Source organism: Lathyrus oleraceus, chromosome 5 (assembly GCF_024323335.1).
Source record: "Lathyrus oleraceus cultivar Zhongwan6 chromosome 5, CAAS_Psat_ZW6_1.0, whole genome shotgun sequence".
Classification (NCBI taxonomy): Eukaryota; Viridiplantae; Streptophyta; class Magnoliopsida; order Fabales; family Fabaceae; genus Lathyrus; species Lathyrus oleraceus.
Genome location: NC_066583.1, coordinates 649,525,658 through 649,597,746, shown reverse-complemented (window position 1 = coordinate 649,597,746; position 72,089 = coordinate 649,525,658). Strand labels below are relative to the sequence as shown.

The 72,089-nt window shown below is 35.2% G+C and overlaps 1 protein-coding gene across 1 annotated transcript; it reads right to left on the bottom strand.

Moving 5' to 3' along the window:
- Nucleotides 1–26,119: 26,119 nt before the first annotated feature.
- On the bottom strand, nucleotides 26,120–27,950 carry LOC127087640 (probable WRKY transcription factor 40). The gene is made up of 4 exons (XM_051028558.1): nucleotides 27,661–27,950; nucleotides 27,333–27,395; nucleotides 26,886–27,233; nucleotides 26,120–26,786 (listed from the first exon to the last, which is right to left on the bottom strand). Exons 1-4 carry the CDS (start codon nucleotides 27,733–27,735, stop codon nucleotides 26,322–26,324), a joined length of 951 nt encoding a protein of 316 aa, XP_050884515.1. The 5' UTR covers nucleotides 27,736–27,950; the 3' UTR covers nucleotides 26,120–26,321.
- Between the last annotated feature and the right edge of the window lie 44,139 nt (nucleotides 27,951–72,089).

Sequence of the window (72,089 nt, the reverse complement as noted above, 5' to 3'; positions counted from 1 at the left end):
CAGGATGATGCTATCGCATGGTGGATTGATTTTGGCGCTACAACACATGTTTGCAAGGATCGTTTCTGGTTCAAGACTCTTGTTCCAGTGGAAGATGGTTCTGTCCTCTACATGGGAGATGATCACTTCGCTCCCGTTGAAGGCAAAGGAAACGTGGTGCTAGAATTCAGTTCTGGAAAGACTATTACTTTGTTTAATGTTTTGTATGTTCCTAAACTACGTAAGAATTTAATTTCTGGTCCTGTATTAAATAAGCTTGGATACAAGCAAGTGTGTGAATCCGATAAATATGTTTTATCGAAGTCTGGTGTGTTTGTAGGATTTGGATATTATAATAATGGTATGTTTATGATGAATTTGAATGGAGTTCCTAATGATTCTGGTTCTGTATTTATGTCCTCTTCGAATGTTATCAATTCATCGTTATGGCATGCTCGTCTAGGACACGTACATTATAAAAGAATGCATGAAATGTCTAAAGATGATTTAATTCCTGTTTTTGATAAAAATGTAGAAAATTGTAAAACTTGCATGTTAACAAAGATCACTAGGCAACCTTTTAAAAGTATAACAAGGAAATCTGTCATTCTTGAGTTGATACATAGTGATTTATGTGATTTGCATGCTACTCCATCATTAGGACATAAAAAATATTTTGTCACTTTCATAGATGATGCATCTAGATTCTGCTATGTTTATTTGCTGCACGCTAAGGACGAATCCTTAGATAAATTCAAAATTTATAAAACTGAAGTTGAAGTGCAACAGAATGTGTTGATTAAAACATTACGTACAGATAGAGGTGGTGAATATTATGATCCTGTATTTTTCCAATCTGTAGGAATCATTCATGAGACTACGACACCTTATACACCTCAACAAAATGGTGTGGCTGAAAGGAAAAATAGAGTGCTTAAGGAAATGGTGAATGCCATGTTATCTTACTCTGGTTTGAGTGAAGGGTTTTGGGGAGAAGTTATGTTAACGGCTTGCTATTTGTTAAATAGGGTTCCTAATAAAAGGAACAAGACTACCCCATATGAACTTTGGTATAAGAAACGACCCAACTTAACATTTCTACGTGTTTGGGGTTGTAGGGCCGTGGTTAGACTCCCGGACCCAAAAAGGAAAACTTTGGGTGAAAAGGGTGTAGCCTGCATCTTTGTTGGATATGCTGAGCACTCCAAGGCCTATAGGTTTTATGTTATAGAACCTAATGACTCGATTTCTATTAACACGATTATAGATTCGAGAGATGCCATATTTGATGAGAATTATTTCTCTTCTATACATAGACCAAAGGACTCTATACCTAATTCAGATGAATCTCTAAGGGATGATCATTCAAATGATGTGCCAAGTGAGACACTTGAACCCCGTAGGAGCAAAAGAGCTAGAAAATCTAGATCTTATGGATCTGATTTTCAACTATATTTAGTTGAGGGATCAAAGGATCAGATTGACACTCAATACTATTATTGCTATAGTATAGAGGAGGATCCAAGAACGTATGATGAAGCTATGAAATCTCGAGATTCTGCTTTTTGGAAAGAAGCAATTGACGAAGAGATTGGTTCTATCATGGAAAATAATACTTGGGTATTATCTGATTTACCACCAGGTTGCAAACCATTGGGTTGCAAATGGATCTTCAAAAGGAAGATGAAAGTCGATGGTACAATTGACAAGTTTAAAGCTAGATTAGTTATCCAAGGCTTCAGACAAAAGGAAGGGATTAATTATTTCGATACCTATGCTCCTGTTGCCCGTATCACTACTATTAGATTGTTGATTGCCTTGGCGGCTATTCATAATCTAGTGATTCATCAAATGGATGTCAAAACAGCATTTTTGAATGGTGATTTGGAGGAAGAAGTGTATATGAAGCAACCTGAAGGATTTGTAATGCCTGGTAATGAGCATAAAGTGTGTAAGCTAGTTAAGTCGTTGTATGGGCTGAAACAAGCTCCGAAGCAGTGGCATCAAAAGTTTGAGGAGGTTGTTTTGTCTAATGGTTTCATTCTAAACCAAGTTGACAAATGTGTATATAGCAAATTTGATACTTCCGGTAAAGGAGTTTTCATTTGTTTATATGTTGATGACATGTTGATCTTTGGCACCGACCAAAATCAAGTTGATAAAACGAAGAATTTCTTGTCATCAAAGTTCTCCATGAAGGATATGGGAGAAGCGGACGTTATTCTTGGTATTAAGATTAAACGGGAGAATAAGGGGATTGTAATTACGCAATCTCATTACATTGAGAAAATACTCAAGAAGTTCAATTATGAAAGTTGTTCTCCAGTAAGTACTCCCATGGATCTGGGAGAAAAGCTTATGCCAAATACAGGTAAACCTGTGGATCAACTCGAATATTCAAAAGCTATAGGCTCTTTGATGTATGCTATGATTAGCACTAGACCGGATATTGCTTATGCGGTTGGAAAGTTGAGCAGATTTACTAGTAATCCTAGTAGACATCATTGGCATGCGATAACTAGGGTATTCAAGTACTTGAAGGGTACAATGAATTATGGATTGTCATATATGGGATTTCCTTCGGTGTTAGAGGGTTATTCGGATGCTAGTTGGATAAATAATGGAAAGTCTAGACATTTGGGTGTTATACATAGTACGATTAGGGAATTAATCATGAATGGGGTGATATCTATTGAGTTTGTTCGGTCACAACAAAACTTAGCTGACCACTTGACAAAGGGGTTAGCTAGAGACTTAGTGAAGAAGTCGGTAATTGGGATGGGATTAAAGTCCATTTAAATCTATTAGCTATGGTATACCCAATTCCCTTCTAATACAACATTAGAAGCAGAATTCAATGTGGAAAGATCATAGTTAGAGATTGGAGCAATTGTGTTTATCTTCCCAAGGTATGTGCTCAGACCTGCAAGTGATGGCTAGGTTGAATTATATCTTCTTAATGGTTCTTTTGGAAAATTGCAAATGCAGGTGCAAGATTAAAAGAATCACCTATGTGAGCATGAAGTTTTGCCGTTTCAAGAAGCTTGGACTTGGCTTCCTATATGCTTATTAATGGATAAGGACACATGACTTGTAAAGTGTCAAGTATGAATAGTAGAGTATTGTAAGAAACATATGTGTACTATATCTTCAGACACTCAAATGGATTGACGGGTTCAATCGCTATGACATCCCGATTTTCGAGTATTTGGAATGCGTATTTGTACTAAGATGAAAATTCAATCGCAAGACATTTTCATTTATGCATTTGTTTGATCGTTATACTTGTGTGTTATACCCTTGTATATATTATTGTATATACTGAGTAAATCAAGGATTACACTAAAATGGGGGGGATTTGTTGGTGATTTTAGTATCATCAATGTATTTTAGTAGTAATGTGATTTACTATAGGCCGATGCAATTATGCGTTAAAGCTTGGAAACGAGTTAGGGGTAGTGCGGAGTGCACGCTCGTCGAGCCAACGTATAATTGAATGCGAATAATTGAAACGGGGTTCCAAGGGGTTCGAAATTTTCTTTTGAACAGTTGAACCCTTTCCCAACCGACGTAACCGTTTCTGAACAGTTGCGTCTTTTCGGTTTCTGTTATTGATCTCCTATATAAGGAGTCATTTGGCCTCAGTTTAAAAGAGGATAACGAAACCAAACTTTCTCTCTACATTCCTGAACATTTCTCTTTGCCGGAAACAAATTGTTCTTCAAGAATTATCCCCACAAAGATTTCGTGAACCCAGGCAAGAATAGGGTCGAAATACTTTGTTCGGAAAGTGTACGAACACGATTCTTCGAAGTTATCCAGGATTATCATACCCAATTTTCTAACAGAGGAAATATTATTTTGTTTACTCACGATCCAAAACGATGACGTCATTTTTATGAGTTAAAAAAATGAATATAAAAAGATTAACCTACGCTTTAAGAAACTTATTAGTTCTTTGATCTGGTCGGTTAGCCATCAGCGTCACATCGGTTTTTACCAATCAATTACAACTACGATCCAATGACTTTACTCGATCGTTCTACAATTTAGTTTCTAGTCTGACTGATCCAATCAATCGATTTGAACCGGGTTTTAAAACACCTATTTCAGGATTCATGCTTGAGGGACTATAGACCGTCATAGTTTGTACTTAATCTCTTTGCTTTTTCAAGCTTCGTACTTAAGGAACTGCGTACCGCCGTGTCTGTAAGGGCTTGAGTACACTTAACATTAAATGACCTCGGTTCATTTGGACTAAAGCACATTGAGCCTTTGGAGATGACCTTGACTAACATTGGAGAAGTAAAACCCGCTCTGAGATGTGGATGAGGTCAACGGCTAAGAGGTCGTCTCGATTCAAAATAAGGAAACTGACTCACTTATGATGTGTCAAAGACATGATGATGCTACACGATCAATATCCAAACAAGAAATTGTTGACCATGATTAAATAGTGGTTATAATGGTCATATAACGATTATAAAAGGATCATAGAGCCATGAAGATGGGGGGAGGGGATTTATATAATTAATTGGGTTGTTGGATGACGAAGAGAGGATGGGATCACTCATTCACATTTTCATAGCGGCTGAGACTTTATTCATTTTATAGCGAGTAATGTCAAATATGGTGTACTTTTTGCAAGTACAAGTATGTTAACATAACAACCTCACTTTCGAAAAGGTTAAGACACACTTAAAATAAATATAAGATAAACTTTAGGTTAAACCTAATTCTTAATTTTTATAATCATGACAGACTTAAATTTAACAAAGTCTAACACAGTTTATCTATTTTCATCTCTAATCTTAAAAATCACACATGACTATTCTTCTAGTTCTTACGTACTAATTAAACATATTGAAATGATCATAATCAATCACTATTATGGATAACACATCTCACAACGGTTGATAAAGAGATATAACCACAATTTATGGTCCGTAGTAAAGTAGTGTGTGGTTGTAAGTGGGCTACTTACAACCACGATCTAATGGTCATGATAATGCACTTGAAAGCGTTCAACATATCATCACGGTTATAATAAACAACGATAGTGAAAAACCAAAGGATTGTGGATTCGACAACGAGTAACGTCATTTTTGGCGTTTATTAATTTAGATAACGTGTTACATATAACCTTAGTTGAAAGAACCAATCATGGTGAAATAATTTATATATTTTAAATATAAATTTTTTTATTTTACAAAATTCCCAATTTTTGTACCTGTATTTTTTTGAATCGTAAATAGAGTAGAAACATCAACACAAATCATTTGTGAACCAAACTCATTGTTGACAACTAAAATGGCTCAAAAGCTGTATTATGTCAAAACTAAAAATTGCATTAAGAATAAAAACATGTATATTACATCAAAACCAAAATGACACAAACAATATACAATAAACTATAACATCATTACACTAAATAATATATACAGCGTGAGGAAAGTGTCTTGTCTCTTGGTGTCTTGACATTAAACAACTATAATTTTAAATAGCAATTATTGTTAGTGAATAATCTTAGAAATTATAACATACAATAAATTATGAATAAATAATAAAAAATATTTACTTTTTAATTTTCCCATATGTCTTCTCCATGATCGTTACGAATAACATGCATATAATCCATATCAACTTCTTAGTATGAAGTAGGAACTTGTGTTACGTATTAAGGAGTCAAAGGAATATTAAAATTTAAATCATGGTTTTCATGACTATGAGCAATGTGATTTCCTTGGAGAACAATTGACCATCCTTTGTCAAAAGGGTCAGTCACATAAAATACTTGTTTTTCTTGGGTAGTCATGATGAGTTATTCGGTCATATAAGTTGTCTTGCCAATGTCAACCTTGTGAATCCTAACTTATCAGTTTGTACACGAATGTTATTTCCAACCCACTTGCATTTAAATAAAGGAACTTTGAAAAAAAATATAACCAATCTCATAAATCTCCTCAATGACCTCAAAGTATGTTCTAGATGCTAATATATGACTCTTATCTTTCGAATAGAGATATACATGGATTCAGCCTCAACCATAACCCCACTATTTTGCATTGTACTACAATCATCTTTTGATTTTATATAAAATAAGAAATTAGGAATGTCATATGCAATCCAAGTTACTACATTTGTCATGTATGACATCCATTTAATTGTCTCGGATGCACTATCATCATTAAAAATCTATTTAATACATGCAAACACTCTCATAAACTTTTCTTTTCATTTTTAGATAGAGTGTGACATGTTGGAGGAAAATAAGTTCTTTTTCCTAATTTTTCTGGAGCCAATTGTTGTCGTATACCCATCGCCATCATATCTAGACATAAGTTCTTATAATTTGTAGTCTTGCATGGAATATTCAGAAGCATTTCTATCAAACTATCACACATATTTTTCTCCACATGCATCACATGAAGATAATGTCTTACATCGAGGCTAGATCAATATGGAAGATCAAAGAACGTTGATCTCTTTTTCCAAATATTTTTCTCAACAAGTTCTTTTTTTTATTATTTTCAAAGATAATAATAAGGTGTTCTTGTTGTTGAACTTCATCTCCAGTTAAAGGTTTAGGAGCAATATCATACTCATGCTCTTCGTTAAAAACCTTCCCTAATCTACAATAAAGATGATTGAGTTTTAGAAATTTTCGATGTCCTAGGTAAACAGTCTTTTTTCCAAACTAAAGTTGGTAAAAACAAGTATTATATTTACATATAGGACACACTTTATTTCCCCTAACACTATATCGAGCCAAATTACCACATGTAAGAAAGTCACTAATTGGGCAAAATAACATGACACACATCTTAAACTTTTCACATGAATACGCATCATCGAAGTTAACACATTCCTCCCATAAAAGTCTTAAATATTCAACTAATGAACTTAGACAAACATCTATATCCTTTCTAGGTTATTTTGGTTCCGAAATCATCATAGATAATAACATATAGTTTCACTTCATGAGCAACCACGAAGATATGATGTAAATCGTGAGAAGAACATGCCACAAAGTCTGGTTAGTACTTAGATTACCAAAGGGGTTCATTCTCTCAGTGTCAATCCTAAGCCTAAGGTTTCTTGGTTCAAGGCCAAAATCTGAAAATAACGAATCAATTTTATTCCATTGCAAAGAATCAACTACATGGTGAATGTTTCCATCACACTTTCAGTCATCTCCATGTCATCTAATATTCTTTGCATCATTTTCATTAGACAAAAGTCTCTTGAATCTTATAATTATTGGAAAGTACCATAACACTTTAGCAGGATGACGCTTCTTGCTAACATCATCATAGTCATTACCATTGTTATCCTTTACCTTGTAACGCAACTCGCCACATTCTGGACATTGATCAAAATTTTCTTACTCTTTCATGTATAATATGCAATCATTATAACATGCATGTATTTTGATATACTCCAAACCCATTGGACACAATATCTTCTTGGTCTCATTACAACGATATGATAAAATGTTATCTTCTGGTAGCATTAGTTTCAGCAAGTCAAGTAATTTCGTGAAAGTTGTATCTGTCCACCCACTTTTTGCCTTTAGATAAAACAATTTTAACACCACAGGCACTCGTGTAAAACTTGTGCACCCCTTATATAAAGGTGAATCCTTATCACTACAAAAAGTATTATACATATGAGCTTTCCTGAAAGAAGATTCTCCAATATCACAAATCATATCTTATAGTCGATCATTCATATCTTCATCAACTTAATGTCTTTGTGACGTTGAATTTTTATTTTGATCCACTTCACCATGTCTCGTTCATATTGTATAATTTTGAAAAATTCCATCACAATATAGGTGCACTACTAGAAAAACTACATTTTTATAACAACGATTTCACCTCACGTATCGAAAATCTGAGATAATATTCCTGGATACACCCTATTTTTTTATAAAAAAATATAAAATATATTATATCAATTATATTGAAAATCGATGAGTAAACTTATTTAGTGTACATGCTTCGAATCCTAGCAGCTTCAGATTATGTTTTTATCTCATCAAAAGTGGCACCTTCTTGAATATTTTATTTCTAATATAAAAATACACCATTCTTCACCTCAGTTTTCTTTACAATCAAGGTGAATATATTTTTATGAAATGTATAGCTTTGCCTTGGAGCATTCAATTTCACTTATCTAAATAACACAAACAGAACCCTAACGAAGAGCCTTAAACAACGAGAGCCATAAATATATATCATCTTCAATACGAGTATGTTATGTGTTTAGGGTTCTCATTTCTTCTTCATAGATCCAAATCATTTTCTTTTACTTATTCAGAGATATGGTACGTCAAACACCATTACTAATCATTCTCTTGTTAGTTTAAAGAAATTTATGTTATAGGCTTACTGATGTTGTTGTTGTTCTTGTTGTTGAGACTCGTTGTTGAGATTTTAAACCCTAGAGGCTTAATCTTATTGTTGTTATTTCTAATTAAACACACTTATGCTATAGGTTTATTGATGTTATTTTTGTTCATGTTGTTGTTCTTGTTGTTGATACCTTAAATCCAAGAGGTTGTTTAAGATGTTGTTGTTCTTGATGTTATTGTTGATGTCATTGATTGTTTTTTTTTTTTTGCGTTGTTGTTCAATGTAAGTTTTTGTTTTTGAGTTGAGTTTATTAAATATATATGATGTAGTTTAGTTATTTTTATTGTGTTTGAATTTGAGATTGATATTGATATTGAGATTATGATTTTTGTGATTCTTTGTGCAACTCTTATCTTGTCCAGTCGAGTTGAGTTTATTATATCTAATATAGATTACTTGTTTCAATAACCCCTCTTTGAACATATAACATATTAAATTGATTTGGAAATAATCATATGAAAAATTATTTTGTATTATAAACATATATTACATTGATTAATGTTTTTCTAGCATTCCGCAACTCGTCATTTATCCCATGCTCTTTTATGGTTAAAATCTCTACAATATTTCTAGTTTTTGTTCAACTTTATTCCATATTTGCTCATTTTTTAAAGCATCAAATTTTATTCTTTCAAGAAGGAATTAGTAGACAAGTAAGTGTTGAATAAAGAACTTGAAACATCAGTGAGATGTTAACCGTGAAAAGAACGTGATATGAGTGATGAGTTATAGGATGCTTCAAAATCATTAATCAATATAAGTTGTTCTTCAAATATAAAACATTTGTTCGTATAATTATTTTCCTAACCAAGTTTTAGAAGTTATATGTTTGGTATATGATTTAGTGAAATAAGAAATCCACATTAGATTTAATAAACTCAAAATTGTTTTACGTGTCGATTTCATGAGAAAACCAAGGTGTAAAACTGGTATATTCGTCGGTGAAATGTTAAAATCGATGAGACATGCGTTTTTTCCATTTTAAAATTCCAAAAAGGTCTCCATGGGGATTGAACCCATGACATTTACACAAATGAGATGACGTACTTTCTTCATCCATAATAAAGAGTTTCAAAAGGACCACAAATATCAAATGAAACCTCATTCAGTACATGTTTGGCTCTTATTGATAGTGGCTTCACAAAAGGTAACTACTTTGCTTCGCAAGCATGCACATGTCACATGCTTTATTGAGTGTCACTATCTTAGGCAATCCTTATGATAATTTCATAATATTCAGCTTGCCTATGTAGCGGGGTATTCGTTACCTTTAGAGATATTGACTAAATCTAAGGTAAACCATACAAGTCGAGTCGCCACCGCACTTCTATTTATCCAAAGGAATGGTTAGAAAGCGAACAAAAACCTAAAAGTTTTATCGAATCAAAAACTAGTAAAAATGTCAGAGATCGGGGTAAGGGGGTTGGTTGTACAATGAGAATGTGTTAAGCACCCAAAAACATCCTAGGTACTTCTAGGGAGCCTTTTTCACACTTGTTGTAAGGTTGATATTTTTGTGAAAATTTGTTTGTGCAAACATGATTGAAGAGATGAGAAGAGAATATACAAGTTAATTACAATTTATGTTTGGATGGATAAACCCATTACCTACGTACCATCTTAAAAAAGATTAGGATCAAAACCTCGTAGTTCGAGGTAAAAATCTCAAAACAAGTTGGTGAATTGATTGGTCCAAAAGCCTTAAGGTCTTTTGTTATCCAAGGGAAAAAACTCAACCTAAAACCACAAATACATCATGTGAGGATAGCTTCAACATGCTAGTGAGGGGTTAACCCTATAATAAGCATGGAAGACTTATTGTCCACCACTAAGGATCTAGGTGAGTATTACATCTACCTCAAGGATAACTCAAACCTAATAGCTAAAGGTTATGAAAAAGTTTTGATTAAGGAAGTGGCCATTGAAACCACAAAAGTATTTGAATGAGTTATATTTACCAATGAAACGTATTTACAAAATATGGTCAAAGTTGATTTAAAGATTCAATTAAAAATAAGTGTTATGAAACAAAGTTTGAAAATCAAAAGCATAAGGCTTAGGTTTCTAATGTTTGAAAAGTAGTGTTAAATGTTTGCACAAAAGTTTTGGCTTGGGTTAGAGTGGAGGGAAGAAGAAGAATGGCTAAGTCCTAAACATACAAGTGATGAGGGATAAGAAACAAGACCACAAATGGAGTTCCTCTCTTGAGATCATATTGATGATCCAAGTAGCTCCCATCCTTTGGAATATGCAAGCAAAATAAGTGTAAGCTCAAGCAATCAACATAATCAAACAAGCTCTTAGAAGATCCCCAATGTCTCTTGTATCTTTCACTTTGGATGAACATGGCAATGATTCTTCAATTTTAACTCTCATAGGATTCCCCAATGTCCCTAGCACAAAAGCACACACATCAAAGAATTCTATGAAGTAAATCAAGAATGGACAAGAGTGAGTTTAGAGGTTTAGTCCTTCTAAATCCATCTTCAACATTTAGGTTCTTTTACTCCAATTTGCATAGGGAAATTCCTAGAAACTAAGTCCATTTGTCCATTTATTTGCATTTGGTCCACAACAATCAAAACAAAACACAAGCACAATAATATATATACAATTATGTGCTCAAGTGAGCAAAAGGCAAATTGCATTAACATAAACACGTGCTCAAATGAGCAAAGGGGGAAAAGCAAATGAATAGTATGTACAAGAATAGTGAATTGCATAAATGTAAAGAGCAAGAAGTAAATGTTAATGGTTAAGGGTTAGTGTTAATAGTTAGTGTGCCATAAGGCAAATTTAGCGCTATGTTAAGCAATCGTAATTGGACTTATGTAGAAGTCACAACTATCTGAGGCCGGTCAATAATAATGTAGGCAACAACACAAGTTAGAGGTCTTGATTAGTGAATCAAACTCCAACAACTTGCCATGCCAAAAAGAAAAATGAGAAATGATCTTGTATTGATTTAGGTTCTTTGCATGATTTAGGAAGCAACATATCCTTAATGCAAAGCCATTCATTTGATCCATGATCAAAATGAATTATATTTGAACCAAGGAAGATTAAACCTCCATGTATCAATGTTAACCACCAATCTTTAACTCATTGATCAAAAGGAAAAGAAGAAGAAGAAGATGAAGAATTAAAGTGAATTAATGGAAATAGAATGAGATAATCAACAAGCATTGACCAAAGATAGAGAAGATCAAGGTCAAACAATAGAAAACAAAAGCAAAATGAAACTTAGAAGTCAAGAAACAAATAGAATATTTTTGGCATTTTTTGATATTAAAATAAAACTTGAATTAAAATAATAAAGAAAGGTCAAACTTCAAATTCACTTCAAATCAACTTTGAAAAGTCCAAGTGAATTATCCCAAGTTCAACATGGTCAAACAAAGTTTGACAAAAAATTTCAGCATTTTTAGAAGTCAGAAACTATTTTAAATCAATTAAAAATGCATAAAAATAACCTAATTGAACTAAAATCTCAAATAAATTAATAAATTGATGAGAATATTTTTCATAGATCTATCATCATTCAAAAAGGTTGGAAAAATATTTTTGTATTTTTTGAATATCAAAAACTATTTTTAATGAATTAAAACCAACCAGAAAAGGGAAAATTACTAAAAAAATATCAAATGACAAAATAAAAAATATTAAAAATCATTTTTAGAAAGTGGAAATTAAAAGGAGAAGAATGAAATTGGTCCCATAATATTTGGACCAATAATGAGAGAGATATGAATTTTTGAAATAAAATGGAATTAAAATAATAAAATGAAATAAAATCAGAAATTAGAAAAAAGGAGAAAAAGCGTGGACCGTCTGATGATCTCTCATTAATTGACATGGATCATCACGTGGCCAAGAAGCGCACACTCACCATACACGCAAGTCAAACGCATCACACTGAGCCATAAATGAGTCATAACATTGGACGTATGGGATTGGATCTAGAAACATGAATGGACGGATCTGATTGAATCTGGAGACCAGACGGTGGCCAGTGCCACCGTCTTCTCCGGCCAACTTCCGGCCATGTCCAAAGTTGCAGAAATAAAAATGGTAATCAAATGGCACGATCCAGGCATCAATCGAGAGTTGGGGTGATGTACATCACCCCTGTACCACTCAATTCCATTCTAGATCTCTGTATTGAGAGAAATCAGAAGTGGAAATTTTGTGGTGTTCATATGAACTTCATGATTATCAAAAATTGAAAGCATAACAATGTTGCCTCTATGCAGAGGACTTCAGATCACACAACAACAAAGAAAATAGAGCACCATACAAGCTGATTCGAAGCAAATAACAATTGAAGTAAACCTTTTATTTGCAAGGCTTTGAGTCACAATCTTTGGATGCTTTTGCTTACAGTAGACACTATGGATCAAGGAGAGAGGGTTTAGGAACTTTGAGATCTGAAGATTGATCAATGAAATCAAAATTCAGATCTGAAAAATTTGAAGAAAAATGAATTAGTTCCTTTAGTGATGGCTAGGATTTCAGTTAGCAGCAATTGGGGCGCCTTATGGTTGAAGAAATGAAGAGCATAAGCATGGTATTTATAGGAGAAAGCATCTGATATGCATGATCAAAATTGCTTGCATGAATGGAAAGGGCCTCCATGCATGGGCCTGTACAGGCGCATGGAGGGCCCAATTCCAACTGGAAATGAAGGTTGGTGCATGATGAAAGCAAAATGGACATGCAGATTGGACTGTATTGTCGCATCCGCGAAAAACAACCGGCGGGCTAAAACAAAACAAACAGAGCCGCCACCGTGCGTTATTTATCCCAAAAGAGGGAAAGGAAACGCTCGAAGTAAACCTGGAAAAGACATGGTCTCGCGACCAAAGACCCTTCGTTACCTCGGATGTGAAACAGAGGTAAGACATCTTTTTTAAAAGAGGAAAAAAGGTATTTTTTGTTATAATGGTAATGAAATTTTTCTTCTTCTTAGAAATTGTTTTGATATTCCCGCAAATAACATAAGAACGATAAAAGAGCATTATTGTTGGGGATATTTTGTTCCGCATATTCAAGGAATTCAAGAACTCATTTCTAATACAATAAACATAATCTATCACTTTTCATCCAACTACGATCAATAATAAATTCTGAGATTTAGATTAAAAGTTTGTATAATCATTTAACAATACAGCAACACAATAAGAATGGAACAATATCAATATCACTCAATCACAACATTATATATCTTTCTCAACGACATCAAATAAATCTCAATATCACTTAATCACAACAACACTGATGTTACACACACATCATACTAGTATGATTATATGCTGCATACACATATATACAATAACACTCTCACATATGCTTGCAACTACCTACATTCCTCAATATACTAGAGGTTCACGAAAGGGTGAAAAACACAAGAAATGTGGGGTTTGAATTGGGTTTTACAAAACAAAAGCTTTTGCCAACTCAATAACACCACTTAAATGTTAATAACAAAGAGATAAAAACACAAGTGTTTTTATCCTGGTTCACTTGAAACTCAAAGCTACTCCAGTCCATCCACCAAGGTGATTTTTCCTTATACACAAGGACTTAATCCAATATAGTCAATTAATTACAATAATAACAAAGAATAACCTTCTCTGTCTTCTCAAGGATCCGACTATATCCTAGTCTCCTTAAGGAATCACAAATAACATTTTTCCTTGTCATCTTAAGAATCTAAATATACCATAGTCTCCTTAAGGAATCAAACAAACAGTTTGAATAATATTTTATGTGTTACAAGTTGCTTTTACACAAGCAAATTTTACACAAATGATAAATAAATACTTAAAGAAAAATTGTATATAAAAATAATAGCTTTTCAAATATAAACTTTTTCAAGTTTTGCAGCTCTTCAATATTCTTCTATATTGTGTTTTCTTCAAGTCTCTAGGTCCTACTTATATGGCATAAGAAGAACACCATTGGAGGGTAAAATGGGGAAATCAAATACAACGGTTGTACAATGTTGGATATTGAAAGGAGTGATACTGCATATTGTCCTTTCCCTACAAATTTAGTGGCAGGTGTGATGTATAATACTGTCCTTGCCCATGATATTAGATAGTGAAAAGAATATTTGATTTGTACTATGTACTATTTGATCACTTACCCATTTGATCTTATCTCCAAGTTCATTAGCTTCTGATGAAAGTTGATGAAATATGAAATGAAGAAACATAAAGATGGATTCATAAACTTCAGAATCTTAGGTCATAACCTTGACAGCATCAGGAGTCTGGCTTGAGGTCTTCAGTATCTTCAGACTCTTCAGTCAGAACCTTGATAACCTCAACATCTGGCTTAAGATCTTTAGAATCTTCAGCTAAGTAACACAACTTCAGAAGCTTTCCATTCTTCAGAAGCTTTATGATTAGAGTCACGTCCAGAAGCACGAACTGAGAGAACGTTGCAGCAACAACATAACGTCTCCTCAGAAGCTTCTTAGGAGTGAATCAACATAGAAGCAGAAAGATCATTGCAACAACAACTTTGAACATCTTTCAGAACTTCTCATGACTGACTCAGAAGTAGAATTAAAACACAATGTTCAGAAACTGATGACGTTGCACGTCATATACTCCGAATCATAACTGGCTATTAAAGCTACACAATAACAAACCATTAGGGTACCAAAATTATTCTCCAACAATTACAACATTGTTATCATCAAAACTCAAGGTATAGATGCAGAACCAAATCTTATTCTAACAGTTCATACACACACTATTTACTAATATGGTTTTGTTATTGATTTTCATTCACAACAATATAACATTTATAACACAAAAACTTAAAACTCAACATGAATAATGATAAAGGTGATAAAATAGAGAACATACCGTAAATTGAAAAAGAGGAAGAGACCAAGAAGAGGAACAAAAAAGCAGATTTTTGTAGTTTGGGTATTCCAATAAATAAATGAATGAATCAGATGTCAAAACCCGTCTAGTTCCAATAACATGGAAACCCTTTGGTTTCTGAATAAGATCCCAAACATCATTCAAGGTGAATTGATTTAGTTCCTCTTGCATAGCCATAATCCATTCATTATCCAGAAGAGAGTTTCATCAATAGATGTTGTCTTTACCAGAGATGCCAAACCCAGAAGAGTCTCTTCAGAAGGTTTGAATGAAGATCTAGTTCTGATTTGTGCATCTTTATCTCCTGAAATCAATTCTTCAAAATGATAAGTTCTTGGTATACTCTTCTTATGATGAGTTGGACTAGTGACAACATTTGATTGAGTCGCTTCTGAGTCTTTTGCTTCAAATTCTTTAGCTTTGCCTTCTGAGTCTTTTTTTTCAGTATCATTATCCTTGGATTCTGAAAGATTGATCTTCAAATTTGCAAAGATTGACTTTTTCAGGTTCAAGCTTATCATTGAATCTAACATGAATTAATTCTTCAACAATTCGTGTTTCAATGTTAAAGATTCCATAACCTTTAGAGTGTTCAGTGCTTTATAATTAAACTTGCCAAGATTCTCTTTAGTGTTCAACATAAAACACTCACAGCTAAAAGGATAAAAATAAGAAATGTTGGGATTTTTGTTCTTCCACAATTCATAGGGAGTCTTACCCATAATAGGTATAATAGAAATCATGTTGTGAATATAACACGTTATGTTAACTGCTTCTTCCTAGAAATGCTTAGCCATATTAGTTTCTTGGATCATGATGCGGGTCATTTCTTTCAAAGTTCTATTCTTCCTTTCTACAACTCCATTTTGTTGTGGAGTTCTAGGACAAGAGAAATAATGGGAAATACCATTTGAGTAAAAAATATTTTCAAAATATTTATTTTCAAATTCTCCACCATGATCACTTCTGACTTTGACTATTTTGCAATTCATTTATGTTTGCACTAGTGAGCATAAAGTAGAGAACACAGAATACGACTCATCCTTGTGTTTCAAGAACTTTACCCATGTCCATCGACTATAGTCATCAACGATGACCAATCCATACTTCTTTCCATAGATAGAGGAAGTTTTCACTGGTCCAAACAAATCAATGTGCATAAGTTTTAACGGTATAGAGGTGGAAACAACAGTTTTCGCTTTGAAAGATGTTTTAGAAAACATTCCTTTCTGACATGATTCACAAAGAGCATATGAAGCGAACTTCGGGTTGGGTAAGCCTCTGACTAATCCAAGCTTATTTAGCTGAGAAATCCTTCTCATGCTAACATGGACCAAACATTTGTGCTATACCCATTGTTCCTCGTTAATAGACGTTAAGCACTTAAGATTTTGATCCTAAAGATCAGAAGTATGATTTTATAAATGTTGTTCTTTCTTTTTCCATTAAAAAGGATTGTATCATCTTTCTGACTAACAACCTTACAAGACTTTTGATTAAAAATGATATCATAACCATTGTCACTAAGTTGACTAATAGATAATAAGTTATGCATCAAACCATCGACTAAAAGAACATTAGAAATAGAAGGAAGTTTATTGTTACCAATGGTTCCGGAGCCAATGATCTTTCCTTTCTGGTTTCCTTCGAAACCAACAAAGCCATCAGGCTTAAGTTCAAAATATTAGAACATAAACCTTATGCCCGACATATGTCGCGAGCATCCACTATCCAGGTACCATGACTGGTGTTTCAACTGAGATACTAAGGATGTCTCTTCAAAATCGAAGTCTGATTTTGATTCCGTCAACACCTTGTCTTCTGGTTTTCAAATCCTTCTAGATCAGATATAGTTTCCATCAATGCAACATTGACTTATTCTTCGTCAGAATCTTCTTCTTCAAATTTTGAGTCATCTCATGTAATCATCAACCCCTTCTTGCCTTTAGAAAAATTCTTCTTAGGCCTTCTGTCCTTTTTCATATTAGGACATTCATTTTGTAATTTCCTGACTCCTTGCACTCAAAACAACTAACTTCTTTTTCAGAACCTTGCTTCTTTTGTCCAGACGAAGAATCAGAACGACCAACAACCCTTCTGTCTCCTATGAACTTCCCTGGCCCATTTTTCCTATATTTCCAGAGTCTGGTGATCTTCTTAGAAATCAAAGACAAGTCATCATCATCATCTCAGTCTTCATCATAACCTTCTGATTCTTCCCTATCTTGATATGCTTTTGTCTTCTTAGGCTTGGACTTTAGCGCAAAAGATTTACCTCGCTTATGAGGTTCAACTTCCTCAAGCTCAATCTCGTGGCTTCTTAAAGACACTACGCCAAAAACTGGAATAGACAGCGCCCCTTAGAGGGCGCTTTATTACAAAAGCGCACTCTAAAGTGAAGAGAAAAAATAAGGAGCATACTATTGGAATAGACAACGCACTTTAGAGGGCGCTTTTGTAACAAAGCGCACTCTAAAGTGAAGCGAAAAAATAATGAGGAAATGGAGGGACACCAATAGAGGACGCTTTATTGAAAGCGCCCTCTAAGGGTAACCTTAGAGGGCGCTTTTAAAAAAGCGCTCTCTATGTCCATGTACATTTCCAGTTTATAAGGCGCTTTTGGAAAGCCTTAGAGAGCGCTTTTAGAAGCGCCCTCTTAGGCCCCCTTTAGAGGGCGCTTTTGTAACAAAGCGCCCTCTAAAGTGAAGCAAAAAAAAAAATAATGAGGAAATGGAGGGACAACAATAGAGGGCGCTTTAGTGAAAGCTCCCTCTAAGGTTACCCTTAGAGGGCGCTTTTAAAAAAGCACTCTCTAAGTCCATGTACATTTCCAGTTTAGAAGGCGCTTTTGGAAAGCCTTAGAGAGCGCTTTCAGAAGCGCCCTCTTAGGCCCCCTTTAGAGGGCGCTTTTTTTACAAAAGCGCCCTCTAAGGTCCCCTTTAGTAAACATTAAAATTATAACATATACTGCATGTCTCTTTATTTTCCCTCTCTATAAGCTATTTCGTTTACGTAACTGGGTTTTCTCTCTACTGCGATTACTCTCTACTGCGATTACTCTCGTCCTCCGTTCGTTCTCCCTCCCTCACCGTCATCGTCACCGTCGCCTTTTTCTGCTGCTGCGTTCACGTTCACTGAGTTATCTGCGTCCACCGTCACTGTTCACTTTCTTCTCCATCGTTACCGTCACCTTGAAGGTATTTCTCTTCTCCATCGTTACCGTTCACTTTTTTCATGTGTTTGATTAGGGCATTTTCTTAACTTAGTTTTACATTTTGTGCATTATGTTGATTAATGTTGTTTAGGGCAAACTGAGTTTTTTATTTCTGATTGAAAACTGATATCATTTGAAGTGTGTTTGATCTTGTGCTTGGAAGTTTGATGATTATGGATGCAAGTTTGTTCATGTTCCAAACACCATAAGTTTGCATTGGTCTTTTGCATGCAGTAGGTGTGTGTGAGTTTGTATTCAATAATGATAAAAAAAAAGAGTTTAGATTGTTGTAACATGAGAGAAATGGAAGGTATATGAATGTGTTTTTTGTGTAGCTTCACGAATATGGTCATTGTCTTACTTGGGTCTTATTGAATCATTTCTATATTACAGATAAAATGGCTAACCAAGACGATACCCATGACGCGAATGGATCACGTAACAATGTTGAAAAAGAAATCAAACGAGGATTGACTGTTATGAAGTCAATCATTCGTGCAAGAGACAAGGGTGTAAAATTTGAAGTACATTGGAGTGCTGAATACCAACTAATTGAGCCTAACGGTTCAATGTTGGCAAGTTACATTGGTTTCCTTGTTCGACAACATATTCCGATTACATGTGATAATTGGAGAAGTCCGGACTTGAAGGTTGGCAAAGAAAAAATATGGTCCGAGATACAAGTACTTACCATATATTGTTATATGTTTTTTTTGTTGACTATTTGTTGACCATATATTGTTATAATATTACTTTATAATAACACACTCCATGTGTATGTTTTTTAGAGATCCTTTCACATCGATGAAAGCCGGCAAAAATATTGTATTCAATTGGCCGGAAAAAGACTCCGAGGATTTCGATCCTTTTTGTCCAACAAATTTCTCAAGGATGAGGAAGGAAAATTTGTTGAAGGAAAATTTGTTGAAGCAGAACGGCCAATGAAGTATGCCGAGATTATTTCAGCCGATGAATGGGATAACTTTGTCGCCAAACGAAGAAACAAAAAATTCCATGTAATGTCTATTAATTATGGTATTATACAATTGTTAAGTTACTTGGTTCTAATATGCCTTAAACTTTTTTATCCAGGAAATAAGCGACAAAAATCGGAAAAGGGCATCAAAACCCGCGTATCCGTACAAAAAAGGGCGTACGGGATATGCACGGTTACAACAAAGAATTGTGAGTATATTCAAATGCTATGAGCTTATACATTGTCACAATATGTTATAATTGATGATCTTATAATCTAATTCAATGTGTAGCTAGCCGAGGAGAAAAGTGACGCAACATCTCTTCCGGAGCACGTATTATGGAAGGCTGCTCGGGTTGGGAAGGATGGGGCTGTCGTTGAAGCGGTCCAAAATGTTTATGACGAATGTGTAAGTATATGTAACATTATTTCTTTAATTATATCGAAAATTTTGTTAGACATATAATTCATTTTTAATCTCCTCTAATAATATTTCAGGAGACTTTATCCCAAACCTTACCTTCAACCGAGGTCCAGGATTGCAGGAGCGTACTTAGTCGAGTACTAAATGTTCCTGAGTATTCCGGTCGTGTGAGGGGTAAGGGTTTTGGTGTGACTCCGTCGTCATTTTATAAAAAACCAAAAACAAAAAATCCTACCAACAAAGAGGTGATGGAGACCTTGGCGGAGTTAAGGGCACAAGTACTCCAACTGCAAAACGAGAATGCAAGGCATAGAGAGGAAAGGTGCGCTTCCGAGGCAAAAGATACTAGTGACCGAGCTAGTATCAATTGTCAACCAAAATTTCCCGAGGTAATTATATATGTTATTATGAAATTAAAATAGCACTTTTTTACTTGACACATATACACGTTAACAATAACATTTATTATTGGTTTAGGGCATTTCACCTTGTCAGCTGTATCTATCGTCACCAACTTATCGCATGGTTGGCAAGGGAAAAGTGCACAACACTTCGGGTGAATTACTTCACCATAATCCCCTCCCGGTGGGATATATGAAAGTTTCGGTTGACCTTGTATTAGATACCGACGCGCTTCTACCATTACCTGACGTTGTTTCAGAGACAACGTTGATGCGAGAAGCAGTCGGATCCTTTGTTGGATGGCCGTCAGATCTAATTTTCCCAGATGCCGAGGTATATATGTTCTAAATGATTATGAATATTTAGTATTCACATTTCAATTCAGCTACAATTATGATATTTAATCAATCCTAATTACATGGTAATGTTAGACTCCTACAAGACCCACGCATAAAGCTGGTAAAGGGATTTCAAGACGCATCGAGTCGGTTGCATCTCAAAAAGAGGTACAAATATATATACCCATTGAATTATATACGCAACGATTCTGTTGCATCACAAAAAGTCATGATTTAATTTATATGAATTTTTAGGTTCCCGGTCGAAAGTTGAAAAAAGCTGGTAACGATATTCCTCCAACGACGTCCGGGACAAAATCTCAAATTATGATGCGTCTTGAGAAAATGGTGGAAGAGTCCGATATTATACACGGCGCCATCCGTAGTGTAGATTTTGATGAAGGTGTTTTCGGATTTGCTCATTCCGAAATAATTGCAAAGGAGGACATGCAACAACTTTTTGAACACGAAGAATTGGGCATCGCTGTCATTCATACATACATATGGTACTCCGATCAATCTATTATTTACTTAGTTGAACAATTTATTTACACATTTCAATGAGTAGTCTAATGTTTATTATGTTTCTATTTAAGGTATATGTATGTAACATTGATGCGGGGAACTGAATTGTGTAACCGATTCAATTTTATTGCTGCTTCCCGTATCAACACAACGCTTATAATGAAAAATCCAACATCCGTAAAGAATGAACTAGTCGATAGATTCATGGCGGCCGGCGATAATACTACACCCAGTTTGTATTTTTTACCGTTTAATTCTGGCAACGGGTTAGATTTTCTTTCTAATAATTTCATTCTAATCTATGTATATCTTTTACGTAGAAAATTTTCATGCATCTAAATTTTTGTTTTATTTTATAGTGGTCACTGGGTGTTGGTTGCTATGGATCTTTCGAGACTAATTGTATATTATCTCGATTCGTTATCGGGTGATTGGAGTAAATATCCGAGTATGAAGAAGACGGTTGACGCGTAAGTGAAATTCCCCTAAATATTCGTGTGTATTTGTATATTTAATTATGTCTGTTAGATTGATCTCAATATACGTTTTTATTTTGTTAGGGCAATACTAAAATTTAGATCGAAAAAGAATTACCGCAATAGGAAGGACATTACCTGGGTCAGAGTTCAGGTATATATTAAGTATCTTATTTTTGCTTATAATAGTGTTTGTTTTTTTGCTTATAATAGTGTTTGTAAGAAATTAACTATATATATATTGTTTGTTTTTCTGTGTAGTGTCCTCAGCAAAATAATTCGGTCGATTGCGGATTTTTTGTATTGAGATTTATGAGAGATATCATTGAGTTGAATCGTATAGACATCCCAAAAATGGTATGGAATAATAACTTAGGGTTTATTTTAATATTATCGGATATTTCATCTAATTTGTTACTAAATCATGAATATGTTTTATTCTCTTAATTGTAGTACTTTGAGGAATACAAATCTTACTCAAGAGCTCATTTGGATGAAATGAAGGATGAATTGTGTCAATTCATTGTTGATCAAAGAATCATATAGCTAGGTTGTATATTGTTGTACATATATGTATGGAATGTTGTTGTTGTATGCTGTTGTTGTATATTGTTGTTGTACTTTTACTAAATCATGAATATGTTGTTGTATATTGTTGATCAAAGAATCATATATTAATGTTGTATATATGGAGGATTAATGTTGTATATAAATGGATTCATGTTGTATATATCAATGGATTAATGGTGTATAACATTGGATTAAAGGATGAAATCAATATGAAATTTACACTTTTGCAGCATGCGAACAGGTTACCAATTAAATATCCACTGTTTTTCAAACAAATTTTTTTAAAATAACTAACACTTTAGAGGGAGCTTTCTGTAGGAAGCGCCCTCTAAACACTTTACATTGACAACTTTAGAGGGCGCTTTGTCCAGAAAGCGCCCTCTAAACACTTTACGTTGACAACTTTAGAGGGCGCTTTTTCCTGAAAGCGCCCTCTAAACACTTTACGTTGACAACTTTAGAGGGCGCTTTTTCCAGAAAGCGCCCTCTAAGGTGTCCCTTTATGGACCACTCCAGAGGGCGCTTTTTTCTGAAAGCGCACTATAATGTGGCCCTTAAAGGGCCACTTTAGACAGCGCTTTCTCCAGGAAAACAAAGCGCTGTCTTTACCTATGCCAGCGCCACTTTAGAGGGCGCTTAAAAGCGCTGTTATAGGCCAAAATAAGCGCCCTCTTTTCCCTTATTTGGCGTAGTGAGAACTAACAAGTTCTTCAAGACTAATATTGTTAAGATCCTTTGCCAGCTTCAAAGAAGTTACCATAAATCTCAATTTTTGAGGGAAACTTCTGATTATCTTCTTGACATTATCAAATATAGAGTATCCTTTGTCCAGAACTTTCAGTCCTGCAACAAGCATCTGAAACATTGAGAACATAGTCTCAATTGTTTCATCATTCTCCATTTTGAATGCCTCGTACTTTTGGATTAAGGCTAATGTTTTTGTCTCCTTTACTTGAGCATTCCCCTCATGAGTCATCCTCAGAGAGTCGAAAATGGATTTGGCAGAATCTATGTTTATTATCTGCTCATACTCAGTATAAGAGATAACATTTAGCAGTATAGTTATGGCCTTGTGATGATTTTTGAAATCATTTTTCTGTTGACCAGTCACATCACTTCTTGCTATATCATTTCATTCAGCATTAATTGGGTGAACATAGCCATCGACTACAAGATCCCAGAGATCAACATCGTAACCAAGAAAGAAAATTTCTATTTTATCTTTCCAAGAATCAAATTTCTCACCATCAAATATTTGTGATTTTGCACTGTAGTGGTCTTTCTCATTGTTGTTAACAACGTTAGCAGCGACCATTATTTCTCACACAAAACTGGATCGGTACTGAACACTATGAAATGTTGATAAATTTTTTATCACAATAAAAACTGGAGCTCTGATACCAATTGAAGGTGTGAAGAACACAAGAAATTGGAGTTTGAATTGGGTTTTATAAAACAAATTTTTTTACCAACTCAAGAACACCACTTAAATGTTAATAACAAAGAGATAAAAGCACAAGTATTTTTATCCTGGTTCGCTTGAAACTCAAAGCTACTCGAGTCCATCCGCCAAGGTGATTTTTCATTATACACAAGGACTTAATCCATTATAATCAACTGATTATAATAATCACAAAGAATAACATTCTTTGTCTTCTCAAGGATCCGACTATACCCTTGTCTCCTTAAGCACTCAGAAAGAACAACTTTCTTCGTCTTCTTAAGAATCTGACTATACCTTAGTCTCCTTAAAGAATCAAACAAACACTTTGAAGAATATTTTGTGTGTTACAAGTTGCTTCTACACAAGCAAATTTTACACAAATGATAAACAAATACTTAAAGAAAAAACTATATAGAAAAATGATAGCTTTTCAAATATAAACTTTTTCAAGTTTTACAGCGCTTCAATATTCTTCTATATTGTGTTTTCTTCAAGTCTCTAAGTCCTACTTATATAGCATAAGAAGAAGACTGTTGGAGGGCAAAATAGGAAAACCAAATAGAGCGGTTGTACACTGTTGGATGGTAAAAGGAGTGATACTGCATACTGTCATTCACCCACAAATTCAGTGACAAATGTTGTGTATAGTATCGTTCTTGCTCATGATATCAGGTAGTGGAAAAAATTATTTGTACTATGTACTATTTGATTACGTACCCATTTTGTCTTATCTCCAAGTTCATTGGCTTCTGATGAAAGTTGGTGAAACATGAAATGAAGAAACATAAAGCTGGATTCAGAAACTTCAGAATCTTAGGTCAGAACCTTGACATCGTCAGTAGTATGGCTTGAGATCTTCAGTATCTTCAGTCAGAACCTTGATAACCTTAACGTCTGACTTGAGATCTTTAGAATCTTCAATCAAGTAACACAACTTCAGAAGCTTGCCATTCTTCAGAAGCTTTATGATCAGAGCCATGTCCAGAAGCACAAATTAAGAGAACGTTCCAGCAGCAACATAACGTCTCCTCAGAAACTTCTTAGGAGTGAATCAGCACAGAAGCAGAAAGATCATTGCAGCAACAACTTTGAACATCTTTCAGAATTTCTCATGATTGACGCAAAAGCGGAATTGGAACATAATATTCAGAAACTGGTGACGTTGCATGTCATATCTCAGAATCAGAACTGCCTGTTAAAACTATACAATAACAAATCATTAGGGTACCAAAATTATTCTCACACAAATACAACATTGTTATCATTAAAACTCAAGGTATAAATGAATAACCAAATCTTGTTCTAATAGTTCATACACACACTACTTACTAATATAGTTTTGTTATCGATTTTCATTCACAATAATATAACATTTAACAACACAAAAATCTAAAACTCAACATGAATAGTGATAAAGGTGATGAAATAGAGAACATACCGTAAATTGAAGAAATGGAAGAGACCAAGAAGAGGATTAACAAAACAGATTCTTGTAGTTTGGACATTCTAAGAAATGAATGAGATGTGATGAAGATTGAACGTTTCAAAAATGATCAAGATGATGAAGTTTGGACTCGATTTCATCTATTTCATTATTGCTATCGCTTTCTTTTGTTCTTTGATATGACACTTGTGTTATGAAGGAATTAAAGTAAACCTGATATGTTTTATTTTTAAAGAAAAACATTTCACCACGGTTATAAAGACCAACCGTAGTTAAATATTTAATTTTAATGAACATATAACCACGATTGACAATAACAACCGCGATGAAATGCTTTTTAATTTTTATATAACTATAGAAATTAAGGAACACATCTTTTTTTGTATAGAAAAAAGAAAAAAAAAATATTAGTGTTGAAATTTAAAACATGTATACCTTAACATATCACCACGATTATTACTCTGAACCATAATTATGTCTTTTAATAAATTAAAATAAAAATCAGACGTCTAAATAACAACTATTACGTTAGTTATTTGAATAGCCGAGGGAACGAACATCTTACATTAAGTATATTTTATAGTAGTGAATTTTGCCCGACATTTACGATTTTTTTAAAACATGATATGTGGTCATGGATTGGACAATTTCTGAGTTTAATCTATATGACTAGAATGGGGACTAGGTCTCTCTAGAGGTATTATTTTATCTTATGTGCCATTCTGTTGTCTATGTTTTGGGTCAAGTAAGTACTACAATAGCTACTTGATCTAATCATCAAGGTAACAATGCTGAATTAGTTTAACAATATTGAGTTGAACACCTCATCATGAAGTGCTTCATTAATACTTTCTACCTACTATTTGGAAAAATTCAAGGTTATAATAGTAAAAATTAGGAGTTGTAGACATTCTTATCAGTTAGGTTTATCAAAAGAAAATCTTGGTCACAAGAACAAATCTGAAAAGGTTAGGTTTATCCAAAATTACCAAACTAAATGCAAAATTACCATAACCAAAATGCTGCATTTCACTAAAATTGCATATGAAGTCAGTATTCTAATTAGTTCTTTACATTGCTTGATGCAGAAGAACAGTAAAGACTGATTCAGAATCATAATCAACTGGACATGCTTTTCCTTTCCTACTTAATGGATCAAAATGAGAAATTCTCTATGCTCTATTTACATATAAAACGATCCTATGCTATGTTCTTAATTCTGGTGCAACATTTGTCCCGATATAGCAGCTGCAAGTGCTGCTCTAAACTTAACATCCTTGGTCAACGAAGAAGCCATTTGTTCCACCAAAATCTGAGGTATTTCCATTTTGGAATCACTATTTATCATCCTATTCTTATAAGAAGAATCATTGCTACACTTTGTCTTTTTTGTCCAATCAAGTGTAACTGTACTTGGTGCAGCAGCAGAAGAAGGTGCTACTGAATTCATCTGATTCCTACAACGGTTGTTTGTTGGCTCCATCTGAGAAGGATGAGGATGATTGTGTTCTCCTTCATATGTTGCAACTGTAACCGATGGATCATCCACACTTCTTTGCACTTTCTTCTTCACTGCGCAGCTTGGAGCAAATGAACATTTGAAATAGGCTCTTGGTGAAGGGTTATCTCTTGTCACCTTTTGTCCGTATTTTCTCCATTGATATCCATCTTTCACAATCTGAATATTTATTATCACAAAAAATGTCAAACAATCACTCACAAGAGCAGACAGACACAAATGAATATGCAAATAATTGAAGAAGAGAGTTAATCTTACAAGGCTTGAATCAGAAGCTTCTGTTTTGAAATAAACTCTTGAAACTTTAGCCTTAATGCAAGTTTCTAATTCTCTCGGTTTCTTGCATGATTGATCTTCATCACTTGAACTACTCTCAGAGTTGTTTCCATTAACTCCTATTAGATTGTTGTTACTAGTGCTTATTTCATCAGATTTTCTTTTCTTTGATGAACTTATAACCTCTTTAGTTTCAGGATTCTTCTTCATATATTCCATCAAGTTGTTTCTCAATGTGTTGTAATTCTCACACATCTCTGTCAACATTCCTGTTAACTTCTTGTTTTCAGCACTCACTCGTTTCAGCTCCTCCACCAAAGCACCACTTGACTGAAATATTCACATCAATATTCATGCAACTTTATTAGTATGTAAAAACAATTTACATTTTGATAAAGGAACACACAGGATTTGGCTCAACCAACTAACCTCTTCTTTTGGAGAAGAGCTCCTCATCCCTAATGAGAAAAAATTGTTTTCCATTCCATTTATCTGAAAATATAACACAAGAAAATAATTATTAATTACTCGATGAGAATTGTTTTCACATAAATCAAGATCAAGTTCTTTCATAGTTTTAAACTCCGTTATCTTATCATAGTTTTAAACTGTAGTCTGCAACTACATCAGCAATATTAGGTATTATCATAGTTTTAAACTGCGGTCTGCAACTGCATCGTCATCAGTAGTAGTATTTGTCTACGTAGTGTAACTGCAACAATAGTTTAGAACTTATGTATGGTATATATATACTTACAGGAGCTTCTAGATGAGGCCTTTGAGGGTTAATATTGAGATCCAAGGAAGTGTTAATCCATGGTGAATAATCCATGCTTGTTTGTTGAGAGATGAAAAGAGAGGAAGAATTGGATGAAGTGTTTGTAGTGAAGGGATTGAGAGAAGAATAGATGTGTTATATAATAGAAGAGGCGGCCTAGAGAAGACTGGAGAAGACTTAGTAACAGACAGTTGGTGGTGGGAAGAAGAGAAGTTGAATAAGGAAGCTGTGTGGAAACAAGAAACTTTGGAAAAAGACACATGGAAATTATGTTGTCTTGCATATTATTATTATATCCTTATTATGTAGTGGCAGTGTTTGACTAGTGTTTTAGTCTAGACCAAAGACTAGATAAGAACAACGTGTTTTTAATTTTCATACTAATAAATTTCACGTTACTTTGTCGTCTTCTAATTCATCATCAAATATCTCTAACGATGGAATTTTTCTTTATACACCAAAATCACAATAACTACGAAAAAGTTTCATCCACAATGGCTTTTGATTTTGAATTAGGAATACAATGATAGAGGGAATATATAATACTAAGATTTGAAGTATGGATATTTCATTTTAGATAAAGTATCGGTACCGGATATATATCTGGTACCGGTACTCGTACGGTAAGCGAAGAGTATGTACCGAAACCGTATCAAAATTTTTATTTTTCGTTTAAGTTGGTACACATTTGGTATCACGTAACCAATTTTTTTTTTAATTCGGATGGTATAATTTGGGTTTTTTCTTAAGTAAAAATTAGATTAATTATTCTATTTAGAAATAAAAAAATTCTTTTACAACCAAGTTTTTTTATCATCTATGGAAAGAAATTGAAGCACTAGATTTATTGACTTATTAAAAAGGAATAGATTCAATTCAAAGAGGGTTGAAGATTTAGTTTTTGTTCATACAAATCTATGTCTTCTCATATTAAAGTTTATAATGTTGGAGCAACAAAAATGTGGGATATTTATGGAGATAAATGAGATATATTTGATATAGTTGATATTTTTGAAGTTGTTAGTCTTTCTCTCGATAAACCTGAACTAGAAGTCGTTCTTTGTAGTGATATTGGAGAGGAAAATATTGATATTCAGCCATGATTTCATGATTTATGGATACTTTTTAAGTGTGATTTATTTATGTTATTGCACAAATATTAATTTTTTTAAAGCAAATGGTTTTGTAATTTTAATATTTTGTTGTTATTTAAACAATATAACTCCTTTGTTATTTTTATAATTGTATTTAAAAAAATTATATTAACGTACCCGTACCTTAGTTTTTTTAAATTGTCGTACTCCGTACCAGCACCCGGTAGTACATATGCAACGCATTACTAAGCCATAATACCCCTTAAACCTCCGCACCCCATTTAATCTATCTATAATAATCTCCATAATATGAGTCATATTCAACAATATTTATAATAATCTTCACAGTATAAGTCATACTCAACAAAAGTCATAATAATATTCACAATGAGTTATATTCAACAATCTTCATATTAGAAAATCTCAATTCTATGAAGATTTTTTGCAAGACGGGTCACATTCTGATAATTGAGAAGGTACATCTTCTGCTTAACACTGAGAAACGTGTAGTCTAAGTAATGCCTGAACTTGTCACTAATAAGTGATTTGGTCAACACACTAGTTGTATTCTATGAAGTATGATTTTTTTTCAAGTAATATATGTTCAGATGCAAGTAACTATCCGATCTTGTGATATCTCACATCAATATGATTGGTTCTAACATGATACACCTGGATGTTTTTCAAATAAATGACGTTCTAGCTATCACAATGCAACTAAACCCCACATTGCACAACACTCAATTCTCTCACCAATCCTGTAGGCAATAAGGCTTCTTTAACAACTTCATCTGCCACCATCTACTCTGCTTCAGCTGTCGACATGTCCAATATGGATTGAAACGATGATTTCCAGCAAATAGATCCTCCTACTAAAGTAAAGACATACCGTGTTTTAGACTTTGTATCATCCATATTACTAGGATTGTATGAATCAACATATCATACAACTGAAGGATCACCTATTCACTAGTAAACATGATACCTTGACTCGTTGCACCCTTCTAATACCTAAAAATCTACTTGACTGCTTCCCAATGATGTTTTACCGGTTTGGATATACAAATATAAACTTGACTTACAACTTGTGACAAATATGGTCTAGTGCAGACCATAACATACATTAAACAACCAACAACACAAACATAAGGAGCCTTTGACATATACTCATTTTCTGCATCTGTCTTTGGACACTGATCTAATGTGAGCTTAAAGTAAATCGCCAATAGAGTACTCATAACCTTCAAATTACTCGTCTAAAAATTGTCTAACACATTTTCAACATAACTTTTTTAGGAACTATAATTTTCTAACTCTCGTATCCATGTAAATTTCCATACCAAGAATCGTCTTGGAAACACTAAGTTTTTCATGTCAAACTACTTTTCTAATATGATTTTTCAGTTCATTTACATCATGTAAATGATTAGAAGTAATCAACATATCATCAATATACAATAACATGAAAATAAAAGAGTCATCATCAAGGCTCCTAACATAAACACAACAATCATACTCACATCTTTTATATCCAATATGAAGCATGTATGAATCAAAGTTCTTGTACCATTGTATTAGAGACTGTTTTAAGACATATCCAATTTACAAACTAGTGTGTCATGCTCAGTGTCATTAACCCCTCTGCCTACTTCATATAAATTTTCTCATCTAGATTATTATGAAGAAATGTTGTTTTCACATCCATTTGTTTTAAATGCATGTCTTAGATGTTTACTAAAGCTAACATAACCCTAATAAAAGTATGTTTGATGAGCGAAGAAAAAATCTCATCATAGGCAATCCCCTTCTGTTTTGAGTACCCCTTTGCTACAATACGAACCTTGAACTTTTACCATTCTTTTTATTTTATTGCTTGTTTTCTCTTGAACACCCACTTATAATCGGTGGCCCTTTTCCCCTTAGGAATTTGAACAAGCTCATGTGTCAGATTTTTCTTCAAGAACCCCATCTGCTCCATCATTGTACTCATCCACTTATCTTTTTCCTAGATAGCTATAGTCTCTCGAAAGGTGGAAGGGTCTCCATAACTAGTAATAAGTGCATAGGCTGTCAAGTCTTCATACTCATATCTTTCTAGTGGCTTAGTTGAACGGTGCTCTATAATATGTGGTGCTTACATCATGTTTTTACCTAGTTTTCATTATGTTTTTGTCGTGTGATTTCCATTTTCTTCTTCTTTTATGCGCTTCAGTGTGTTGTTTATGCTTTCAGGGTAATAAGGAATGCTTAGGGCCAAGTCGAAGTGAAAAGGATAAAAAAATACGCGAAAAAGGAATTCCCTGGTACGAAAATTCCTGTAGCCAACATAGTTGGACTGTGCAGCCTTATACAAGCCGTGTTGGCACAAAATAAACTCTAGTACAAATGACCAGAGGCCAACACAGTTGGGCCGTGAAGCCTTGCACAGGTTGTGTTAGCTTGCACTACCATCCCGTGTTGTTTTGCACATTCGTGCCACGCCCAAATTGTGTTGCAAAATTGTGATGTTTTGTATAATTTTCTGACCTTTAGTGGTTCCAAATTGTTCCAATACAAGGCTTAATGATATTTAAGGATATTTATGGGAATTTAGGTCTACTCACTGTGACAATTTTGTATAAAGAGCCTAGGATCCCTTGGAGAAATCTTACCTTATGTTTTTTTCCCTATTTTACATTACAAGCAAGTTTACTTTCTGCAAGTTATTTTCATTTTAAGAGTTGTAGAACTCAAGCTTTATTTTTGGACATTTTCCTTTATTCAAGTTATTTTTATCTTCAATCTAGATTCCTTTATCTTTATTGCTTATTATTATCGTTACTGTATTGTTGATCATGTATGTTTTCCCTATGTCTATTTTATTATATTTTACCATAAGTCAGTAGTCAATTAGGGGCAAAGGGTCATGAGACTTGTCTCATGATATATCCTATTTGAATCCTCAATTGTTCGATTACAAGATAACTTATAAACATGTTATCTTAGAGTCCATAATCTTAAAACATATACCATTTACGAAAGTAAAGGTACCACAAATATCGATCATACATTGAAAGGGTGTGTTTCGGTATCCGTTAGCGGATTTCTAGACATCTGAGTACGAGACGACGAAAGTGTCTCAGACTTAGTTGAGAAAGTCCTAATTTTTATAGTCGTGCGAAAATTGATCTCAGGTGAATTATTCATGCCGAAGAAAGTGGAAAAATTCTTCATCTTAGGCAGAACAACACACCAACGAAAGTAGGTGTTATCCATTTTGATCTATTTTCTATAACTTAATCAGTTTCTCATAATATAAGCGGAGGATCATACGGGTATGTTTGAACAAATATCATGTACCTTTAGTCTTTCTTGTTATTATAGGTTTTTATTTCGTTAAGATCAATTTGTTTCCACGCAAAAATCCAATATTCAATTGTTTTATCTTTACATTGATAATATAAAAATTGGTATTCAAATAGTTGGTCTCTCAGGTTCGATAACCAATTTTACTACTCCGCATTGTCGTACACTTGCAGCGTGTCAAGTTTTTGGCACCATTATCGGGGACTAATTAATTTGATATTGATATTCTATTTTATTACCGTATACACTAAAATATTTTACTATTTTTGTTTACAAATTTTCTCATCGCGGGGTTATGCAAAGATCTGGCAGCGTGGAAAAACTTGTTGAATCTATTAACAAGATCGAGCATTTCTTACACGAGAGACGCTGAATTTTAAAACAACAACAAATGGTTGAAGCTGAAACAATTGATATTAAGCCCCTTATGAACTACACGATCCCCACCAATGAGAAGCCTCACTATAGTATTGTCCATCTGCCCATTGTGGCGAATAATTTTGAGATTAATCCCTCCCTTGTGGGCATGGTTTAGTATAACCAATTCTCGATATTACCCATAGAAAATCCAAACCTCTACTTGTCTATATTTGTCAAATTTTGCAACACGTTAAAAGTTAACAGTGTTGATCAGAATGCTATTCGACATAGATTTTTCCCTTATCCTTGAGAGATAGAGCCCGAGCATGGCTCCGTTCCTTACTTTCTAACTTCATAACAACCTGAACTAAACTAAAAGCTGCATTTCTCGCACAATATTTTCCTCCAAGTAAAATGACACAAGTTATGAATTAGATAAATAATTTTAGGCAAGAAGAGGGGGAATCTTTGTTTGACTCTTTGGGGAATTTTAAGGATTTGTTAAGGTTATGCATGTTTCATGGGCTTGAGAAGTGGGCCATTGGCCACACGTTCTATAACAGTCTCCTTTACTTCACAAGTATAACCCTTTATGAGGTTTCCGATGGCGTCCTAATGAATAACCCTCAGGACGTGGCCTACAACCTTATATAGGAGATGGAAAAGAACCACCACTCGCGAGGAAGCGCCTGTGAAATCGCGAAAAAAATCCCCTCAAAAGGGTGGGTTTTATGAAGGTAGTCCTTTCGATCATATGAATGCCAAGGTAGACGCTATGTACCATAAAATAGAAAATTTGAGCATTTCCCCTACTCGCACCTACTTATTCTACTCCTATATCTTTTGTTTCCCCAATGGTTCTCTATTGTGAGGTCTGCAGAATAAAAGAGCATACCACTAGTGATTGTCAAATGATCCTCACCGGAGGATCTATCCAAGATAATACTAGTTATGGGACAATAATCAATGCGGTAACTCGTATTCAAATAACTACAACCCCAGGTGGAAAGACCACCTTAACTTTTCTTATAAAACAACCGACACCGTTAGGCTATTGGACCACCAAGTTTCCAAAAAGTTATGGCAGATTTCCCTAAGAAATCAATCCTAGAGCTCTTAATGGAAAGCTTCACGATGACACAAACTCGTCAAAAGATGAATTTAGGAATGAAAATCTCCACGCAACTGAGTTTTTGTTAGCCTGCAAATTTTAGCTAAAAGGATTTGACTAAGAATGGTAATAACCACGTTTGAAAATGCTAAGTGCTTAGAACCACAAACATAGCTTCAATATATTAACCATGCTGACTAAAGATGGTTCAACCACTTTGTTAAAGGATCTGACACCTAGTGTATTTTAACACCCATGTAGCATGGTTTGAAAGAGTCTTAAGAACATATCCACGAGATTAGAATCACTTTCTCTTTGAAACATGACAAGAATCTCGAAAAGGTTTTACACAAATCAACAGTTCGACAAGGGTCGAGTTCAACACGTCGACCAGATGTCGGGGACTTAGTATATTTCCAATCTATAAGTCAACCAAACTAAGAATGTTGAGGAATCACTATAGTGGTTGAGCAAAGAGTTTCGACCATAGGCAGTTAGAGGGTTCAAAGGAAATTATCAACATGATGAGTGGTTTGCAGCAGTTTTAACATTGAAGACGCGTGAAAGCAAGTTAGAGCGTTAAAGCCCATATAATGGGATATGTGTCAGATCATGTGGCAATAACCTTTGTTGATGGTTATCATTGTAATAGTATATAAGTTGATCTCGTTGTTGGGATCATGGTTGCAAATTGCATATATTCTCTATAAAACTAAACTATCCAAGTCACATAGAGAAATAGTTTGTGAGAGGAAATGTATGTATGCGTCCTTCCTTTATTTTCTTTAAGTATTTTCAATTAAAAACATTTACTTTCTTTTATTACAGTTATCATGGTTTTTGAATACTTCTTCTTCTTCCCCAGACAAGCTTACATTGTATCAATTACAATTTACATCTAGTTTAATAATATTCAAATATTTAAGATTCAATTACAATATTTTTCAGCACACATTATTCTTAAGTTTTTTTTCGAGTTTAATCTCTTAAGTGAACTAAAATTCGTGATTGTTTACCAAAAATACCACTAAACAGCTTCTTAGACAGTTGACCACTAAGGTTAAGTCCATTCCCACTCATAATAAAAATGTCGGAGACTAAAATCTCCCAAGTTTAACAACAAGTTTCGTCTCTTTTCCTTCCATGATCCTTTCAAGGGTAGTCCGAGCAATCAATACGGACTGTAGGTACCAACAATTTCATGTTAGATATCACATCAAGATGGACAATTTTTTAAAGCCAAACAAACATGGAACGCAACAAAGAAAAATCCAAACGCCTTCCAAATGCGAATCACCCACCACAAAGGAGACGAGGTTGTGAAACTGGACAAATGCCATGAAAGTCACGTATCTCAACAACTATTTTGAAACAAATCCTTGCAAGTTTTTAGATGTTGATTCATACCAAGAAGCAAATCTAAGCTACATTGCTTAGGCGAACCAAATCCCGCGAAAAAAAGAAGAAGAAAGTCACTACCACTATAAGAAGACCCAGTTGGCCTCAAGAAACCAACCCAACTTGGGTCTTAGGTGACTTCGATGGTGTTCGAACAATTTGACATAAAACCACTCTATTATATTCGAGCATAACAACAATCAACAATATCTCCTATCTTAGGTGGAGGGGATGACAACAATATTAAAGATATAACAATCAAATTTGAATGTATATTTATATATGGAAACAATTATTTTCTTATAAGATTAACTACATTTCTAAAATAAAATAATAAAAATTATTATTGTTTTTGTTTTTATTTATTATACGTTATTCTCCCTTTAACATAAATATTATTTGAAGCGAAGAAGAACACAAACAACATTAAATTTTGTTATAAAACGACAGAAAATAAGAAGCATGAATCTGTTTTGTGACGGTAGTACTAGCAATAATAATAATAATAGTTATTAAAAGAAACATGCTTGACGTGAAATATAATTATGTCGGTGAATTCTTTGTACATACAAGTGGAATTCAAAGTCAAGCCCACCTTCAAAATTCTCTCTCCACTGAATCATACAAACAAACATTACCACTTGTATTTCTCCAAAGAAAAAACTTGTGGATTCACCTTTGTCGACGTGTCTTTAATTTGCACCTTATTAAATCCCTAATCTATATTATTTTATTTTGATTTTTTTAAATGTAATCCTCTTATTTTTAGGGGGGGAAATCGAACATAACCCGTTCTTCATATTTCAAGAATTTATTTTAATTTTTTAATTTTATCAAAACTTATAAATTCATAAATACTAATAATTTATTTAAATATATAAACTAAGATATAAGGGTGGGTTAGAAATTTCTTATAATTTGCAAAATTAAAGTTTGAACATTTTATAAATGAAATGATTTATATATTTAATATTTTAAGCTTTTTTTTGTGAATATATAATCTCTCACATTTATTTGATTGAGTTTTTATCCAATTTGAATGGTTCTCCTAATGATGCTTTATCAATGGTATCATTAGAGACTTATATAGACAATATTCTAATGAATTGTATGTTACACTTTATAATGAGAATTATTTTTAGATTTGTAAAATTATGTTCTTCTGATAAATATTTGTTCTGATAAATATTTGTTATGAAAGGAGAAATAATACGATATCAGTTTTAGCTTGAATGAGTAAAAATGATATCTGATTCAAAAAAACTCAAAAATTTTAAATATGAGAAAAGTGTTTTTCAAATTAATTTAGAAAATACTACCTTTCAAAACGGGATTTTAAACTTAATAACAAACACACGAAAAAGAACGTTTGTGAGTTTAAAATTCAATAACGGATAGGCGAAAACAGAAGGTATCTTTAAATTAATTTTTCTAATAAAAATAACTTTTAAGTGAGAACTTATTATTTTCTAAAAGGGATTTCGAAGTTGTAATATGTACCACGCGAAAGCAGGCGATTGCAAGGTTGAAATCACGTCACAGACACGCGAGAGCGGGCGGTGCTTCTAACTTAATTATTTTCCATAAAAAAATTTACTCATTATTATGTGAGTATCAATGGTGGATGAGAATTACATTATGGTCTCTCGTTATTAATATTAATTTTTAAACTAACAATTTTTAATTACGCAAACAATCTGATCGCATCGTCTTAGATAAACATAGTAGTAATAGATAGTGGTACTTTTCGATTAGTCTCTGTGAGATTCAACATCTTTTATATTAAGCTGATAAAATCGTACATATGCGGCCCTATCGTTTACCAAGTTAGGTTACAAAGGGTTGAAGGTGATTTGGCATATTGATCTCGATTATTGGAGTTATTTTGAAGTGTTGAGTGACTTAAAAGATTTCGGTTACCTACTGTCATACCCCAAAATTTACCCTGTCTTTCACAAGTTCATCTAGGTCACTGGCCCTAAGCATTTGCATATCCTGATAAGCATTCATCTCATATACATGTCCATAATATCATAGTACATTTCACTTGCATTTGAAAAACATAAAGATTATGGGTTTAAGGGTTTTATCACACAAGGCATGGAATGAAGGTTAAGTCTCCAGGATAGGGTTCATGTGATGGACGTGGTTGTGTTGGAACTTTTCATCTCACAGGTATTCATCATGGAACATAGCTTGAAACCCTGGTTGTTGACTATGGAATAATCATCAGTGGTGTGTACATGCAAGTTTGAGAATCATTTGGTCATTCATGGAGCTTAATTGGTTTGTTTGACAATTCATCAGAGGCCTACTTGTTCATGCTCTCAAGGCCTTGATCAAGGGGCATCCATTCAAGTGTGTTGATTTCAAGAGGTTTAAGTTTGATTATATGGATATTCATTCAGGTGAATTTCCCATACAATTCATTCCAATTCAATATAAATTCAAGTCATATGAACCAAATATCAATCACGTCCATACAAGTCATAAAATCTCCATTACTTGGAAAAAAAACTACAAAATTTGGTGACTTTGACCAAGTGTTGACTTTGGTCAATAGTTGACTTTTTGGTCAACTTTGACCAAAGTCAACTCAACCCCTTTTCATCCTAAAACCCTAATCCCTATTTCCATTCCTCCATAATACATCATTGATTCACCATGATTCATTTTGAGACCAAATTCATTTTCCAAACCATAGACCATGCTCGTCTTTTATCCATGTCCATGTTCATTATAATTCTTTTCAAACCTTATACATTTTCAATCATTTCTATGCTCATGTCTATTTTGTTACATAAGCTATGTTTCTTTTTTCTTTAAAACCATTTTGTTAAACCTTGCATATTACAATATCCAACATGTTTCCATTTACTACTAAATCATGATTTCGAAATCATTCCATTTATATCTTCGCTCAAGTTTCAAAACTCAAAGTTCATGCATTCAATGCCAAATACATTCAAAATTACAACATTTATAAGCATACATGCATTTTCCTTTCCCATCACATGTTTCAATTTAAATCAAACCAAGTCATAGTTGCATTATGATTCCAATTAAACCATGGGCCAACCAGCAGCATTCGGCCAGCTTGCAGCATCCAACCTGCATAAAAATAGAACAAGATAAACTTCACCAAAGACCAAACCTTCAATACCAACCGTACGAACATTGTGGCGACCGACATTAAAGTCACCATATCATGAAAACAAGGTCAAATGTGTTAACTATGTTGCGCCATAAGCCAACGAACCACCTTGCAGCTCAACCTAGCCATCACCATGTTAGTCCGTTTCAACATCAATTCGGTAGGACACAAAACAAGTTAGAACCATAGTATTGCAATAGCCATGCTACAGGACCACATGAAAACCCAATGCATAAATAAGACAATGGGCCAAAGTCAGAATTCGCAAAAAGTAGGAGGCAATCTCACCTTGAAGCAACATTGTGGAATGTGCGAAGCTGCAATTCCAACCAATTCTCAACATTCTGCCACCATATCAAAGACCCCTAATTTAATCTTCCCAAAGACAAGACCTTGAAACAAACCTTCATTGGCAACGTCAAACGAAAATCCGCGAGCAGTGCAGTCATAGCAAACTGAATCACAACCTGTAACCGGATTCTCAACAGAATTCCAACAAAAACCATGCTTCTAACTTCAACAAACTTAACAGAATGGTGGGAGAACAACCTTCCTCAACCATTTATCTCTTAACCATCGTTTGCTAACTTATCACCAAAAAGAAAAAAACTCTCCTAACAAGCCGCTTCGATCACCATTCCGAGTTCTTGAAACCCTCATCCTCAAATGTCAAAAAACCAAACTCTAACTGCTTCAAACCGGCATAACAGAAATAACCGAAAATGGATAACAAAATCGAAAAACCAACTAACTCATAACCCCTTCTAACCACCATGCTTCAACAGAAAATGGTACCATTCAAAATCTTCAAGAAAAACCCAACTGACCTCACCCTTGAGGATGAAATAAACAGGACGGAACCAAGTGGTCTTGATGGAATATCTTCATTACTTAGAATCTGAGTAAACGAAAATAACAGAAAAGTAACAACTTCCAACTGATAACTGAGTAACCCTTCTGCTCAAACCAATTTCAGTAACCTCCTCTAACCAACTCAATGAACTCCCATAACTGATTCCCCACAACATATAAAAACCAAACTTTATAACAGAACCCAGGGGTGGCCTAACCTTCAACCTCCAACTGACCCGAACTCCATTCAACCTCCCTCACAACCAAAAACAACATGGCCCATCATCACAATCCATCTTCCTCTCAACTGGTAACCAACCACCCTCAACCTTCCGTCAACCTGCTAAATTGAAACTTGAGAACAAGTGAGTTAGGCAAAAATTAGGGCATCCCGTGGATTACAAATCAAAGTCAATCCAGCAAAAGTAGGAAAATGTAAAATGAATCAAAAGAGGAATCTAAAGAAAATCCTCAATAAAAACAAAATTGTGTGGCTACAAACCAAACAGGAGATGTACGACTGCCACTCAGAAAACCTCGTGGGTTCATTTTCACTCCCCAAATCCCTTTTGGAAGAAGAGCACTTGTATTGAACTAGCTAAACGTAGGACTGGAGAACATCACGAAGAGCGGCTGGGTTAGAATAGGTTCGAGCCATAAATCCTTTTTTCTAAAAACTGTAAACCAGGCCACGTTACAACCCTCAAAAGACCTAATTGAAATAGGGTTTAATTCGAAAGCATACTATAGTCAGTATAATCGTGTTAAAAATTACTCCTTAATGATTTGCCTATCATTTGTGTTGATATCGATATGACATTCTCATTAGTGATTCATTCACTATATCTCATAATTCCAGTGAACATAATGGAATTTCAAAACTAGCATAAACGTGACATTTACATTATCATTTCCAAAATGAATTTGTCTTACTCATGAATAAGCATCTGACATCCAGAAATCTGCTACAATGAACATGAATTGAGGAACTTGATGATTCAAAAGTGTAGAATTCCTGAGACCTCCGTTGAGCAGGGGCAAGCCACTTCATTTGGTCACACCAAGGCAGAATTCTGAAGGCTCTCTTGAGCAGAAAGACGAACCACTGTAAGATTCAATCGATTAGAGGTAGTCACGTCGAGAAGATCTCTACAAGATCTGGTTGATCAGAGGCAGTCACGTCGAGAAATCTCTACAAGATCTAATTGATCAGAGGCAGTCACGTCGAGATTAGATAATCTCTCTGAAGACCAGTTAGTCAGGGGCATTCTCTCGAAGATCAGTCAGCCAGAGGCTAAGTTTCTGCAAGACTCACACTAGGGCAGGCCACCCCGAGAGCACAATAAGTCAACCTCTCCGAGATGGTTAATCAGAGGAATGTAGTTCCAAAACACTGGGGCATGTCGGATTTAGATGATCCACGACAAGGTCGCCTCATAACTAGAGACTGGGGAAATCCATGCAAATACCCAGCAGACTGGGGCAAGACGATCCCAAAGAGAGGAATGTTCTCTCCCTGCCTGCGAAAGCTTTGCAGACTCATCCTGGGGCATCAGAAGCTCCACGTCAGATTCTTCCTCTAGCGATATGAAGAAGTCAGGTGTCGAGAAGTCATGCAAGACGCAACCCATACCCTATAAACCAGAAGCCTTGCAACTCAAGCTAATTTTTCTCACCATTCATTACACCATACCCAAGATTGGGGCATTCGTAGACCCTTATATCATTCCATAAACCTGTCAGGCATAATTCATATCATTCCATTCATGCATATCATCCGACATAGCATGAATATCTCTAACAAGAAAGAAGCAAGCCCAAAACTCGCTTGACACTATTCGACAACCCATTTTCGTTGGCACCTTTCCAAAGACCAATCCTCATTGGCAAAACCCTTTTAGACCCAGTTCCTGTCTGGTGATCCTTATCTCTCAAACCCGAAAAATCAGTTAAGCACTCGTCAGTGTCTATCACTTTTTTCAATACCCGTTAGTATTGATGTCCCCTCACTCGTCAGTGTGTATCACCTTTTTTCAATACCCGTCTGTATTGATATCCTACTCGTCCATCTCGGTCCCTCTTTTTTTGATACTCGTCTGTATTGATACACTCGTTTGTGTTAAACCTTTTTCCGATACTCGTCTGTATTGGTCTTCAAAACTTGTTTGTGTTAAACATTTTCTGATACTCGTTTGTATTGGTCTTCAACACTCGTTTGTGTTAAACTTTTTCTAATACTCGTCTGTATTGTTTGCCAACACTCGTTTGTGTTTAACCCTTTTTTCCAATACTCGTCTGTATTGGTCTTCGACACTCATTTGTGTTAAACCTTTTTTTGATACTCGTCTGTATTGGTCTCCAACACTCGTTTGTGTTAAACCTTTTTCTTATACTCGTATGTATTGGTCTCCGACACTCGTTTGTGTTACCTTTTCTCGATACTCGTCTGTATTGGTCTCCAACACTCGTTTGTGTTAAACCTTTTTCCGATACTCGTCTGTATTGGTCTCGACACTCGCTTGTGTCAAACCTTTTGCTGGTACTCGTATGTATTGGTCCCTAACACTCGGTTGTGTTACTTTTTCCTAATACTTGTCTGTATTGGTCTCCAACACTTGTTTGTGTTAAACCTTTTTCCGATACTCGTTTGTATTGGTCTCCAACGCTCGTCTGTGTTAAAACCTTTTTCGATACTCGTCTGTATTGATACGCTCATTTGTGTTAACCCTTTTTCCAACACTCGTTTGTATCAATCGTCAACACTCGTCTGTGCTGATTTGCTTCTCAATACTTGCCTGTGTTGACTCTCATCCACGTTGATTCCCTATTCTGTATCAATTATTTTTCCAATACTCATCGTATTGAGATTTTAACCTTCCTTCATTTTGACTCATTTCCCGTATTCGCTCGTACTGATCTTCCCACTTTCAGCCGTGCTGACCCCTTTCGATACTCGTTTGTGTAGACCTCATATTGTTGCTTAACCCATTGGTTAAGAAAGTCTCAATAACCCAACCATCACATCAAACTCCAGGTTCCACCCCGGCAAATCATTTCTTCCAACATCTTCCACCCTTTCTCCCCAACGGAAATTCTTTCTCAGTGTTTGCCAGAGAGTTCTGAGAAACAGAAAAAGAAAAGCTTGTTAATAATAATTAAAAAAATAGAGAGCTTGTGGAAAAAAAAGAATAATCATACTGCATTAGCAACCGCATACGTCATACATATCTAACCATCCATAGCTACCCATTTAACCAGATAACATTTCAATCTCCAACAGCTGCCTTGTGCAAAAGCTATCTTGTTCACCCTATATATCAGTGAAGAATTTATTTGTGACCTATCTTCACATTTCATTTGTTCTTGGTGGGCAAATTTCCCGATATTTTAGTATTTAATCCTCTCATACCTTGAATGTCTGGAAGTTGTTACTCTCCGTACATTCAGGTTTGAGAAGATTAAATAGGGGAAGTTTTCATACCCCAAAATTCACCCCACCTTTCACAAGTTCATCTAGGTCACTGACCCTAAGCATTTGCATATCCTGATAAGCATTCATCTCATATACATGTCCATAATATCATAGTACATTCCACTTGCATTTGAAAAACATAAAGATTATGGTTTCAAGGGTTTTATCACACAAGGCATGAAATGAAGGTTAAGTCTCCAGGATAGGGTTCATGTGATGGACGTGGTTGTGTTGGAACTTTTCATCTCACGGGTATTCATCATGGAGCATAGCTTGAAACCCTAGTTGTTGAATATGGAATAATCATCAGTGGTGTGTACATGCAAGTTTGAGAATCATATGGTCATTCATGGAGCTTCATTGGTTTGTTTGACAATTCATCAGAGGCCTACTTATTCATGCTCTCAAGGCCTTGATAAAGGGGCATCCATTCAAGTGTATTGATTTCAAGAGGTTTAGGTTTGATTATGTGGATAGTTCATTCAGGTGAATTTCCCATACAATTCATTCCAATTCAATATAAATTCAAGTCATATGAACCAAATATCAATCACGTCCATACAAGTCATAAAATGCCCATTACTTGAAAACACACTACAAAACTTGGTGACTTTGACCAAGTGTTGACTTTGCTCAACAGTTAACTTTTTGGTCAATATGACCAAAGTCAACTCAACCCCTTTTCATCCTAAAACCCTAATCCCTATTTCCATTCCTCCATAATACATCATTGATTCACCATGATTCATTTTGAGACCAAATTCATTTTCCAAACCATGGACCATGCTCGTCTTTTATCCATATATATATATATATATATATATATATATATATATATATATATATATATATATATATATATATATATATATAGATGTGTGTGTGTGTGTGTATTTCAAAGTAACAAGTCAACACTACGGGGAATTTTAGGTCAACACCATATTAAATAGGAGACAAAATCAATACTGCTCAGGATAATATATATCGTCTGAATGAAGAAATCTTCTATAAGAAGATGGACTTCCGTTGGGGATCCAGGTCACAACGGGAGGCAAAACTCTGAGTGGAGAACCAGACAATCCACTATGGATTCCATCAAAATCAACTTTGTGGGGCTTTACTGGGGGTTCAAGAATCTGTCATAAAAAATCAAAAACCATACGAGGATACAAAACAACAAATTCCTCAAAAGGAAAGCAACAGTCATCATACTCTTCTTGGAGATTGAGAAATAAACCAATTCCAACGTACCAAAGACATTGATCGGATCAACAGACTCACATAGGGGAGAAACTTCCACGGCTATACAACAACCAAATAAAGGTGTTGGGGATCTGAAAACCAAATAAAGGTTTCACGGAGATCCAGGGTTCATTCACAAACGAACAAACTGGGGATGCAAACATGAAAGCCTCAGTTGGGGAAGGATGAACTGCAAAGAGAACAACACATCAACATTTACTAGAGATAAGTGATGAATTGCTTAACTCTATCGGGGATGATAAATTGCTTGGTGAGCAACTCATCAACCATGTTAGGGGATGAATGATGAACTGTTGGGGAGGTAAAATCCCCAACAACTGCTCGGGGAAGACAACAATGCTTCACAAATCAAGACTTTACCGTTCTTAGATTGTTGTTGACATTCCTTTTTGAATTCAATGTTCTTTAAAGTGAATGTTTTATTATTTCAGAAAAATGTTTATTCATTGATTTATTTATTTTAAAATTATCATCATAAAATTCAATCTTATTAAAGCAGAAATAAATAAGAATATAAATAATTGGATAAAGACTCAACTTTATTTAATATAATGGTAGCCCACAAATGGCGGGACCCCATGGATCTGTACAAAGTTTGAAAATAGAAATTTACATGGAAAAGAGCTACATTGAATAAAATGACCACTACTCTCCCTACCAACTTTGAAATCCACAGTACTTTTGTCTTTGGTTGAGAATGATGAATCAGAACCAAATGACTGCTAAAAACTGCCTCAAAGATCAAGACTAGCCGGATGCAGTTTCTTGCCATAATCCCTAATTTTTTCCTAGATTGCCCCAAGGTGAGGTACTCAATCTACCGGGATAAATTTTTCTGTTTTATGTCTCTAAATTTTTCCTGGATCACCCTTTCGGGTTTTCAATCCACCGAGACACTCATTTTTGCCTAAGCCGCCCTTTCAGGTTTTCAACTTAGCGAGTCATTCTTTTCTTTTTTAGGAGAAATATTTCTTGACTGCATCGACGTTCACAAGACGAGTGAACTCTTCACCATCCATAGTTGTAAGAATAAAAGCACCACCTGAAAAGGCTCTCTTAACAACATATGGGCCTTGATAATTAGGAGTCCATTTTCCCCTAACATCAGGTTTGAAAGATAATATCTTCTTGAGCATGAGGTCACCTTCTTTGAACACACGAGACTTGACCTTCTTATCGAAAGCTTTCTTCATTCTCTGTTGATATAACTGACCATGACATGTGGCAGTAAATCTCTTTTCTTCAATCAAATTAAACTGATCATATATGGTCTGACACCATTCAGCTTCAGTCAACTTGGCTTCCATCAAAACACACAATGATGGGATGTCAACCTCTACAGGGAGCACAACTTCCATGTCGTAAACAAGTGAGAAAGGGGTTGCCCCTGTTGAAGTGCGGACGAATATACCGTACCCATGCAACGAAAATGGGAGCATCTCATGCCAATCCTTGTACGTTATAACCATCTTATGGATAATATTCTTGATGTTCTTGTTCGCAACTTCAACAGCCCCATTCATCTTGGGTCTGTAGGGAGAAGAATTATGATGTGCAATCTTGAAGTCTTTGCAAAGAGCTTCCACCATATTATTATTCAAGTTCACTTCATTATCAGTAATGGTCTAATCGGCACACCATAACGACATATGATCTGATTCTTGATAAACCTTACAACAACTTGCTTGGTTACATTTGCATATGATGCCGCTTCAACCCGTTTTGTGAAGTAATCAATAGCCACCAGAATGAAACGATGTTTGTTCGATTCTTTGGGCTCAATCATGCCAATCATATCAATTCCCCACATGGAGAAGGGCCATGGCAAGGAAATGACATTCAATAGTGTTAGAGGAACATGAATCTTATTTGCATATATTTGAAACTTATGGCATTTCTTCACAAACTTATAATAATCAGATTCCATTGTCAATCAATAATAATCTTCTCTCAACATCTTCTTTGCCATAGCATGCCCACTGGAATGAGTACCAAAGGAACCTTCATGGAATTCAGTCATCAACAGGGTGGCTTCGTGTCTATCCACACATCTAAGCAAAACCGTATCGAAATTTCTCTTATAAAGCACATTACCATTCAGGTAGAAGTTGCCAGTTAATCTTCTCAAAGTCTTCTTATCTTTCAAAGATGCCCCAGGAGGGTAAATCTAACTTTGGAGGAAACACTTCATATCATAATACCATGGCTTATCATCATTGATTTCTTCAATAACAAACACATGAGTTGGCCTATTAAGACGCATCATTGTAAAATTGGGAACTTCATTCCAAAATTTCACCAAAATCATGGAAGCCAACGTTGCAAGAGCATCTGCCATCCAATTTTCATCTCGAGGGATATGATGAAACTCAACCTTTGTAAAGAAAGTCGATATCCTCCTTGCATAATCTCTATACGGTATCAAACTGGGTTAATTCATCTCCCATTCACCTTTGATCTGGTTAACAACCAGAGCTAAATCTCCATAGACGTCAAGATATTTGATTATGAGATTAATGGCCTCTTCAAGCCCCATAATGCAAGCTTCATACTCCTCCATATTGTTCGTACACTTGAAGGTCAATCTAGTTGTAAATGGAAAATGAGTGCCTTGAGGAGTAATAATCACATCCCTAATGCCATTACCATATAAATTAACAACTCCATCAAATACCATGCCCCAACGGAAACTAGGTGTAGCGGTAAATTCATGATCATCAAGCTATTGACAAGCTAGAGATCAATTAACAAGAGTCGTCACCGCGCTTTTATTGTTTCCAAGGGAAAAGGGAAAAAAGTACGAACAAAACCAATGAGTAAGAAGTTTACAAATAAAAACTAATAAAATCAGAGATCACATGTAAGGGGGTTGGTTACACAGAGGGAAGGTGTTAGCATCCAAAATGTCCTTGGTACTCCTAGGGAGCCCTTTTTGTGTGCATATGTACTTGGTATAAAGTGATGTTTACAAACAAATAGAATAGGGAGATGAGGAAAGAATTCATTAATTATATTTTTGTGTTTGACAAGACCTTCGGTCTTGTGCCTACGTACCAACATAAAAATGAGGGATCAAAACCTCGTAGTTCGTGCTACAAATTTCAAAATAGGTGTGTTGGATTTTTAATAAAATTTAAGTTTGAAAGGCACAAATGCCTGAAAATGATTTGAATGAGTTAGTTCTTGTTGGATTTTTGAAAGTTTAAGTCAAGTATAGTTAAGTTTATTTACAAGTTTGATTTAAGAAAATATTTTGAAAATGCAATGGCATAAGGCCAAAGTTTCTATCTTTCTGAAAGTGGTCAAGGTTTAGAACAAAAATAGTTCACAAAAAGAATGTTTTTGAAAATGGAGGGAGAGATTTTGAAATTAAATAAATGGGGAGGAGATGAAGAGAATATCCTATATACAAAAATTAAAAGTTTAAAGTTGAAAAGATCTGACCAAATGGGTAGCAATCCAATAGACAATTATGTCAATAGAAACCCAGAATTCCCTTGGACTTTTTTAGAATCAAGCAACACACAAATGCACAATTATATCAATCTTGAAGAGAAAAGGCATCAAATAAAGATGGCCTCATCCAAGCTTATCGATTTCATGATCTTCTTTAAAATAGCCCATGCAACAGATGAATTCCACAAGTCACAGGTTCAAAATAATAGCTTCACAAATGATCAATGTTGCATATGAATCTTAGAGAGATCTTCAAGAATGTATCAGATGAATTCAAATTTCAAGCACTTGGTTCTTCAACAAATTGGAATTTGGCCTAAGTTCTAAGTCCATTTGGGCAAGATCAAACCAACAGTTCACTCAAAAGTCTTTTAGGGTTTTTGTTATTATTATGTGCATTAATGGTCAAAGACCACACAAACAAGCAAAGTATACACACACAAAATAATATCACACAATATGGTCCAAATGGACAAAGTTAAAACTACATTAACATAAAAAATTAGAATGATATGTATAATGGCAAATGATAATAGATTTCTAAAAGTAAATTGCATTAAAAGTAAAGACTTGAAATTAAAAGTTAATAGTTAGTAAGTTGGAAGTTAGTTTTGTTTTGCTTTTGATTTCAAGACATTCTTTGGAGAATACTCAACCCACTTGCCACAAGCGTGGATCCTTGAACCAAAACATCTTCCAAAGGAAGGAAATAAGGCCAAGTTTCCACACAATACCATGGAAGATGAGAGACTTACAATCTCACTAACTAGAATGCTTATGCATTTTATGTCACAAATTTAGCGTTATGTTAAGCAATCGTAATTGGACTTATGTAAAAGTCACAACTATTTGAGGTCGGGCAATAGACTTTTGGTGTTAATGCATGTTGGAGACATAGTATTATGAACTATGCTCATTAAACATACCACACACAAAAATATACAAAAGGTGTGGCCTAATCTCATCCATACTCAAGTTAATCTTTCAATCAACTAGCATTAGGACTTTGATATGTCATTGGCCAAATGGAAATGAATGGATGAAGAAGAGGGATTAGATGAAGGGGAAGGGGATGAATGAGATCACAAATTGGTCAAAGGAGGACTTTTACCAAATTAATATCATTCATTTATTTTGGGAGATGGAATGTACATTCCATCAATCCCCTAAATCCAATGATATTAACTTGACAAATTCAAATCAACCTTGACCAAGACCGAATAACAAACAATCAAACTCAATAAAGTCCATACAAATGGTCAACACAATTTAAATGGCATTTATTCAATTAAAAATAATAAAATAATGCATTAAATTCAAATATGTTTTGTCCAAATCCTAAAATCTCATCAAAACACCAAATAAATGGCCATGAGATTTATCATAGGTTAAACAAGGTCAAAGGACCTTGGAGAATAAATTTCATAATTTTTGGACACTTAAACATATTTTTAAACAATTAAAAACAAATGAAAAAATCAATTAATTCATGAAAAATATTAATAATGATCCAAAAAATAATTTTAATTCAGAATATGAAAGAGAAAAATATTTGAAATTTTTTGGATCAATATTGAATTTAATATGAATTATTGAAAATAGTGCAATTAAATCAAAAATCATAAAATTCAAAAATACGTGGACCATCAGATCTCCCTCATTAATTGAGGTGGCTGATCTGATGATCCAAAACGCGCGCTCCACATACACCTGAGTCAACCGCGTGGCAAAAGGAGTACTCACAAGGAACGATCCAGATTAGAACATGAGACTTGGATCAAGTGGTTCAGATACAAGACACATCATCACCGGAGCCAGAGCTCCGGTTGTCTTCTCCGGTGAGCTCCACCGGACTGGTCATCATGAAGTATCACCAAAAAAAGAAACAGGGACATGATCTTAAAGAAAAAACATCATTGAGCTCGAATCTGGCCTCCAATTCCTCCAATTCCAAATATATTAAGAGATATGTGGAATTGAAAATTAAGGTACATGATCTGAGTTGTTTTGATTTGACCTCAAAGTAACTCAATCTTCTTGCCTACATTGGTAGGACTTCAGACAACCAAAGAATCAATAGAGTTGAGCAACAATTTAAGAGAATCGAAGAGTTTAAAATTTCTGCAAATTACCTTAAATGGAGGTCTGAACACGATGGATCTTGATCTGAATTGTGCTTGGCTTCACTTCAATTGCTTGCAGGAGATGAATGGAAAGGCTTAGAAGCAATGGACTCCTGGAGAATTGAATTCCAAAACAGTGGAGATTCAAGCTCAAATTCAAATGAATTTATCAGGGTTATCCTATGAGAGTGAAGGGTTTTCAATGGAGATTCAAAGCTGGCGCAATGTGTGTGTTATTTATGAGCAAATGCAGCTGTATTTATAGCCAAATCCATGTGATATTTGCACATTCTTTCCACTTTCCAAAATTGGCCAAATGATGATGGAATGGTGCATGGGCGTGCATAGGCCCATGGAATGATAGCTGAAAGTCCAAATTTGAAGTTCAGATGCTTTGAAGATTGATTGGATTGCAAGGCACATGTGCATTGTTGCTTGAAGTTGGATCCATGCCAAATGATATCAGCCTGTTTAAGCCATGCGCAGCCTATGCATTTCTCATCCAAAATGAATGAATTTGATTTCTTTGGAAAGGTGAGATCAAGAGGAACAAGTTTGATGTTAAACACTTTTTAATTTGGAGCTTGGAACATGGATAATTTTGAGGTGGAAGTTTGGAAAAATTTGACATATCAAAAATTTTCTAAGTGTCAAGCCATATGTCTCAACATTCCACCTTGCTTAACTTTGTATAGGAGCTTCAAATGAGAAACATGTATTCATCAAAGTTGTAACTCTCTCAAAGACATTTAAAATGGTCACCAATTTCATGTCATTTGTGTTTGAAATGATAGAGTTATTCATTTTTGAAGTTTGGAAAAATCACTTGATCAATGGTATAGGTCAAAAGTGACCTATAATATAACTTCATATCACATGCTCAAAAAAGTTGAATTAGCTCCCACTCCAAACATCAAAGTTTAGGTAGACACATTGAATTTGATTGTGAAACTTGGAAATCTTCCATCTCATAAAAATTAAGCAAGTTATGGCCTTGGGAAGTTGACTTTCAAATTAGGGTTTAGACAAAATGACCTATAATGTTTCAACATAGAAAATGATTTTCCAAGAAAAACTAGATCTAGGTCTCAACATGACAGTTGTTTATAATATCATTTAGAGTAAGTTTTATTTTGGAATAATTTTCATATGGTGAAAATTGTAGGAGATAGGGTCTAGAGAGACCCAGTTTTGATCAGATGAATTCATCTGGCCAACTACCATCAACCAACTCGCTAATTTCCCATTCTCTTGACTTTCTTGGCTCATGGTATATCATATATGCATAATATGATGAATTTTTAAGTTTCCCTTGATAAATTTGATCAATTGGTGAGATAGCTTGTTGGAGAAGTTACTCAAGATACTCAATCAAACTAAGGTTTCCAAGGCAAATCACCATTAAACTCTTGAAGCAAACTTGATCAATATAACATATAGAAGCAATTGGGACCCATATATGATGCTTGCAACCATTCTTGAATCAATTCTTAGATGTGCTCTTTGTTCATGAGGGTCTCAAACCCTAGATGTGATCTATGAATCAATGAGATCATGTCCTACCTATAAAAGAGTTAGATAGATAAAAAGACATATTTTTGATATTTTGGTTAGTGAAATGATAAAAATACAATTATGATATAATCACAAAGTGCTTGGTGATCTCTCCTAAAACAAACCCAATGAAATAGGGCTAAGGAGTATGCCAAGGCATGATCCCAATGCTAATGCTTATGATGAAATTGCATGAGGGATCTTAGGGTCAAAATTGGGGTCTTACACTAGGCTTGGCCCTTCTTCAAGCAATGGTTCATCACAATCTTTCATCTTTAAATACAAAATCTCTTCGTCAGGAAAATCATAATGCACTGACTGATAATTATCAATAGGTTGGTGAGCCAAATGGCCTACCAAGACACTACCTTTAATAGCTTTTTGAGCTCGGTATTCAATATCATACTCAGATAACAACATCTGCCAACGGGAAATCCTTCCAGTTAAAGCAGGCTTTTCAAATATGTACTTAATTGGATCCATTTTGGATATTAACCAAGTAGTATGATTCAACATATATTGGTGCAAACGACTAGAATCCCAAGCCAAAGCACAACATGTCTTCTTAAGCATAGAATACCAAGACTCACAATTGGTGAACTTCTTACTAAGGTAGTAAATTGCATATTCTTTCTTACCAGATTCGTCTTACTGACCAAGAACACAACCCATACTCTCTTCAAGCACAGTCTAAACATGATCAAAGATCTTCCTTCAACAGGAGGAGATAAAGTCAGAGGCTCAAGAAGATACTCTTTGATACTGTCAAAAGCTTTTGGCAATCCTCGGTCCAATCACAAGACTGGTCTTTCCGAAGAAGCTTGAATATAGGCGCACATATGGCAGTCATATGCGATATAAATCTCGAAATATAGTTCAAGTGGCTGAGAAAACCTCTGACTTGCTTCTCAGTTTAGGGTGCAAGCATTTCTTGTATTGCTTTGACCTTGGCGGGATCAACCTCAATACCCTTCTCGCTGACAATAAAACCCAATAACTTACTAGAGTGAACACCAAAAAATACAATTATTGGGATTCAAGGCGGAGTTTATACTTCCTCAAACACTGGAATAACTTTAACAAATGCTCAACATGTTCTTCAGTCCTTAATTTAGAAATTATATCATCAACATAAACCCCAATCTCTTTATGCATCATATCATGGAAAAGAGTGGTCATAGCTCTCTGATACGTTGCACCAGCATTTTTCAAACCGAAAGGCATCACTCGATAACAGAATGTTCCCCAAGGTGTAATGAATGTGGTCTTCTTCATATCTTCGGGTTCCATTTTGATCTGATTATAACTGGAAAATCCATCCATAAACGAAAAGACTTTGAATTTAGTTGTATTGTCTACCAACATATCAATGTGTGGCAGAGGAAAATAATCTTTCGGGATGACTTTATTCAAATCTCTATAATCAACACACAAGCGAAATTTTCCGTCCTTCTTAAGAACATGCACAATATTGGCCACCCATTGTGGATACTCAGAGGTAACAAGGAAATCATCATCAATCTGCTTCTGCACTTCCTCCTTAATATCCACTTCTATATTAGGATGAGTTCTTCTCAACTTCTGCTTGACCGGTGGGCATTCTGGGTTCAACGATAATTTATGCTCCACAATATTAGTATTAAGACCTGGAATATCTTGATAGGACCAAGAAAACACATCAGAGTATTCTCGAAGAAGATCAACCAACCCCTTTTAACCTCTGGACAAAGCTGAGACCTAATCTTGACTCCTTCACATCATCTTCGGAACCCAAGTTGACTAATTCAATCTACTCTTCAAAGGGATGGATGGTTATTTCCTCGTGCTCAAGCAAACAGGATAACTCATCATATACTTAATCATCATCATTTTCTTCCTCAACTTCAAACACAGGGAAATCAAAGTTTGGAGAGGGAGTAGGATCATTATATTCAATGGGTTTGAGAACCAGCCTGCATAATGGTTTGATATTTTGATTTTAGAGAAGTGGACTGCAAACAAACATTATGCAGATATGGGAAATTATTATTTATTTATGTTTTTTGTGATTACCATCTTCATGAAAAGAAAAAAGAAAAAACAAACATCATAGATGTGGATGAATAAAATTGTATTTTTATTGATGATAAATTTGAAATGCCCAACAATGTTTCACTTCTCCCTTAGGCATAGGAGAAGGATTTTTCTTTAAACAATAAAACAAATTACTTTGAACGATGCATAACAACTGGAACGTCTACAACAACCCAATTGTTGCAAGTCTGGTCGTGTGTCACGAAATTGGCACAAGCTTCATCTTCATCGTCATCTTCAATAACTGTAGCTGAGTGTTGATCATCCTTGTGAATGAACCCTCCACTGCGGAACACTTCTTGCATAGCCTTGGCATTTCTGTTGAACAACCCTTACTGAAATCCTAGACCAGCCTTGTTCCTGATCTTGATAACCTCTATAACATGACCTCACTTGTCGGTGTCACCATCCTGAATAACCTCTCTTGCATCCTTCAGAGAAGTCATGGATGCCTCAATCTTCTTCAATTCATCAGCAATAAACAAAGCTTGGAATGGAGTTCCAACTTCTTATTTAGCTTCCACATAGGTGAAGGATGACAAATGGCTTACCAAAAGCGCTTTCTCTCCACCAACAAAGATAAGCTTTCCATTCTTAACGAATTTCAGCTTCTGATGCAGAGTAGACGTCACAACACCAACTTCATGGATCCATGGCCTTCCCAACAAACAACTGTAGGCCGGGTGAATGTCCATTACTTGAAAAGTAATTTGAAAATCACTCGGACCTATATTGAATGGAAGGTCCAACTCTCCAATGACGGTTTTGTGGGAACCGTCAAATGCTTTTACCACCACGCCACTGGACCTCATAGGGGAGCCTTGATAAGACAATCTTGCTAAAGTTGACTTGGGAAACACATTGAATGATGAACTAGTATCAACCAACATATTGGACAGGGCGTCCTCTTTGCAATTCATTGAAATGTGGAGTGCCAAGTTGTGATTTCTACCTTCCTTAGGAAGTTCTTCATCACAAAAGCTCAGGTTATTACATGAAGTAATTTTGGCAACAATGTGGTCGAACTGATCCACAATAACATCACTCTCTACATAGGCTTGCTCCAACACTTTCTACAAATCCTCTCTATGCGCTTCGAAATTCATCAATAACGACAATACAAAAAATTTTGATGGCGTCTGGAGCAACTGTTCCATAATGTTGAACTCACTCCTCTTGATTAATCGCAGAACCTCATCATCATCATTAATCTTCAACCCACTGGATTCACCAGACTGACAAGTTAGAGCATTAATTGGATCAACTGTAGGAACATCTGCTTTTTTACCCACCGTAACATCTTCCACAACTTTAGGAGATACATGGCCAAACACACGACCACTACAGGTCACCTTAACGACATATGTAATGCTTACCACTAAATTTGCAGCGGGAAGAGGAACCTCTTGCCCATTCTCAATCATGGTAGCATTTTACTTATAAGGTACAACTTTATCGGATGAATACAGGACTGGGCCCGCTAACTGTATTACCAACAGCGATACCGATCTGTTGTCATTCTTGCTGGTGTCATACTGAATAACTACCCGCTCGGGGGTCTTGAACACTGGCACGATAACATTTACATCATTCCCCATATACCTGGATTGTTGAATTTGAATAACACCTTCATCCATCAGTTTCTTAATATCCCTCTTAACAATTACACATCCTCGAGGATTGACGCTGCAAATAACACAATCATCATGGTCATGTTCACATTCACTGATCAAACATAGAGTCATATGCATTTCCACCAAATACCTTCGAATATGAAGGACATCAAAAACCCTGAATTTCCCAGGACAACCATCTACCATGTTCACAAAAGCATTGCCATGAGCAGGCAACTGATTGGCTTTAACATTAGACGCGCGGTCCTCAAAGGATACCATGCCGCTCTTAATCAGCTTCTGAACCTCATACTTCAAAGGATAGAAGTTTTCAATTTCATGACCGGGAGATCCCTGATGAAAAGCACAGTGCAGATCTGGCTTGAACCACCATGGCAAAGGTTCAGGAGTATGTGGAGGATTTCTTGGTTGAATAAGATTCTTGACAACCAAAGAAGGATATAATTCTGCATAAGTCATTGGAATAGGGTCAAAATAGACCTTCTTCCTCTCAAAATTATGATGATGGTTGTTGTTTTTGTAGTTGGTATGTTGTTATGGTTGTTGCTAATGTTATTGCTGAACGGAAACTGATTTATTTGCTGAATTATTAGTAAATACCAGAATTACTGACGATACCTGATAATGATGCTGACGAGACTGGGAATTCTTCCTCATAAGAGGTCTTCTCTGCTTCCCCATAGACACTACATTGGTTTCTCTCTCCTTCTTTTTGGAGAAATTACCACCATATTTCTTGCTTGAAGAAGCCTTATCTTTAGATAACCGTCTTTCTTAAACACCTTCTTCCAACCGCATCCACATGTTCACCATTTCGGTGAAATCATTAGTAGCACTAGCAATCATGCATTCATAATAAAATGAACTCAGGCTCTTCAAAAAGATCTTGGTCATCTCTTTCTCCTCCAAGGGTGGGCTAATTTGAGCAGCACGCTCTCTTCATCTTTGGTCGTACTCCTTGAATGTCTCTTTATCTTTCTGGGACATCGACCGCAATTGATCCCGATCAGGATCCATATCAATATTATACTTATATTTATTGGCGAAAACCTCGACCAAACCATTAAAAGTACGAACATTAGCATTGTCCAAGCCCGTATACCATATGAGTGCAACACCAGTTAGACTATCCTAGAAGTAATGGATGAGTAGCTGATCGTTATCTGTCTGAGTAGACATCTTACGAGCATACATGACAAGATGACTCAGAGGGCAGATAATTCCTTTATATTTTTCAATTTCTTGGACCTTGAACTTGACTGGGATATAGATGTTTGGCACCAAACACAACTCAACAACACTCTTACCAAACAAATCTTTCCCCCTTAAGGTCTTCAATTATTTTCTCAACTCAAGGAATTGGTCTTTCATATCGTCTATCTTCTCATAAACATTGAGGACTTTAGACGACTCTAAGTGATAGATGGTTTCCTCAACACGGGGCAAAGTATGCACAATGGGATGAGGGACATACATGATCGGGCTAGATGCCATCATATAAGCAAAAGTTGGAGCATACCCTTCAGGCATAAAGTTTGGTGGCATTCCCCATGGGAATCCGGCAGGCATGGCTGGCACATACTGGCTAGCAGCAACAACATGCACATACATTGAAGCAATCTCAGAAATTGAAGTCTTTTGAGGAGGCCGAGTTGCAGAAGGTGGAGATGGTTGATTATGAGCGGCAGTAACAGACTCCATCAAAGCAGTGAGTCTGGAAGTCTCATCCTTAAGCTCTTGGTTCTCTTGTTCAAGATGCTCCATTCTTCTCTGGTGATTAGCTCGAGTGTTATAGTGATGATTCAACTTGTCTGATACACAGAAGAAGAACCATAAGATATCTAGCTGAAGAGACTTGTTATGCAAATGATGCACGAAATGTTTTTGATTTTATTTTCAAGGAACGTACAAAGTCCTATTTGCAAATATTTTCAATTAATAATAGTAATCATCAATCATAACAATTCAATTGACCACAAATATCTTTTTATTCATAAAATTTGGAAGGATTACACTGAGTACAATTTCAAAAACCAAAATATAAATACAAGAGGAAAGGAAACTATCATTCTAAGGATCCCTAGAAACTGAACTAGCCAAGGGAGTGTACTTCCTTTGAATGCATCTGATCTCTGACTCAAAAGCTATCTGCATCTGAGCCTTCTCGAGAACGAGCCGATCAACAATCTTCTTCCAAGCACCGGAAGGCTGAGGCATGCTAGAGGAAAATAAATCCTCTGGCTCTCCCTGTCTTTTCACTATACGCTCTTCAAGAGCCTCAATGAGTGCATCCTTGTCTTTCGATTCAAGTTGCAACTCCTCATGCTTTCGGTTCAAAGCATGGAACCGCTCCTCCCAAAGGTCACTCTCTTGCTTCATCTTGGCAAGTGCATCTTCCAACTCCTCTACATCTTGGTTACGAAGAGTTGATGGCTCACCCATAACCACAGACATTTGTCTCTCGCAAGCATACGACATCTTGAGCTCCAAAACTCTCTTCTTCACCCAAATAGTGTAAGCTTCCAAAGCTATACAGTTGCATGGACCAAGCTTGGCTCTACCCTTCCTATAGACATTGTGCCAAGCACGCACCATTCTACTCTTCAGATTCTGGGGATCTTTACCCTCCTGATAGAATAGACCCTCTAACTGAATGTTATTAGGCTTATCTCTCAAGGGGAACCCAGGATGACGACGGGCCAAAGCAGGGTTGTAGTTGATTCCTCCTTGTGTACCAATGAGAGGCACATTAGAGAACTCACCACAATTTTCAATAATATCTAACTTACCCAATGCAGAAGCATACCAAATAATATCATCATTAGTGAGAGACATTAGTCTCTGGAACCACCATAGACATTGTCGGTTCTCCAAGAAAGCAGGCGTCTGAGGCAAGTGTGAAATAAACCACTTGTATAGGAGAGGAACCCATGACACAATGGTTCCACCACCTTTAGAATTCCTTAAATGCAAAGAGAAATATGTGTCACCCAACAAAGTCGGAACAAGATTCCCAATCAAGAAGATTCTAATGGCATTAACATTAACAAAATTGTCAATGTTAGGGAACAAAGCTAGACCATAGATGAGCAAAACAAAGATGGCTTCAAAAGCATCCATGCTACTGGCTAGAGCAAAGTTAGTATCTCTACCAATGATAAACTCAACAGTCAACCCTAGAATCCCTCCTTTCTTCACCATGTTGGCATCGATCTCAGATTTCTTCACATGAAGAGCTTCAGCTATGACTTGAGATCTTGGAATCTCCTCCAATCCATTGAAAGGTACCTTGTTAGATATAGGCATACCCAAGAGATGGGCATACTCCTCTAACATGGGCACAAGCTGATAATCAGGAAAAGTGAAGCACCGATAGAAAGGGTCATAAAACTGCACCAAGACACTCAAAAGTCCTTCAACCACATCAGTAGACAACACTGATAAGAGCTTCTCATGATGTTACTTGAAATCCAGGGATTTAATAAAAAGGATGATAGCCTCATTAACTCTTTCAAGAAGGGACATCTGAAACTATACTTCTTAGTGTTCCTTCGTCCATAATCCATGATCTGAAAGTATTTGCATGTAGACCTTAGTTTCCTTGAAATTTATTATTGCGATGAATGTTATAATGCGTATCAATGCATGAATGTTGCACACAAGGGATCACACAAAGGCAAACACAAAGAAAGGTCAAGGGATGTATCAAGTCATCATCAAGATCAATCATTAGTTTGGTGGATTATGGTTTTCACCTTTATCAACACCTAAGTTACATTGATATTGACGAGACTGATCGGATTAACCAAGAATCAAAGGGTTTGTTGCGAGTCATAAGCATGGAGTCGGGTTAAGAACCATCCCAAAGGAGTGTACTAAGGATAAAAACCTGTAGATCGTGTTCTTAAAAGGTTCCCAGATTCGTGATTCCATTTATCAAATACTATAGGTTAGGATGACTGACTCATCAACCCATAGTATTCTCAAGAGAAACTCGTCCGAGTGTAGTATCGTGTAACAACTGTTATCAAGTCTACACTTGAACAGTCTTTGCACTACGTCTTAAAATTGTCCAAGTTGGGTTAAATGTTCTACGATCCTTGACTTCTCGGACCCATAAATTAGAGAAAGTAATGCCTACCCACGACTTACTCGTGTAACATCAGTAACTCCAAAGAGGTCTCCACTGAGTGGGGGATATCATGTCAACTCTTTCAGGACTAGTCCTTCAAGGCCAACATGACTATACCACCCTCATATCTTAAATTGCACTCAAGTTCGGGTTAGAACCTATCTCACCACACAGAGATCACCAAGCACAGACAGAAAGTATCACACAATAATATATACAAACAAACATCAAATATTCAAATATATGCACACACAAAAAATTAGTCTAAACCCACTAAGGACTAATCCCCAGCAGAGTCGCCACTTTATTTATGTAGCAGTAAATTCATGACTACTGAGCTATTGGTTAACTCAACGTCAATAAAACCAGAGTTGCCATTGCGCTTTTATTGTTCCAAAGGAAAAGGGAAAAAGTACAAACAAAACCAAAGATAAGAAGTTTTCAAATCAAAACTAATAAAATGTCAGAGGTTTCAGGTAAGAGAGTTGGTTACACAGGGAAGGTACTCCTAGGAAGCCCTTTTTTGTGTGAAAGTGTTTTAGTTGAAAATGATGTTTGATAAAAAAAGAGTGAGGGGATGATAAAATACTTCATTAATTATATTTTTGTGTTTGACAAGACCTTCTGTCTTATGCCTACGTACCAACATAAAAATGAGGGATCAAAATCACGTAGTTCGTGGTAAAAATTCCAAAGAAATTGGTGAATTGATTTTAACAAAGTTTAAAAGAAAAGGGCACAAAAAGGCCAAAAACTTAAATGAGTTTGTTAGTTATTGTTGTCTTTTGAAATTAAAGTTAATATGGTTAAGTTTATTTACATGTTTGATTTAAGAAAATGTTTGAAAATTCAATGGCATAAGGTCAAAGTTTCTACTCATTGAAACAAGTCTAAGTTGAAAATACAAACAAAGAAAGTTTGAAAAGATGGGGAGAAGATTTTGAAATTAAAGAAATAATGGACGAGATGAAGGGACTTTCCTAGACAAAAACTTAAAATTTAAGAGTTGAAAAGATCTGACCAATAGGAAGCAATCCACAAGACAAGAATGTCATATAGAAACCCACTTCCTTTAGACTTTTGAGCAAGCAACATCCAAGAAATTAATATGAAGACCAAGACATCAAATAAAGATAGCCATAACATCCAAGCAAGCACTCCAATAGCAACCACTCTTCAATGTATTCAAATGTATCAGATGAAAATATTCCTTGGCAAACTCTCAGAAACAACCATCAAACAACAATCATAATAACAGTATAACAGTTAAGCACAAATACAAAGTAACAGATGAACCAAGGGCACTCAAGGTTTGCATCAGATGAAAGACATAGTCAAGGATAACTCTGTCTAAAATAATGGCATTGGCCAAGTCCTTCAAAGCATAGGATTGTTGGCTACTTCTAAGTCCAAGAGTTCAAATCAAGTCAAAAGCAAAGGTTCAACAGTTCACCAACATATATTTTAGGGTTTTTATTTTTATTAAGTATTTTAAGGTCCTAAGACCTCAAACAAAACAAAATTACAAGCACACAATATATACAATCACAAGATATGGCCCAAGTGAGCAAAGTGAAAAGGATTGAAACGTAAACATCTTGCATGAAATGTAAATGGAAATGAATGATAAATATACTAAAATTTAAATTGCATTAAGTAAATGACATAAAAACTAAAGAAAATAATAAAGGAACTTAGTCAAATGTTAGTTGAGGAATTCAATTGTTTAAGTCATTCTTTGGAGAACACTCAACCATTCATTCACAAGTATGAAGAAATAAACCAAGACATCATCCATGAGAAGGGCTCCAACTTGGATAAATCAACAAGTATGCCACTAGCTCTCATAAATGGAAAAAGGTCAAGTCTTCATACAATGCCATGAAGAATGGAAGACTTACAATCTCACTTATAAGAATGTTGTGCCTTTTGGGACAAATTTAGCTCTATGTTAAGCAATTGTAATTGGACTTATATAGAAGTCACAACTATCTGAGGTCGGGAAATAAACAATATCGATATCCATTCATTTTGAGGGATGAAATGTATATTTCATCAAAACGGGGCGGGCATGCCCGTTTGCCACCCCTAATACTATCCATTCATTTTGAGGGATGAAATGTATATTTCGTCAACCCCTTAAATACAATAGTATTGATCAATTGGAAGTTCAAATCAATCAAGATCAATTCCAAATAGAAGATCAAACAACACAAGATCAACCAAATGGCTCAACAATGTTTTTAAACATTTAAACAATTAAAAATCAATTTTAAAATGAAATAAAATGCATTTTTAAAAAGTAAAACCTCAAATCCCTTCAAATCACCAAATAAATGGCCAAGGGATTTATCCTAGGTCAAACAAAGTCAAAGGACCTTAGACATAAAATTTGAGAATTTTTGGAAAGTCAGAAGTATTTAAAAATATTTAAAACAAGTCAAAAATCATTTAATTCACAAAAATATCAGAATTAATCCAAAAACTAATTTTAATTCAAAATATGGAAGAGGAAAATATTTAAAGAATTTTGGTGAAAGTCCCATTTTTTTGGGTTGAAAATGAATTTAATATGAATTAAACAAAATAAAGGCATAAAAAATAAAATCAGAATTAAAAATAAAAGGAAAAAACATTGGCCATCAGATCTCCCTCATTAATTGAGGTGGCAGATCTGATGGCCACGCGCTTAGTGTCTACCAAAGACTTGAGTCAACGCGTAACAACATGGGTAATTAAAACCAAGGGCCATGATTAAAACGTGGGAGAGGATCAGAGGGCTGAGACCGATGCCAGCACACCACCGGAGCTAGGGCGCCAGTCATCTTCTCTGGTGGACCTCACCGGACTGGTCCACCATCAATGTTCATGAAAATTAAAGATGCATACACTATTTTGAAGAGAAAAATGACAGGAACTCGAATCTGCCCTCAAATTTTCTCAATTCCCAGTATATAGAGAGATATGTTGATTTGAAAATTGAGGTGTGTGAACTGAGTTTCTTTGATTTAACCTCAAAGCAACTCAGTCGTGTTGCCTACATTGGCAGGTTTTCAAATAACCAAAGATCAAGTAAAATGGTGGAGAATTAAGGGAGAATCGAAGAAGAGAAAATTCATAAAAATCACCTTCTGCTTGATACAATTGAGCAGGAAGTGAATGGGGTGATCAAATGGCTTGGATCCTTGGAGTTTCAATCCCAAAACAGACGGGGAACCGAAGCTCGATTTCAAATGAAATATTCAAGGTTATCCTATCAATGGAGGGTATGGAAGTTACAGTTTAAAGCTTGGGCAAAGGGATCCCTATTCTGAGCAGCAGTGTAATGTATTTATAACCATGAAGATTTCTTTTCACACACTTTCAAATAAATGCCAAAAATAGCAATGTGAGGTTGTATGCTTGCATGGGCGTGCACAAGGCCTATGAAATGATGTAAAAAGGTCGAAATTTGTGTTCAAATGATGCTGCAACTTCAACATGAAGCCATGCAATGTGAATTTGAAAAATGATCATGAAACTTCCCAATTAGGGCCATGCATTACACCCATGCGCTAGTCACTAAAAAATAATCCAAATACCATGATCTTGGACTCTTTGGAAAGCTAAGATGAAGGGGAACAACTTTGCTGTTGAAACTATTTTCAAATTGGAGCTTGGCTCATGATGAATTTTAAGGTGGAAGTTGGAATAATTAAACATAGTTAAAAAAATTCTAAGTTAAAAGTCAAATGACCACTTTTTCCACCTTGAATAACTCTTGCTATGAGCTTCAAATGCAATTGGTTCCTTCTTCAAAGTTGTATCTCTTTCAATTCTATTCAATTTGAACATAAATTTAACACCATTTGAATATTTCATGATGGGGTTATGGATTTTAGAAGTTGAGGAAAATTGCTTGTTCAATGATGATGGCCCAAAATGACCTATAATGTTTCCTCTTGGTACATGCCCTTGCAAGTAGAATTTGACATTTATCAAAGAAGAAAAGTTGGAAAAGACATCTTGAAATTGATAATGAATCTTAGATGGTCGTCATATCATAAACATTGAGCAAGTTATGGTCCTTAGAAGTTGACCTTCTATCTAGGGCACATACAAAATGACATATAATCTTTCACCATAAATATGACTTTCCAAGCAAGATTAGCTCTTGATGTCAACACGAAAGTCGTTTGAAATGTAATAAAGAGTAACTTTTCTATTGGAATCATTTTCATATGCCAAAATTTGTAGGAGATAGGGTCTAGGGAACCCTAGATTTGACTAATTGACTTTCTCTAGTCAACCTCTTTGAACCAATTTGAAAACTTGAAGTTCTTTTTATCTTTGGGGACCATGGAGGATCATATATGATTTAGATGAAGTATAATGAAGTATCCCTTGATATCTTTGACCAACTGTTGAAGAAATTTGCTAAGGAAGTCACATACCTAGATGAATTAGGGCTTCCAAGGCAACCAAGCTTCAAACTCTTGATGAATTATTGATCAAAATGATAATTAAAGAACATGGGGATCCATATATGATGCTTAGAACTAATGTGAACTTTCCTTGATTGATCTCTTGCATTGAAGGTCTCAAACCCTAGATATGAGCTTGATGAGGCACATGTGGATGCACACACTATCTACAAAAGAAATGAAACTACACTAGACATATTTTTGATATTTTGGTTAGTAAACAAATAAAAACAAAGTATGATACAATCACAAATGTGCTTGGTGATCTCTCTCAATACAAGCCCAATGAATAAGGGGTAAGGAGGATACTACAGTGTGATCCCAAATCCAATGCAAATGATGGGATAGCATGAGGGATCTTAGGGTCAACATTGGGGTCTTAACACTTGCAGCACTTGAATTAAGGTAGTGTGTAAAAGTTTGATTGATAATTCAAGGGTAAGTATGCAGCTTAGTAGCAGAGAAGCCTGTTTTTCGAAGGCATAACCAGTTACCAAGATTGGTGTAACCCGTTACCACTGGAATTGAACTAATTCTTGAATTAATTAGCTTCATGTGTAACCGGTTACCCACTTTGGCGTAACCGGTTACAAGCCCGAGTATTTTGTTTTTCTGCTATTGTACTTGGTCAAAGTCAATTCCAATCTTTGTGTAATCTCTATATAAGTGTGTAGGATGCACTCTCACCCTAGCTAATGAAATTACTCATTCTCACCCTCAATTCTCTCTCTCTCTCTCTCTCTCTCTCTCTCTCTCTCTCCTCTTTCACTCTCCACATCCAAATTTACTCATTTCAAATTTCACCAACCTTGTGTTATAATCAATAGTAATTTGCATAATATATATTGAGAAAACTAAAATTTCATATTAAATATAAATATAATATAAAATTATTGTGATATAATCTAAGTTGTGTAGCCCAAGCCTAAAGTTAATTAGGATTTAGGGTTTATTACTTAGTATCCAAGTTAGTTATATATAAATATATATATTTTATAATTTAGTTTGTACAATCGTAGCCATGGCATGCAAGCAAGGTTGATCGACATTTGACTTAGATGTGAAATCATCATTTTTTAATGGACCTTTGGATGAAGAGGTATATGTAATACAACCTTCTAGGTTTGTGATTCAGAAGGAAGCTAGGAAAGTATACAAGTTGCACAAAACGCCTTATGGTCTCAAGCAGGCACCTAAGACATGGAACAAGAAGATCGACCCATACTTAGTCAAATTGGGATTCATCAAATGCAAGTATGAGTATGATGTTTATGTTTAGATTGTGGCACAAGATATAACAATCATCTGCTTATATGTCGATGACTTGCTTGAAACTAGAAATAGCTTGAAGAACTTGTCAAAGTTCAAAGAGCTGATGATGGGGGAATTTAAAATGTCGGGTCTAGGAAACTTATCTTACTTCCTAGGCATGGATTTTTAAATGTCGAAGCAATGTATGATGCTACATCAAATAAAGTATGTCAAAGAGATACTCAAGAGATTCATGATGGATGATTTGACTCTTGTATCTTCACCTGTCGAACCAAATTTAAAGTTAGAGAAGCATAAAGAGGAAGACAAAATCGATGCAACTTTGTTCAAACAAATTATCGGATCTCTAAGATATGTGTGCAACAGTCGACCTGATATAGGTTTCATAGTCGGATTAGTGAGCAGATACATGAGTGAACCAAGGGTGTCACACATGAAGGCTACAAGAAGAATCCTGGGATAGTTAAAAGGATTGATAAATAATGGAATTCTATTTCGACGAGACTCTAAAAACAAATAAGTTATGGTTACTTTCTAATCAGATGTTGGTTAGTGTGGAGATAAGGAAGATCAAAGAAAAACAATTCGTAATTTCTTTCAAGTATTTGGTGCCCCAATCTTATAGTGCTCGAGAAAGCAATCTATTGTGGCATTGTCATCGTGTGAGGCTGAATATATAGTTGAATCCTATGTTGCGTGTCAAGCAATCTAGATCACATCTATGCTGGAAGAGATTGAAGTCGAAGTGAAGAAACCTCTAGTGATGTAGATCGAGAACAAGTCAGCCATAAATCTCGCGAAGATTCCAATTTTGCATGGAAGAAGTAAGCACATTGAAGCTAGATTTTACTTCTTAAGGGAGCAGGTAAATCGAGGTGAACTTGAAGTAAGACATTACTCAAGTGAAGCACAGTTGTCCGACATTTTCATCAAAGAATTGAAGATCGACAGATTCTTGAATTTGAGAAAGAAATTATGAATAGTTCAAATCGACTATGATTAGCGTAAGTTTGACAACTTGAATTATAAGGGGTATGTTGTGATATAATCCAAGTTGTGTAGCTCAATCTCAGAGTTAATTAGGGTTTAGGTTTTGTTACTTAGTATACAAGTAGTTGTATATAAATAGAAATATTTTGTAATTCAGTTTGTAAAATCATAACTCAATAATATCAATCCTTATTTTTATTCTCTTTCATTTTTTATCTCCTCACTTAAAATGTTTCATGCACTAATAAAAATGAGTTTAAAAAAAGTGACACCATTAATCTTAACAGTAAAAACATAAATGTGATTAAAACACGAATAAAGGACATATATTACTCTTTTTATTTTTAATTATATGAAAATATACTAGAAAACCCAATAAACATAATATCTAAAGACACTTTAGATACGCAAATAACACAACCTCTATTTGTGGAGGAATTATGTGAAAGAATTTTACTGTTGAGAGATTAATATCTGCATACTCGATTTATAAAAAATAAAAAAGTAGTTTCTTTGTTCTTCAATACCAACATGTATTATTTATTTTACTTATACTAAAAAAATTAATAGTGGAACTAATGTGTGGATTTTACGCATTCACGTATTTAAAATAGTACTATACAAATGAGACAAATCAGCAAGATTTATAAGAAAATATAAATGGTGAGAGCCACATATTGACGATGACCAAATTGAATGATGCATTCACAATACGCACCCATTATTAGAAACTTAGTCAATCCAAAAATATAAATAAAAAAGAAAATTAGTCAATACATTATACATTGAATATAAGAAGCCGAAGTTTGATACGCATGTTCACATTCATGAATACTATAGGCTTAATTTTCGTGAGTTGTCATTTTCAAATTAATTACGGCACCTCTTTATGGAAAATCACTACTCATTGAAATTCAAATCTCGTGGTCTTACATACCAGCACTCACGTATGGAAAATTTATCACATAAGCACTTCACTGTTATAGTGATATACTGATGATTGTACTTCAAAGTTTTCAAAATATAAATTATTAGTAGTAGGACTCCAAGTTATATAGATAGAATATAGACAGAAAAACAGCCAAAAAAGGGTCAATTTCAAAGCCAACGTGATGCCATGCATGAGATAAGCATAGCCAACGTCATTTTCTTTTTATAAATTATTTGTATCAATATATAACATTATAATATTGATGCCTTCTACATTATGATACCTTGTTAGATTTTTATATTGACATGGTTTGTTTTTAACTCGGCAATCACAATTAACAATCTAATAGTTGATTAATTCTATCGACTAATCTTATCATAATAAACAAAAGTACATAAATATAAATGATAGAAGGTGTGAATTGATATATGGTGTTAGATAAAGATGATAAATTAAATATATCAAAGAAAGAATCGTGTATAACAACATTTTTATAATGTATTTTAAGTAATCTCTAATTGTTTTAGAATTTACATGCAAAAATATTTATAATAATTTAATATGCTTTTAAGTTTGTATAAAATAAAACACACGAAAACTCAAATGTTTGGAAGAGAGAAATTTTGAGTTAAGAATTGAAGAGAAGAGTTCAAATTTGTATGATTTTCTAAATTTGAAATAATTTATGTTGATTCTAAGTGTTGGCAGCAATTTTGGTAAAACAAAGAGTGTTCATAAGATGTCATATGTGATGTCTTAACATAAGATATCCTATGTACCTGCTGGAGTTCAAGAACATGTGCAAGCAGGATTGTTTCAGAATGCCACATACAATGCCATGGCTTCTGATATTGGTTGTACCTGCTGGAGCTTAAATGGAAGACATGTTCATGCAGGATTGTTTCAGATGACATACACAAGGTCATAACATCTGATATGGTTGCACCTGCTAAAAGCTATAAAAGGAATTATTGGATTATGCAGGATTTTTCCAGGATGTCAGACCCGATGTCATGACATCCTGTACACAGAACATTCAGTATGAATGTCTGGTGTTTTATGATTGCACAATTAATGGAAATCTTTGAATGATTGAAGATATGATTAGCTGGCGCATTCAATCATGGATTACAACCAGATTTACTTATTTTCCAAGGAGATCTATACAGCTGTTATAAAAAGATTTGATTGGAAAATAGATTTAGGGTTTTCAAGATGTCCAAGCCCAACAGAATGCTTCTATAAAAAGGGACTTAGAAAACCTGTTTGAACACACAACCAAGAATGAGCGAAATACATAGAGAGAGCTAGGGTTTGTGTCTGTTTAGTCGTAAGACTTGTAGGTCATTCAAGTCATCCATTGATGATTGAATTGGACTGATTTGTGGTTGTAATTTGTCACTCTAAAGCTGTTAAGCAAGATTGTGTGTCTTCTTGATCAAAGCTGTGAAGCAAGATCAAGAGTGTGTCTTCTTGATTGAAACTGTGAAGTAAAATCAAGAGTTTGTAATTGAAAAGTATTTTCTTTTCTCAAGGGATTGTTGTTTAAAATCACTGGTGTGTGATTGTAAGGGAAGTGAGTGAGTTCTCATATCTAAGAGTGCTTAGGTAGAAATTGCACGGGTAGAGATTAGGTGAGAAAGACTGTAACTTGTTGAAGTGTACGGAGAGTCTTTGAACTAATTCTATTTTAGTGAATTTCCTTCCTGGCTTGGTAGCCCCCAGACGTAGGTGAGTTGCACCGAACTGGGTTAACAATTGCTTGTGTTATTTGTTTTACAATTCTGTATCTTTATCCATTGTGTGTTAACAGATATTAGTGTCGTAACATTACCTTCGACATCTTATATCTGATACCAGAATTTCAATTGATATCAGAGCAGGCACCCTGCTCTGGTTCTGGTGAGATCTAGGGACAATACTTTCTGGTTCAATGGAGAGGGATGGAGGATCTGTTCATAGGCCACCAATTTTGGATGGTTCTAACTATGACTATTGGAAACCTAGAATGGTAGCCTTTTTAAAATCCCTTGATAACAAGGCTTGGAAAGCTGTCTTGACAGGCTGGGTGCACCCTGTAGTTACTAAAGAAGGAGAAGCCACTGCTGAGAAAAAGCCTGAAGAAAAATGGTCCAAGGAGGAGGATGACCTAGCCCTTGGAAACTCTAAATCTTTGAATGCCATCTTCAATGGAGTAGACAAGAACATCTTCAGATTGGTAAACAATTGTGAAGTAGCTAAAGATGCTTGGGACATTCTCAAAACCACCCATGAAGGCACCTCTAGAGTAAAAATGTCTAGACTACAGCTGCTCACCACCAAATTTGAAAACTTAAGAATGAAAGAAGATGAAAATATTCATGATTTTTACATGAGCATTCTTGAAATTGCAAATGCCTCTGGAGCTTTGGGTGAGAAGATGTTAGATGAAAAGTTAGTAAGAAAAATACTAAGATCACTCCCCAAGAGATTTGCTATGAAAGTCACAGTCATAGAAGAATCTCAAGACATCTCAAATATGAGAGTTGATGAGCTAATTGGATCCCTCCAAACATTTGACATGGGAATATGTGATGGAGCTGAAAAGAAGGCCAAGAGCATAGCATTTATATCAAACACTGAAGAGGAAGATGAGGAAGGTGGTCAAGATATTGATGGAGATCTGGCAAATGAGATAGCAATGTTGGGAAGACAGTTCAACAGACTAATGAGAAAGGTAGATGTGAGAGCAAATGGCAATGTCAAAAACATCACATCTGACATCAGTAAATCCAACAACTTTGGTAAGAAAACAAAGTCTGAAGAAAAGCCCAAAGAAGTTCAATGCTATGAGTGTAATGGATATGGTCATATTAAAACTGAATGTGGGACCTACCTCAAGAAACAAAAGAGGAGTCTTGTGGCCTCTTGGTCTGATGGAAGTGAAACTGAAGAAGCTACAAACCATGTGACTGCATTGACAGGAAGATGGGGGTCTGAGGAAGAGTCAATTGATGATGAAAGAACCTTTGAAGAGCTGGCCACTACATACAAAGAGTGGTGTCACAGAAGTACAAGAGTGTGTAGACAAGTTGAAAGACAGAAGAAAGTGATAGCTCAGCTGAAAAATGAAAAGGAAGAATATGTGGAAATCATCTCAAAATTAGAAAATGAAGTTGTATTCTTGAATTCCAAACTAGATGAGATGACTAAGTATGTAAGAATGCTTAACAATGGATCTGCCATCCTAGACAAGATTTTCCAGACTTTCCAAATAACAGGAAACAAATCTGGCATTGGATTCAAGGCTGAGTGCAGTAACACTAGTTGCAAACCAAAATCCAAACCTAAGTGCAGCCATGTTAAAAGCAAACCTGAGATGTCACATCAGATGTCACAACAGCAGAAAGGAAAACATCAAAGATGGAAATGCCAATACTGTGGAAAATTTAGCCACCAGAAGCCCTTCTGCTATAAGCTATATGGTTATCCTGGCCCTGTTCAGTCTCAACACCAATCAAAGTCCAAACATCACAAGATTGGTAACAAAAATCAATGGGTTCTTAAGACAAAGGTCACAAGTCTAATAGCTCACACTTCCCTCAGAGTCTCAGCCAAAGAAGATTGGTATTTTGACAGTGGTTGCTCCAGACATATGACTGGAAACAAAAATCTGCTGACTAAACTTCATCCTCATGCCATGAGTTATGTTACCTTTGGTGATGGTGCAAAAGGTGAAATCAAGGGAATGGGTAAGCTGGATTGCCCTGGAGTTCCTGACCTTGATGATGCCCTACTTGTTAAGGGATTAACTGCTAACCTTATCAGTATTAGTCAACTATGTGATCAAGGTCTGAATGTAAACTTCACAAGAACTGAATGTCTGATTACTAACAAAGAAAATAAAGTCATCATGAAGGGAGTTAGGTCCAAAGACAACTGCTACATGTGGAGCTCTCAAGAAACTGGATACTCTTCAATGTGTACCTTAGCCAAAGAAGAAGAAGTAAAAATATGGCATCAAAGATTGGGCCATCTGCACCTGAAAGGTATGAAGAGAATCATATCAGTTGAAGTTGTTAGAGGAATTCCCAACTTAAAGATTGATGAGGGAAAATCTGTGGAGAATGTCAGATTGGAAAACAAACAAGGATGTCACACCAGAAGCTCAAACATGACACAACTACCAAAGTCCTGGAACTATTTCATATGGACTTGATGGGACCCATGCAAGTAGAAAGCCTTGGTGGGAAGAAATATGCATATGTGGTAATGGATGATTTCTCCAGATACACCTGGATCAATTTTATAAGAGAAAAATCTGATGTATTTGAAGTCTTTAAGGAGCTGTGTATGAAACTTCAAAGGGAAAAAGAAAGTCCTGTTGTCAAAATCAGAAGTGATCATGGAAAGGAGTTTGAGAACAGCAAATTTGCTGAATTCTGCTCTTCATAAGGAATTCATCACGAGTTCTCATCTCCCATCACTCCCCAGCAAAATGGTGTGGTGGAAAGAAAAAATAGGACTCTGCAAGAATCAGTCAGAGCTATGATTCATGCTAAGAAGTTACCCTATCATTTTTGGGCTGAAGCCATGAACACAGCCTGCTATGTCCACAACAGAGTGACATTAAAGAAAGGGACTCCCACAACCCTTTATGAAGTCTGGAAAGGAAGAAAACCTACAGTAAAATACTTCCATATATTTGGTAGCAAATGCTATATCTTGGCTGATCGTGAGCAAAGAAGGAAGATGGATCCCAAAAGTGATGAAGGAATATTTTTGGGCTATTCAACAAACAACAGAGCCTACAGAGTCTTCAATTCCAGAACTAATGTGTTGATGGAATCCATTAATGTAGTGGTTGATGATCAACAGACTGATGTCACAGACAATGTCGAGACATCTCTGAATGATTCTCCAGCTGACTCCTCAGACAAGAATAAGGAAGAAGAACCACCTCAAGCTGAACCTGAAGATGACAAAATCAACAAGGGACCCTCTATCAGAATTCAGAAGGATCATCCCAAAGACCTTATCATAGGAGACCCAGATAAAGGAGTCACTACTAGATCAAGGGAAGTAATCTCACATGGTTGCTTTGTGTAAAAAATTGAACCTAGAAATATCAAGGAAGCCTTGACTGATGAGTTCTAGATCAATGCCATGCAAGAAGAGTTAGGTCAATTCAAGAGGAATGAAGTATGGGAATTGGTTCCTAGATCTGAAGGAGTAAATGTCATAGGTACAAAGTGGATATATAAGAATAAATCTGATGAACAAAGGGTTGTTACTAAAAACAAAGCTAGATTAGTAGCTCAAGGATATACTCAAGTTGAAGGAGTTGAGTTTGATGAAACTTTTGCTCCTGTAGCTCGCCTTGAGTCCATTAGATTATTGCTTGGAGTGGCATGTATTCTGAAATTCAAACTGTTTCAGATGGATGTAAAAAGTGCCTTTCTAAATGGCTACCTAAATGAAGAAGTATATGTTGAACAACCTAAAGGCTTCACAGATCCAAATCTTCCATAACATGTGTACAGATTGAAGAAAGCCCTCTATAGGTTAAAACAAGCTCCCAGGGCTTGGTATGAGAGACTCACAATGTTCCTCACTGACAATGGATACAGGAAAGGAGGTATTGACAAAAATCTGTTTGTGAAGAATGAAGGAGGGAAGCTCATGGTGGCACAAATATATGTAGATGACATTGTATTTGGTGGAATGTCAGAACAGATGGTTGAACATTTTG

Bases quoted from the DNA above. Each gene is read 5' to 3' on its own strand.
- LOC127087640 (XM_051028558.1), bottom strand. From the start codon at position 27,735: ATGGATTATTCACCATGGATTAACACTTCCTTGGATCTCAATATTAAC. The intron at 27,234-27,332 runs GTTAGTTGGTTG...TGAATATTTCAG, and splicing joins GCTCTTCTCCAAAAGAAGAG to TCAAGTGGTGCTTTGGTGGA. The intron at 26,787-26,885 runs GTAAGATTAACT...ATAAATATTCAG, and splicing joins AAGCTTCTGATTCAAGCCTT to ATTGTGAAAGATGGATATCA.